The sequence below is a fragment of the Chelonia mydas genome, chromosome 4 (assembly GCF_015237465.2).
Source record: "Chelonia mydas isolate rCheMyd1 chromosome 4, rCheMyd1.pri.v2, whole genome shotgun sequence".
Classification (NCBI taxonomy): Eukaryota; Metazoa; Chordata; order Testudines; family Cheloniidae; genus Chelonia; species Chelonia mydas.
The window spans coordinates 37,081,938-37,154,026 of NC_057852.1; the positions used below are offsets into that span (position 1 = coordinate 37,081,938).

Consider the following 72,089-nt stretch of genomic DNA (forward strand, 5'->3'; position numbering starts at 1 on the left):
ATCCCCAGCAGCGTGGTGCCATCCCAGGCACTTTGGTAGAGCCCACCACCAGCCCAGGGAGGAGTTGGGCCCCTCCCAGCCTTAGGTAGCGACTTCCCATTTGCACAGCCCGACTGTACTGACAGGAAAGAGAAACCAGGGTGATAGCGACCCACATCCAGAAAGGTGTTTGGGCCCCTCACTCCCATAATGGCTAAATACCTTGGAGGATCTGGGCAATATAGCCAAAACATACAACAAAAGCTTCTAGTGTAAATAGACATCCCCTGCTTAGGCATCAGAAAGGGAATTACCTGCTCACTAAAATGTGCTGAGGTGCTATCAATACATCAGTATATTGGATTCTCAAGGTTCTTCTTATTATCCATAGAGGTTTAAATTAATCTTCTAGGCAAAAGACTTACAACCTTGATTTCACTATATGGATATGTTTTATAGTACAGAAAAATAAAGAGCTTGTAATTTTACAATTCTATCTAAAAGAGACCAAGTGTCATAATCCGGTACCTTTAATTTTAAACCATACTAGATTTATATGGAAATTCTGGTTTTATTCCCCCCTGAAGAAACAGAATATATAGGGTTTGTATGATGACAGGTTTCAGAGTAACAGCCGTGTTAGTCTGTATTCGTAAAAAGAAAAGGAGTACTTGTGGCACCTTAGAGACTAACCAGTTTATTTGAGCATGAGCTTTCGTGAGCTACAGCTCACTTCATCGGATGCATCCGATGAAGTGAGCTGTAGCTCACGAAAGCTCATGCTCAAATAAACTGGTTAGTCTCTAAGGTGCCACAAGTACTCCTTTTCTTTTTATAGGGTTTGTATGTGTGTGTGACTCTTTAACGAAAACACAAAATACTATCACAATAATCCCAGCAGATAGCAGGGAATAAATGTTTACAGAGAACGTATGTAGATTTGTTTATGTAAACTTTAGCGCCCTCGAGGCTAAGATTGAGTGTGCTCCACAGGCAGCTCTGGCCAAGAAAAGGTGCATGCAGGCAGGGCCATCCCTAGCCACTTGGGCGGCTGTGTGGGGCCCCAGGTCTCCCCCTACCCCACGGTCTGGGAGGCAACAGCTGTGGGGGGCACTTTCGGGGGCCCCACAGGCCCAGAGTGGCCCGGGTGATTAGCGGGGGGCCGGGAGCAGCCCGCTCTGCTTCCCTCGCCCCAGCCCCAGCCGTGTCGCTCGGGGGAGGGGGCTTGGAGGAAGGGATCCCCCACCCCCTCCCCGCACTCACCGGCAGGAAGTGGAGCAGTCTTGCCCCAGCCAGCTCTACTCCGCCAGTTGTCAGCCGCAGCGCTCTGTTTCCCGCCATCGATGAGAGCAGGGGGCGGTCCTTTCCCCAACCCGAGTGACATGGCTGGGGCCGGGGCAAGGGAAGCAGAGTGGGCTGGGGCCACATCGCTCCGCTTCCCGCCACCAGTGAGTGCAGGGGGCATCCTTTCTCCAACCTCCCCGCACTCACCGGTGGTGGGAAGCGGAGCGACGTGGCTGGGAGCTGGCAGAGTGGAGTGGGCAAGGGCCATGTTTCTCTGCTTTTCGCTGCTGCCGGTGAATATGGGGTCACTGGGGGAAGAGGTGGAATGGAGGTGGGCTGGGGGCGGAGCTGGGTGGAAGGATAAAAGGTGGGGCAGAGGGAGTTGTCCAGTGCCCCCCCAGGGACGGCCCTGCCCAGGGATAGGGCTGGTTGCCGGGGCTGGTGCTGCCACGTATGCAGCACACAGCTGCCTAGGGCACCATGAAATTTGGGGCAATTTGGTGCCCCAAATTTCATGGTGCCCTATGCAGCTGCGTATGCTGCGTATGCCTTGGGATGGCCCTGCATGCAGGAATGCAGCAGGGAAAGATCCTTCTATCCCAGGGGCATCTGTTTCAACCCCTGCTCCCTAGAGCACACAAACACCAGAAGAATAAAGGAAAGGGAAATATTTATTTGCAGAGAGATGAAAGGAGAAAAACAGCAGGGGGAAAGATAGGGGGAGCGGTCAAACAGGCTTCATTCAACACAAGGCCCCACAGGTCCAGGGATACCACATTCTCAAAGGGCTGACACCAAGCAATGCATCTGCACTCAGAGTTCAGGAGTCCTGGCAAAGTTCCAGTCCAGCGCTGTGTCTTGGGCGCTCCTGGTTGTCTTCAGTGCCAGTAAACTTTTCCCAACAAACCCCTTCAGTGGCCTCTTCTGCCGCTCTCTGCAAAGCCACACAGAATGACAACCTCCCTTCTTAACCAGTTACAGCCTCCCCCTTATTCTCAATGCAAAGTCACAAGCCCCAGCACTTATGGCCCCATACAGTTCTGGGCAGCAGTGATACTGGGTTCAGTTCCGCGACATTCTTCCCTGGCACAGTGCTCCTCCGGGCTCCAGTTCTGGCGTGTCCCCAATCAGCGGCTCTGTCCCTCCCAAGCTTGAGGCAGGTTCTTGCCTGCTTCAGTCTGTGAGCCCTTGCTTGCTGTATCCCTTCTCTCTCAAGCTCCCCCCCCCCCAACAGCACTTCCTCTTCCTGGAACAATCAAGACAAAGATTTAAAGGGGCCATACTCTCTAAACCCCATAAGGAGTTACATTTTAAAAAATCATATTCAAGATTGTTTGCAAACTCTGACCTTCCTATTTCAAGTAGTAGTCCAGTCTCAAGTGTAGTGGAAAACAGGGTTAGAAAACAGCAGCTAAATACACAGCCACAGGTGCTGCTTTGAATTCCTTCAATTTATCTCAGAATGCCTTATATTTAGCTCACCTACTCTGCAGTTATATTACCGAGCAGAATTCAGATTGAACTGTAGATAATGGGTTGATAATTAATAATGGATTTATGGAATGATTTATTACGCTAGCCTTCAGTATTAAAATTGCATGGTATTACAAGAACATGATTTCTGTCCAAATGGCAATCCTCTGAATTCTCTTCTGTTCTCTTCTAACCTTATCCAAGGGATCACTTCCACAGCCCTGATTTACTTGTACACTTTTCCTGGGTATGTTGATCAACGTAGCAGCCTGACAAGGAGAAAGAAATAAAGACATTTATCACAGTGCATACTATGTGCACCAACTAAGCCATGGTAAGGCTTCAAGGATGTTTTTGGTCCAAGGTAAATAACAGCCATTTACATTTGTATTGCAACCAGACTCAAATACATTTTGCTTTTCTTCCTTGAATGCTAAAAATCAAAATGACAGGTGACCTTTAGGAAATAAGTTAGACGGTCCTAGTCCAGTTCATCATGGACAGGTGTCCAGATCACAGAAGCCACAATTGAATTTGGCATTAATTAGCATTTTGGTAGTTCTTGAAATATTTTCACCTCTGGGGTGAAACATGGCAACTAATTAAGTTAATATAGAGAACTGGGGGGAGAACGGTAATTCTATTTTGTAGAGGATTTTGCTATTTCAAAATCAGATTTCATTCTGATTTGGAATGATAACCAAAATTTTTGAAATTCTCTGTGAAATGGAATTACTGATCTCCACTGAGCTCTAACGCAGCCTGGTGGGCTGCCTCAGAGCTGGAGAACCTGGGAGCCTTAGAAACCCCAGCTCCATGGAAGTACACCTCGTGGGCTGTCCTGAAGCCATGGATCCAAAGTGCCCTACCTGGCAAGGAGTCACGAGCCTGGCAGCTGGGGCTCCCACAACTTCCCGGCTCCCAGCTTCCCATCAGCCCACCAGGCAGGCAGCTGAGGAGCTGGAAGCTTGGAAGCCTAGGTTCCCCAGATGGTCTATCAAGGAGCCAGGCAGCTGGGCGGTCAGGAATCCAAGCAGATTTCTGATGGAATCCTGCATAGCAGGCAAAGTTCCACTGGAAACATGCTTGGTTTCCGTTGGGATTTTGTCAGAAGTGATACAGTCCTGCAAAATGTTTCAATGTCAACAAAAGAGCAAACTCTGACAATTCTTTTCCTAACAAGCTTTATTAATTAGCAGTGGAGAGCAATACGACACAATAGCTTTAAACAATAAGACCATTATAGACAAATGAAACAGCAGGGAAGATAAAACTTTTAGATAGACAGAATGTATGGTAATTACTCAGTGGAAATGCAACCTGCACCAACAGAGTCTTTGAGATGTTTAGCCAACTTTAAAACAGGTTAATTAACAACAACCTATTCTATTGAATATTCAGTCCTGGCAGATCTTTTGTTTAGCTGTAGAAGCCCTTTCTTTTTCCAGGTACGCATGACGACTCTGGCTGAGGTATTCTAGAATAGTACTTTGCTGAAACAGAGACCTAATCATACCCTCAGGTTTCAGGTCTCTCAAAGTGTGACATTCACCCTTTAAGAAGGAAGAGGCCAGTGCATGTGTGACACATCAGCTGCCTCTGAACTGGGTTTAAGTGAAGGGGGTAAGGGGCGGGTCAGAGTACTTGTAAACAGAGAAAAGACAGTAGAGTAGAAGCAGAAAGTTGCTTGAGGGAAAAGGTTGCAGGAAACCCGAAGAAGGGCAGTAACTGTGAGCTGCTGGTGATGAGTTTGGAGGAAAATTGTTGAAGGACAAGCTAGAGTGGGGAAACCTTGCTAAGCTTGTGCAGTTTTCCCCTCTTCCTAGGGGCCAACCAGTTTGGTCAGTGTAAGCTCATCCTAGAAGCAAGAGACTGACTCTGGAGGAAGGCCCTGAGGAGCAGGGGTAAGGGAAAGGAGGCCTGGGGAGTTTTACAGTCTGTAAGTATTTATATGGGGAACAAATATTTGATAATGAGCTGTTCAGTCTAGCAGAGAAAATTATAACATGATCCAACGGTGGAAACTGAAGCTAGACAAATTCAGACTAGAAATAAGTCATAAGCTTTTAATGGCGAGTAATTAACTATTGGAATAATTTAACAGGCTTGTGGTGGATTCTCCATCACTGATAAACATCCGATCTTGATTTTAAAGATTATTTGTCTAGTCTAACCCCCTGTATAACACAGACCATAGGACTTTCCTGAATTGATTCCCTTTTGAGCAGATCTTTTAGAAGAGCATTCCATCTTACCTGGCAATGATGGAGAATCCACCGCAGCCTTGGTAAATTGCTCCAATGGTTAATTACCCTCACTGTTAAAAATGTCTCTCTTATTTCTAGTCTGAATTCATCTAGCTTCAACTTTAATCCAGCGGACAAAAATCCAAGGGCTGAAAGAGCCCTTTGCAAATCACCTTTACAGGGAGGCTTACAGGGAACAGAAGCTTGACAGACTGTAATCAAGTTACCCCTTCATCATCTCTTTGATAAGTGAAATAGATTGATCTTCTTGAGTCTATCATTATAAAAATCTCCATACCGCATTTGATCTTCTTGGTGCATTTTTTCACATTTGAGTTCTAAGACAGTGCAGATTCCTCCTGCTGGGAGCAATGAAGAAAATTGTCTATTCTCAACAACAGCAAGCCACTCAAATGGGAACTGGCTCCACTACTATAATGTGACAAGAGGCAAGACCTTACTTCTTGCACCATCATCTACTCTTGAGGGTCTTGGGAAAGCTAGATCGCTATGAACTCATTCCTTAGTATTTTCCTGAACTCTGTAGTATACCCCCTGGAATTATTTCCAGTACCCATCAGTCCAAAGTGATTATTTGCCATTGATGGAACAATTGTTGAAATCCCCAGATGAGTTGCTTCCTTTGATGTGAGCTAGATCCAGTAATGCTTGGTAGATGAGCAGGCTTGAGTCGAGAGACTTCCCTGGATTTACTTTCCTTTTCAAATCCTATACCTTTTTCTCTTCTAGCATGGTTGGTCCTTTTTTTCAGTATCTGTGGTACTGCTGGCTGTGAAATGGCTGTCACTTGTATAAAATAATCTGTGGAGGGGCAGGTCTAGTACTTGTAAAGACAGTAGAGATTTCTCTTTCATACCAATGAACCCTACCACAGCTTTATCCAGTCACTCTCAGAACAGTCTAACTCACAATAAGACAGTAGTGAGCTGTTTATGATTTGAATCCGTGTTCCATGAATGCTGTCACCATATTTGTTTAAGAGCTGATTTTAGATGGCATAGAAAAAACATTGTGAATCAGAGCATTAAGAGAAGTGTCCATAACAAGTGATTCTGCTAATGAAATATTGTATACCAGCTTTGTAAAGTCTCTTTTTTCCCCAAGCAGTTTGTGTTTACAGCTCATCTGGGCCATTTTTCTAAGTTTCCTATGGCATTCAGCACTGTAGTACCTTCTGTACATTAATGAATTTTCCGAGATCACATAGGAAATCTGAGGCAGAGCTAGGACACAACCTTAGATCTTCTAAGTCCCAGTCCAGTGCCTTAGCCATAAATCCATCATTTCTTCAAGTTGGTAAAACACCTACAAGCTGATGTGGTTTTTATGGCCAGTACCCATCAGCCTCCTTCATCAGAAACTCCCCTTCTGATGAAGCTACAGTAGCTATTAAGTGTGCATGACGGTAGTGCTCAGAGATCCTAGACTGGACTGGGTCCTCATTGCATTGTATAGCACCAAGCATAAAGTAAAAATGGTTCCTTCCCACAGGGGTTTTAAATCTGCAGTTGCAGCTACCTTAAGTACTGTTGTAAAACTGCTCTCTTTAAGAAACACCCATTCTGCTTTTATAAATTTCTTTGAGTGATGAGGATAGGAACAGACGTCCTACCTTGTTTACTTCTGAGGGGAAGTAGTTCCTGGGCAATTGAATTCCCCCCCACCATCCTTATCTCTATCCTGAGGTTCGGGAACTTTTGTGTTCAGTGAGGTAACTACCCTATATACCATTATAGACAAGAACTGAGCTGAGAATAGCTTCTCTAATGCTTCCGCCTCTTGATCCTCATAGGCTAACTGTACCAGCTCCCTGTCCTCTCAAAATGATATACCAGACCTTTAGAAAATTCCAATTCACATATCCCTAATTTTAAGAATAAGACTTTGCCTTCTGGAGAATCAGAGTTTAGATCTTGACTCTGCTTTGATTTAGAGATAGCCAGGTGCTTCTTTTTCTGAGCGGTTTTTTCCTGTGAAGGAGTTGAAGGGCTTGAAGCATACTCTCTTTAGAATGCATTTTTGTTTTGACTTTAACTCCATGTCTTTTGTATCTAGTTTTCATGGTGTTGTTGCTGCCCCGTGACATCTGAAGATGGGTCCTGGTTGCTCTATACCTAAATTTTAGCAAATACTATGCCATAATATACTGCAAAAAAGAAAAAAGAAAAGTTCATTAAATTGAGCATTATGCCATTGAAAAGTTTTGTGCAAAGTTAAAAATCAACCTTAAAGGAATACTCTTCAGTTTGAGCCAAATCTTGCTATTGTTATCTCATCCATTTCCTTTTAACTGGCTTAAAGTTCCAGGGACCTGAATAGGGCTGTATTGTCACAGGTGAATTTTCAGGCTAAAAGGTAAGGAGATATCCATTACCCTTTCATAAACAATAATGGGAGTTATAAGCTTAGATTCCATTAATGTGGTACTTGCTGAAGATTGACAGTATTTTTTTAATGGGGACTTAGACCCCACAATTCTTACTGGCCCATACCTACCCTCTGAAACCATCTTTCCTTCCTCCATCATCATATTGTCTGTCTGAAACCAGTTTTTTATAGCTATGGCTGTGTTTCTTGACCTTGGCAGTACTAGAGAGAGGAACTACAAACTGATTTCCTGCTTTCTAGGAAATCTCTCTGTTGAGCAATTAGTGTCATAGAAAATAATTTCTCTTTTGAGTTAGTATACCTACTTCCAAGCTGATGGAGTCGAGTGTACATATATGGAGCAAGTAGCTTCTAGGCATTATTATAGATGTTATTGTTTGATTTACTTCTGGCATGTAGGATGAACTGAGCAAAAAATTCTCTGAGAACATACTATAAAGCATGAGAGAACATCTGCTGGTCCTGTGTTCTAATATTGCAATTCTTACAGTTGTAGCACTCAGAGCTTAATTTGCAATGAAAGAGGTGCTGGGGTTCAAGCAATTTTTTTACATTCATAACTGATGCACAAGCCCAGAGGTGCCAGGGCTTTGAACTGCCAAGGCTAGAGGTGCTGGGGCTCAGCCCTGGCAAGCCCTGACACAAATTAAGCACTGGTAGCATTTGACCAAGTGCTTTATTCCCCACATCCCTTCCCTTCTGAATATGATTCTTCCAATGTAAAGAAAGAACTTTTTGTCCAACTGGTGCTAGCTGGCTACAGCATCACAGGTTAGGATTGAGATGGATTAGTAAGGCAAAATTGTTAGGGCTCATGACAGTGTTCTGTGCTCCAAACACGGACATACAGCTCTGAACTGGGAGAAAAAAAATTTCAGAGCAGTTCTTCACTACTGGATTACCTTTGATGATTCATACACAGAAGACATTACAGCTATATGTGTTAGCCATCAGCCAAACATTCCTCAGATAGGGATCTAAGAAAAATAAATCCTTTGGACCTGGAGATGTGTACAGTAAAACATTTTATGGAAAGACAGTTATGAACAGCTATAGTTATGAGCTGAAATGCAAGTCAGATGTGTTAAACAGAGCAATGTGATTTTTCTCAGGTTTTTGTTTTGTTGTGTGTTCAATAGTCAAACTATGAAGAGCAGCAATGCTAAAAATATGGGGATGAGGTTAGTGAAAAGATCACCAGGTTTAATAGACAAAGTGTTCTGGAGTTTCAGGTGATTTCTTTCTTTTTTTATTATATAAATATTGTACCTTATTTCTCTGGTTCTAATCAGGTCATTTCATTCATTTCATTCAATTCAGCTAAGAATTATAGTGACTGCTAGAATGTCATTGGCCGAGCAAAATGCTAGCCAATATATCAAACATTATTTCAGTAAACTGCAATAATTCAAACCCCAACCAATGTGACTATTTTAAACAGTATAGCTATCTATATAGATTTAAACAATGATTCATATTTTTCTCTTAGTAAAAATCTACTTATAAAACCAACAAAAATCATAGTCTCTGGTACACATACATTGTCTAGGTGTAGTAAATATTCAGATGAGAAATAGCAAAGCTAGGAGTTTCTCCTGTGATCGTATTCACAAGTTGCAAGCAATGGTCTGAAGTTGCAGTGAGGGAGGTCTAGGTTGGATATTAGGTAACACTATTTCACTAGGTGGGTGTGAAGCACTGGAATGGTTACCTAGGGAGGTGGTGGAATCTCCATCCTTAGAGGTTTTTAAGGCCTGGTTTGACAAAGCCCTGGCTGGGATGATTTAGTTGGTGTTGGTCCTGCTTTGAGCAGGGGATTGGACTAGATGACCTCCTGAGGTCTCTTCCAACCCTAATATTCTGTGATTCTTATGACTTGTAATTCTCAGTTATTTCATTTGTTTACTTTTGAAAAAAAATATACAACAGAAGGTAACTTCTAAAAAGGCATCATTTACTGAACCATTGTTCACCCTAGTAGCAGTATGATTTATGGATTATGTTACTACAGCAATAAGATTGTCAAAAGCACTCATTATAGGCCTCTCCTCCCATTTAAGCCAGTAAGAGCCATTGCTTTAATTGGGAGCAGATTTAGGCCAACAACGAGCAGCTTTGGAAATCTCACCCATACTAAGTATGTTTATTTCACATTTACATACACTCTAAAATACTGACAGATGGACATTTTAAAAATAAGCTTGAAACTCCTTCTCTGGTCTCACCCGCCAACTTCCCCAAAAAGCTGTACTCTGGATTGAGATGTGGCATGTGACATTTCAGGAGGATTGGTTCTTTTGGGGAAAAGTTGCTGGAGGGGACGAAACTGTACTTACAACCAGAACATAGCTTCAGCCTTATGGAAAACAGACAGCTGCTCCACAGATAATTTCTTTTTTAGCTCTATATTCATATGTAGTCACACAGAGAAAGAAAAAGAACAAATAAAAACAGAAAAGAACGAACAAACAGACAGAACAAAAAAAAAACCACCAAAACCAAAAAAACCCCAAACCATCAACCTTAGACAGAGTGCTTAGGTTTTGATGGAACAAAACAGAAGCAAGAAAATCCACAGTTTGAGGTGGAATGCACTGTAACGCCCCTTCTGATATGTAGAAGCAAAGGGGCACATGAAAGAAAGTGTGGTTAGTTGCCTATGCCTTTGAGAGCATGCATCACACCTATTATTTTTTTCTTCCTTAAAGTAATTTCTTTGCTTTTTAAAATTCACATTCAGCCATAAGTGGCTTTAGTGCTCATTAAAAAGTGCTGGATTGACAGCCGGAGAAAATGAACTTTTCTATTTATCCACAGAACAGATGCAGTTCTGGGAACCATGCGACCAAAAACCTCTCCCGTAACACCATCTCTCCAATTCTGAGCTGGAGAGAACACCTGTAAGATCCTGTCCACAATTGTATTCTGGAACTACTTCATGACATCTGACCTGGTTACAACATGCCCAGCTTAAATTGGATCTACATTACAGCTTATTTGTTTCACTGAACAGTATTTGTATATCCAAACCTTCTCCAGAGCTTAACCATGTGTGTATCAGTACATCTAGAGAAAATGTGGGATGCTATACCATACTGCCTCAGCATGGTACAGTGCATGGATGACATACAAGCTGTTGGAGCTATTCAGCAGTGTTTAAAGCAATGTATTCTTTCTCTTTTTTCCAACAGCAAAGGGAAATAGGAGGGAGGACTGGCCAAACACGTGACACAGGCACAGTTAGGAGTTTCTGTTTATATTGCCAGACCAAAACCACTAAGAGCACGCTGAAATGGTACAAGAAGGACATGTGCCAACAGACATGTCCCTGGCAAGAGGGAAACACTGTTAGGTCCCACAATTACTAATGAGTAATAACTATGTGGTATGTGAGCGTACACCATATTCAAAAGTAATCCACACCAGTAGCTGGGTACAAACTCACTTCGGAGCTGTAGTGTGGACAGGCCCTAAGACCTGATCCTAAGCCCACCTAAATTAATGGGACTTCTTCCATTGAGTTTAGTGGGCTTTGGATCAAACCCTAATGGAGGAGAAGGACTTCAGCCTCTATAACTATTCAGTCCTTTACCTTACACATAGCAGCTAGTAAGACTGTCATGAATATCACTTTTGTGGGCTCTTTTGGGGTGTTGACACCTATTGACTAGGCTCTAGACTGAAATCACCAAGTAATTCCACAAGGGCAATAAAACAGGCATCAGATGTTAATGACTTGCTCACTTTCAAATTGATTCAGACCCAAATCTGAGACCTAGAGGTGAAATCTTCCATATCCTATTACAGAGCCCTTAAACTATCCATTCATCTGAGATTTTTCTGTATATACAATATGGTGTCTTACTTTTGGTCTATACATTTTCAGTTAAACTAAGTATTATTCTTCGTTCAGGCTAACATTTAGATAGGCAATTTGGCAGAGAGTAAAATGTTTCTCAAAATCCAAAACATATTGCAGAAAAAGAATGCGGTTATAGTATAGTATAGAACAGCCAAATGGAATGAAATTTAGCATACCACCTAACATAGTTGTCATGCAGAAGTACAAAATCTGTATGCAACAGATTCTGAAAATCTGATAAAAATTGCTATACAGTAAATAACCTAAAAGGGTGAAATATGGACCTCTTGGATTCTTCCAAGGGCAGTGGAAACTGACTAAATCAGCATTATAAGTACCAGCCACATAAATTAGAGATGTTGGAGGGCTTCTTAAACCTTGCATCAAGTTTTTTAAAGCTTCCGAAATTATTTCAAGATAATACATATACAAGCTTGCTTGGATTAATACATACCTTGTTTTCACTTTCTCCGTTGGGTCTCTTTCCATCCTCATATCCTACCTTGCCAAGATGTGCATTAAATTGCAGTATTGCATAATTGAAATGAGGAAACAGCTTTCTGACATTCTTTATGGTTAAACTACATGAAAATCCAACATGCAAGGATGTAAATGAAGTCAGAACAAAATTGGAGCAAATGTCTGTGTTCTATCACCTGGATATAATCCCCATTAATTGTTCAACCCTGTGAGGAGTTGAGCTCCTCCTGAAAACTTTTGAGTTCCTTCAGTTCCTATTGGACTTCAGTGGAAAAAGCCTATTAAGCTCATGTCGTAGAACCTTGTGTCAGGGAACAATCCTGCAAGGGTTTCTGAGTGCCTCGTCCAGCCATGTGTTTATGAGAAAGGATGGTTTTATCGCTAAATGACATAAACTCTATTAGTATCTCTAATTACTATATTACTCTGTAAGTAACTATGGCAGCTAACAGTGTTTCACCCCTGCTAAAGGCCTCTGTTGGCACATGACCTTCCTGTTACCATTGGACTAGGACTCAGGAGTTCTTGGTTCAGTTCCTGGCTCTGCCACAGATTTTCTGACCTTGGGCAAGTCACCTAATCTATCCATAACCCAGTCTCCCCAGCTATATATTGGGGGTAGTAATACTTCTTTAGTTTGTCTTGTTTCTTTTGATTGTAAACTGTTTTGGGCAGGAACCGTCTTTTAGTATGTGAACATTATTTGTATGGTGCACAGCACAATAGGTCCCAATCTTCGTTGTGGCCTCTAGGCAATATTGTAATATAAATTATTAATAATAAAGTTTTAAATTACTCAAGTAATGTGTTTCCACCATACTTTGGGAAGTCACAGGTGTTCCAAAAGTTAGCAAGTATTAACTCTGTTAAGTAAGAACCCAAACTAACGTGGCAGTAACTTGTGAAGACACCAATTTTCTTTTTTGAATTGAAGATGTAATAAACTGAGAATTTTCTCAATTCTCTTACAGCAGTGCTTTTGTTTGGATATTTTACACATGCTACCAGGTAAATTATGTAACTGTAAGCTTGACATAGTTTCATGTGCACCCATTGAGCCCTGCTGTTTCTCTCTCCTTAGAGTATTTCCCAAAAACACACTCCTGTTAAGTATCACGTCAAACTGTCTTTTCAATTAGACTCAAGGATTCTGAAGCATCTCCACAAGTAATCAAGTACTGCAGGGAAGTGAAGGCTCTGATTCCATTGCAGGAAGGTAATTAACAAAGACTTCCCCTCTTATGAAGGCAAATTTGGGACTTATCAATACTGTTCTGTTATCTTGCACCCTGGCCCCAGCATGGATGACTTCTTATCAATCATTCCTTAAAGCTTTTTCCCCCCAGGTATGCAGCTTTGCATATGACATTTATGTAGCAACCCATTCTTCTGAGAGGAGTTCAGAGAGATGTGATCACACGATAAAATCAAGCTGCTCTCTCAGACGGGTTAGTGTTTCCTCTATTATAGATAGGCAGTAACTGAAATGAAAACCTCATGTGTATCCTTGCTTCCCCATTTGGGATGAATTACCCATGTAGGTTACTTCATTGCCAACTCTGTGCTACTGACAGTGTCATTAAGCTTAGTGCCACCAGGGACAAATCGTTTTACACACTGAACAGTAAAACTTTTATGTTGCTTAATGAGTTTGGTGGTGTTCCTAACATTGCATGTTGTGTGGAATGGTGAACACCTATACTGTGCAGAAAAATTAAATAGGCAGAACATTCAAAGCATTCACTGTTAGAAGCCTTTGTACATAGAGCAAGCCTTTATTTATCTTTTACTGGGGCCCAAAAGCTAGAACAAAGATCTCTCACTTCTTTGCCATTACTTTACTACTAGAGTGAATGCTTGGGCCCTTACCATAAATTAAAGATGAGTTAAATTATTGGGCAAATATCTAAGGGTATGCATGTGTCGGGGTTGTGGCAGCATAGTGTAACATCCAAAATATAATCTCAGGGAACAAATTTGCTTATCAATGAGTGACTGAGTGCGCTGTATTGTACAATGCTTGCTGTTGCTAGAAAAAGGAATGAAAGGGTCAAATAATCAATTAGTTAAGAGCCTGATCCAAAGTACACTGAGATCAGTGAAAAGGCTCCCTCTGATGAGCATTGGATCAGGGGCTAAGAGTCAGATGTCTTGCAAGCCTTTTACAAAGATACCACAATATTCTGCAAAAAGAGTCCAAAAAATTATAGTGACTCTGCAGTTGTTCAAAACCATTTTTATAGAATATTGTGGGTTATATTTACTTTATTTATTTCTTTTTATGAGGGCTGTGAACAGAAGCCTTTGGTAGAACAGAATGCTACTTAATTCACTCTAAACAATTTTTCAGTTCTACTGTTCAGTGACAGGGTAGTTGGATCACTCCCATACATGTTTTATGAAACAAACTATCAACATATGTGTCAGATAAAAAAGAAGAGACACACAAATTTGGTGGCTGTTACTTTCTCTTTTAATCATCAGGGTATAAGTGACTTTGATTGACCATGAACTGTGTAAAAAGTCCAGATTATTTAAACAACAAGCTATAGCATTTTTCTAGGAAGCACTCCACACTACAATATACTCCACACTGTAACTGTTTTATAAAACCTAGCTTCAAAAACTTAAACAATTACTAGCTGTCAGTACATCAACACATTAAAAAAAAAGTTATTTTCATTGATCTGTGATACTTTTATCCCCAAGGGGCCTACCTCACCAGCAATTTAAGGGCAATAACTTATGCAACCTTAAAAATGTAAAATTTCTGAATATATATAGTGGCACGTGTGGTCTATGCTTCCATTCCATGGCCTGCATATATCACAGTTGGCAGATTCTGCCCTGCACTTTGTGAAATGCTACTAAAGTCAATAGGGTTGCATGAAATCTTAGGAATCAAGACAGAATTTGGCCAAGTATTTTTCTGACGTTCAGAAATGAGGATGGTATACATGCATGCATACATAAGGGCATACCCATTTTTTTTTTTTTATTGTTGGAGAGAAGATTTTGGGAACTGTATTAAGCTACCTAGTCTACCTCTCTGCCAATGTAGGATTTCCTTCTAATTTCCCACCCACACTAGAGAGCGGATAACAGTTTAAAAAAACTGAACGTGCACAGTATTGTCAAATTCACATGATCTAAAATCATGAGGCAGGCTTCCCAAATAATGATTTAAAAAAAACAAAACAAAAACAAACAAAAAACCCCATGAATTTTAAACCAACCAACAAATTTTGGGCTGTTTTATTTTCCTTCTGGATTTTGAAGCATCTAGGGTGCATTTGAGTCATTTCCTCAGCAATCACAAGAGCTAGAATCTTACTAATTTTAACATGAAAGCTGAGATCCTCAACTATTCGCTCATCTCCATGAGCTGGGGCTTTAAAAGTAAAACACCAAAGACTTGCGATAAAATTGTGAGAATTGGCCACACTGCATTCAGCTACATTTTCATCTTCTGTTTGCACTTGCAGCATATTCTCACAAGTAAAATTTTGTTCACAGAAATATTCAAAGGCAGCAAAATTCAGCGGTTGTAGCCAATATTAACAACAATGAGAAATTCATTTCAGGTAGAAATAAATTATAAAGTTTAGGTCTTCCAGTAGGGGAATAGAAGCAATACCACATGAGTCAGGTGGCAAATAACTGAGCTCGAAAAACAAATTTCAAATATTGAATAAGTAGATGATTAATTGAATGAATACTTGTTACAAACTTTTCATCAGCAGACTCTATAGATAAGAATGTATTCCCATTAACCATTCATCAAACAGATTTTTAAAAATAGTGATCTGTATGCAGGCAATTCACAAAAACAGAAAAAATAAAAAAGGGCTAAATCTGCCTAATGACTGGATTGCAAGAGTCAGTCAAATTATTTTTGTTCTCTAGTGCTATGTCTAATCTGGTTTTAAATGGTGCTGAGGAAAAAGGTTTAATGATATAGTCCAGTTGGTTTACAGAATGTTTATTGGAAGCTATTGAGTCAACAAATCTCCCCCAAATTATTAAAAATAAAGGTCAAATAATCTGCTTTTACTGTCAGACTGATGGTTTAATAAGCCCACTGAAAAACCAACGACAATAAAGTTTCCTCCTCCTCCCAGGACATCATTGTAGAAATACAGTGGTTTTTTGGGTATTGTGATACGCTTGGCAGACAGGCATAAAATAAACACCACTCTATAAATACTGCCTTACTTATTGACTGGCTTTGTGAAAATATCTGCTATTAACTAATAAGAGGTAAGTGCTGTAGGGACATTGGTCATGTCAGACCTGTCAGTAGGCTAAATCCCACTTAAATGGGAGTTTTGCTTGCCTAAGGGCTCCAGCATTTAACTCTACACTGCATCAGAGAAACCAATGGAAAAAATCCCAGTGATTTCATCATGATGTAGATTGAGCCTAAACTACAGTAGCAAGCAATCTGGTGTCAGTGAAGACATTTCTGTCACTTCTATATGACGTTGGTGGACGTGTGCGTGCATATTGAATGAATGGGATGAGTTTGTCCCAGTGATTTTCAGATTATAGGCTTCAATCTACTTGTTTGTTGTGGATATGGAACCACAGAGTTCCTGTGTATCACACAGAGTAGCTCTGTATCTAAAAATTGCCATGGCTGACAGTACGTATTCACAACCATTTTCAGCAGAAAAATATGGTAATTTCTTCTCTGTTCTTTTCTCCTGCAAGTTTATAACATTTGGATGGATGCTAGTTTTTTTGTGTTGCTGTGTTATTTGAAAGAAAGTAATTAATAAATAGCTTAGTTAAAATGAATGGATGTCAGTAAGTCTTCGTGAAAAAAGTGGCCTTTGAGTCATTTCTGTGTACCCTGGAGAGCAGCTAGACCCCTGCTTGACTCCCCTTTGCCCCCCAGATTTAACTGACATGATTTAAAAGAATGATATAGGAAGCAATGTATTATAGATTTCAGAACATTTAGCAATGGTTTTGAAGAAGGATAAAAATTTGGGCAGCTCTGGAATCTCATTCCATTTTAAGTTTTGTTTCTTGCACACCTTACCTTTCTGATACAGCCAGTCATGCTTTGTGCACACACTGTACATTTCCCCCAAAATCTGGAGACAGGGATGAAGTTACTTACTTTTGGGAAAAAACAAGTTAATGGAGGCTGTGGGATAGTATTACTGATCCCCTAAATTCCTGCAAAAGGTTGTCACCAATGGAATTACACAAAAAATGAATTTACTTCCCTAGTGACTCAAAATACACTCAGCCTCAGAGCTAAACTGCCCTGGTGACCCTTTGAAAAAATTGTTTTGCTCTTTGGAGAGTATGGTGAGGTCATTTCTAAAGAGTCTAGTAAGTAAAACATTGTGCCTTATACGTTCCACCATTCTCCCATATTTTCCTTTAAAAGTGTTTATTAAGCAATAATCTCTTTTGCCTGCTTTTCATCTGCAAGTGGTCTAGAACTATAAAAATCCATTTCAAATTGTAGACCGCTTTCTAATTATACACAATGAGGGGGTAGCGTGAAGGACAGTAGCACTCAATAAAAACAAACAAGTTAAAGTAAATTTGGCAACAATATCTCCTTGACAAATATGGTTAACCTTTTGGGCATTACCTACATGCCACATTTTTTTTTAGTGCGCCAGCAATTCTCTGTTTCTCTAATACTCACTGTTATTGCATTTATCATTATTACTTACTTACAGGTTTCATTTGTTGTAACAATTCCATAGGAACTCAACTGCTATTTAAACATTACTTCATTATAATGTGTTACTGTAACTAGTACCATATATCAAACTAATTTTAGTATTTGTATGAATATCATTGTTTCCATGGTAACTTAACATCAGATTTTGGATAAAAGAGATAAGCACCAAAATAATTTATGATATGCCTCTGGAATCAGTGTGGAATGATTTATTTTCAGATGCTAAGTTTATTGTACATTTTGAATTCACTAAACACTATGAGCACTGTGCATAAGATGTTACAGACTGAATTACACTCTGGAAAACTGTCTATGCCAAAAAGGAAAGAGCAAAAAAAAAAAAACCAACCAAACAAAAAAAACCCCAAGCCCACATTCCTGCTTTTAAGAAGCAATATTCCAGTTTGTAAATGGGGAGAAAAAAATAACAGACATGCAAACAAATAAATAACTGCTGTTTAGAAACAAATATGGAATTTCAAATCAGGCCAGGTCTACAATAGAAACTTTTGCTGGCATAAAAATGTTGCTTAGGAGGTGCAACATTTCTATTCTGGAAAAAGCTCTAGTGTAAATATGATTGTATCAGTATAAAAGTGCTTCAGTCAGTGGAGTTTATTTTGCTCACCAACCTGGTACAAGTTATGCTGGCAAAAGTACTGTTTTGCTGTTATAAGCTGCTTCTGCACTAGGAGGGTTTTGCAAGTATAACTGCACTGCATAGTTTATACTGCACGTTACTGTCACCTGAATAGGAAGAACAAAGTTTGTTGTACTGAAAACAGGTAGGAAAATCATTCAGTCCATATTGGCCTAAATCCTCTGACTCTAGTTTTTGCATTTGTTAAACAGCAAAGTGTTTTATATATTGTTTTATATTTCCACATATTATATGGCTTGGGCCTGCACTACATCTTAGATTCAGTTGTTATCATGACAGGCTCACTATCTGGGGATTATTGCTGTGAGTAATGCAAAAACAATTTAGTCCATTATCTTAGCATGTTTGAACTTCAATTCTGGTACGTACCATATATACTCGTTCATAAGCCGATTTTTTTTGGTAAAAGAGTGAAGCATCAAAGAGCGGGGGTTGGCTTATCAATGCATCTCACCAAAAGTTGATGATTTTAAGTTCTATTGAATTGAATATCTAATACGTTGTCATTGTAGAGCAGGGGTCAGCAAACTTTGGCTCCCAGCCCATCAGGGTAAGCCACTAGCAGGCCAGGATGTTTTGTTTACCTGGAGTGTTCACAGGCATGGAGCCCTGCAGCTTCCACGGGCTACAGTTCGCTGTCCCTCATCCTGCACTGATTCCCGCAGCTCCCATTGGCTAGGAATGGCAAACCGCGGCCACTGGGAGCTGAGGGGCTCCATGTCTACAGATGCTCCAGGTAAACAAAACATCCCAGCCCGCCAGTGGCTTACCCTGACGGGCCGGGAGCCAAAGTTTGCTGACCCCTGCTATATTTTAAAAAGTTGGCATCATAAGAAACACTCAAAAGTTTTGCTAGAATTATTTTAATGTAATCTTACAAAAAACCTATCGTTATAATAATAACTGAACAAATATGTATTCACCTTCAAAATTATAGTCAATGTTTTAAATATCCATTTACTGATTTTAAAGTCTCATATTGTTCTAAGGTACTTATTTAAAAAGTCTTAAAATCCTTCAAAGTCCAAATCAGTCTCCAATTCACCAAACAGTTCATTAAACTCTGCTTCAGTCACAGCTGCACCTGCATTGTCATAGTAGATGTTGGCAATGTCGTCTTCAGACTCAGATTCCTTCTCATCATCAGCCTCTGTTGGGTCATCATCAAATATGGCATTGTCTTTTGATCCATCAAGCACACTTCCGAAATGATTTTTCTATCATTTCTGAGGGAATGGACTCCCACGCATACTTGACCTACTGGGTGACCAGACTGATTCATAAGAATCAGACCACATTTTGTGTAGCCTGTCTTTAAAGGGTTTGTTCAGGCAGACATCAAGTGGTTGTAGAAAAGAAGTTAAGCCTCCAGGTATTACAGCCAAAGTAGTTTTCATGTTTTTGGCCACATTCTTCACCTCAGCCGTCTTGTGTGCCCTGAACATGTCCCAGATGAGCCCAGCAGGTTTCTTGAAAAGTGCTCCTGGTCTCTTATTCCATGCTTTTTCCAGCCATTCAATAGTCCCACTTTCATCCATCTATCCCTTTTCGTGTGCATATACGATGACACCAGCAGGAAATTTCATGTTTTTAGGCAAGGTTTTTCTTTTAAAAACAACAGGAGGGAGCTTTGATCCATTGGCCAAGCAACCGTAAAATGGCTTTTTCCATGGCCAGTGGTTTTAATTAAAACTGTTTTTTTCGCCAACCCCGGTTATTGTTCTGTTGCTTGGGAGATTGAATGTCATCAGTGTTTCGTCCATATTTCCTATTTGTGACAGCTCAAATGCATATTCCTTTCAATGTTTTAAAATAAACCTTTGGAAAGATTCAGTTTTTTCTTCCAGATCTCCCTTTCTTCGCTGACGGTTCATAAAATGAGTACACCAACCCGCTGATGCGACAAACATCGATGGCTTTACTGACTTGTATTTGTTGTCTTTCGACATTTGCAGAGCACGCAGATGAATTCCAGTTCTAGGTGACGATGTACCCATTTTGTCGACATTCAACAATCCAATCATTGAGATCTTTCTCCAGCTCAGGAAATGAAGCGCACCTCATTGGACATTTTTTTTTGCTTCTTGGCATGTTTTTTAGTGTTGTTTTATTTTTTTGCCATTCTCTTACTTGCTTCTCATTGATACAGAATTCATGAGCAGTGGCGCAATTATTGTTTGCTTCTGCATATTCAACAACTTTAAGTTTGAACGCTGCATGATAAGCAGACCATTTTCTTTTGATTTCACCATTATTCATTTTAAATACTAGTATGAAAATCTTAGAAAATAATAATTTAGTTATACATTTTGTAGGACTTTATATAGACTGTCACCTGCTTTATCACTGTCAAAGTATTATTGTTCTTTGTTTATTTCAAAGCAGCCCTGTAGATTGGCATGTCTGTGGCAATAACAGGCTATTTAAATTTTATTACAGATTCCATTGATTCTGCATGTTATATTTTCAGATTGGCTCGAGACTTATAAGGTCCATTGGTAGAAATGCATGAAGAGATTAAATTACACAATAGCGGACTGACACCAGTGCCATAGTACTATCGTTCATTGTATTTTTCTAATTGGCTTGTAAAGTGTAGCATTTTGTGAAATGCCCGGATCAAATGTCATGCAGATCTGAAGCACTGCTCTTTTAGCATTCATTTCAAGCCAATCTAGTCCACTAAGCAAAGCCTTTGTGATTTTAAACTGCTGCAGTATAGACATCAATAAATTATTTTACGATCAATATAAGTATGCGCTATAAAAATAATTATAATATAGTCCTGCAGTTGAACAATACCCAGAAAAGCAAACAGCAAGTACTAGGAAAATTGAACTTTAGGAAAGCACATGTTTTTAAGTGCTTTGTTGACATGGACATGAACTGAGAAAAATTATATAATCGATATCCATATGTTTATTTATATTAATACTTCTTTTATCTCAATTATAACATAACAAATATACAATTTAAGTAAAAATAAAATTTTAGCAAATTTTTAAAGAAACAAATCCAGAATTGATGTTCCACCGGGGTTGGCAAACTTTGGCTCACGGCCCGTCAGGGTAAGCTGCTGGCGGGCCGGGCCGTTTTGTTAGGTAAACATCCCAGTCTGCCAGCAGCTTACCCTGACAGGCCGGGAGCCAAAGTTTTTCAGTCCCTGAAATATAGGGTCAGTTTATGAAAGGGTCATACAGTTTTTGCCATTTTTACTTATCCATCCTGGGGCATCGGCTTATAAACGAACAGGCTAATGAACAAGTATATACAGTATGTTATGGATGTGTCTAATTTGGTTTGTATTTAGTTGAAGAAAAATAATTATGGCAATTGTACTGTATTTACAATTTTGCAAGATATCTTATTAGTAAAGTATAGTCTAACAGCATGTACAAAACATAATGCAAGAGTGCAAACTTTTCCGAGTACCATGTTTATGCTATCTGAGATGGGGAAGCACTCATGGAGAAAACTCTCATGTATACTATTAGAAATGTAGAAGGATAATGAAACTAGGAAAAAATCTGCCAGCACAACAGACTTTCACAGAATTTTATTGTATGGAACTGTCTTCCCCTAGTTCAAGTGGCTTCTAGCTGTGTCTGTGAGTATAATGAAATGCAATGGTATGCATTTGAGTTTTCAATTATGTCCTTTATTAATTCCATTATTTCACTACTTATGCTAGCAAAGTTAAGCATTTGGGTAAGCGTTTGCCGGATTGGAGCCATAATTACTATACTTGTAGTTAGGGTAGTAAAGCTAAGCATGTGTGTGTTTGCAGATCAGCTCCTGTGTCACTGTAATGCTTTAGGATCATCTTCTGCTACTCCCATTGAGTTGTACTTTACTTTACAAGTAGTGCCATTGAGGTCAGTGGCAAGTTGTTTCTCCGTGCACTAATGGCCACAGTGGAGGGGTGAGAGTTGTCTTTGTCAGTTCTATGTTGGGGGAATCCCCAGCTGGGGAGACAGAGATGGCTGTTGGAGCTTCACAAAGGAAAGCTATTTATACACGTGTCTCTATTAGTATGAGCAGTATCAAGGAGGGAACCTCTAGAGGAATACCTGCACTTCTCTAATCATATTTGACTGCATGCTCATACACCCAAAGTGTTTCAATATCCTGATAAAGTTACACACGGTCATTAGTTGTGTACCTTAATTTCTTGTGTGCCATACCAACATGCATGCTCCATGGCAGTCACAACCTGCTAGCTAGCAGTCACCTTTTTGAGTGACTATCTAGCTCTCATGGGTTGCAAGTGGCTTGTTATTTGAATTTTCAACACAGAAAATATTATATAAAATAAGTCAGTCTCATGAAGAAAATAATATTGGCCAAAAATCTCCACACTGAGCAACAAAGACCACTTAAAACATGATTGGGTTGCAGAGGAGAGAAAGAAAGAAAAGATCCAGCCTAAGGAGAAACCAGTACGGCCTAAAAACAAAACAAAAACAAAAAAAAGGGATCAGGCCACATTTTCCCTCCCAGCTACACCAGTGTAATGGTTTCAATGTTGTACAACTGATGGACCAAATTTGCCTATTACTTTTAAGTATTAGGTTCTTGGAGCTGAATCTGCTTACTTCTTTTCTTTCTCTCCTATGTGCTACTACTCAGCTCAACAGGATCTCTTCCTGCTTACCCAACTAAAAGTATGGAAGATGAGAAGAGATCATGTGCTTTGGAAGGCAGAGAGAATGGAATTTAGCTGAAGTACTAAGGGAACAATTTGTTTCAATAAACCAGTTTAAGGGTCTGACTTCTGTCACTTTTCCTTTCTGATGCCTCAGTCCATAATCCTGAAAGGAAGAATAGTCTTGTGATTAAGGCACTAGATTAGGATTCAGAAAACCTGGGTTTGTTTCTCAGCCCTGACACAGACTTCCTGTGTGCCCCCGAGTAAGCCTCTAGGCGCGAATACTATTCAACTAATAATAAACATTGAGTGCAAGTACTGGTGCAAGCTGCACCTCTCTGCTCCACAGACACCAATAATGAAATCCTGTCATAGGAATCTTTGGATATGTTTTCTTTCCTTGAAAATATTGTAAAAATGAAATTCTATTGGAAAGAAAGTACTCGACGCACATTGGAAGGAGTGACAGTGATAACACTGCTACCAGTGCCCAAATATGTAACACTGAGGGAACAACTACTTTGTAGGGAAAAGTTTTATAAAGAAAAGTAATGCAATCCCATATAAGGATTTACATTTATGAAAGAAGAGATTGCACCGAGGTCTCAGTGCATATATTATGGTGAAGCTCTGGCTAATGAGAGGATAAAGCCAATAAAATTGCAGAGATGCTTACAAAATAAATACAGCACAGATAAAAACAGGCTAAATAAGTATTTCCAATTTTGTAAAAGAAAGGACGTTCTTAGTCACATGCTCCTCCCTTAGCTGCCCCCCCCCCATACTGGTAAGATATGGATTTTACTTGCATCATGGTCTAGACCAAAGCCCTGATGTGAGAAACCAAGTCTTTAGTCCCACCTCCAACTGCTTTGTACCACTCCAGCACAACCTGGGAGCTGAAAAGCTGGCATAAGAAATTACCCGGAGGCTCACCAGCATCAGGAAAATCCCTGGAAGGTGTAGAGTTGGCGTAACAGTTCTGTGCCCTGCACCTCACCACAGTCTCTCGTGTGGGGCTGTGTCCAGGGAGCTGGGATATTCCTGGAACATCCCACCACCCTAGCAATCTCTGGGAACTGGAACAGCCTGCAGGGGCTGTGTCATTCAACTACAGCATAGTGTAGCCCTGTGGCCACTCTAAATTAAGGCAGGGTTTGATTGTTTAAATGGTCATAAAGGTGGCTTGGGCCCACCAACTGCACAGGCTGCAGTTCTGATACATTTGTGGATATAGCCCAAAGTTTGTTATCTTCACTTATTGGAACCCAAACTTGGGGATTTTAAGAGTGGTTTTTTTTTTTTTTGATGAATTCAGAGCAAAATTAACTTCTTTACCTTTAAAACAACAACATTTTGTAGTCACTTCAAACACCAACTCTCCCCTTTTTAATGTGGACCAAATATAGAAGCCCAAAGATGTTAGTATAACCCAGTCACTGTCCAACATGGAACAGTGTTAAATAAGGTTTGGGGTTTGGTATTCAGCGACCTCAGCTTGCTTAACACCACAGAAAAAATCTTTTTAACCTTTTATTAAAGATAAAGAAAAGAAGGAAAAAGAATTAAACCATTTGAAATGTAAATTATTTAAATAAAAGATTTAACAACATCTTTGGTTTCCTTTCCTTTTAGCAGGAGAGAGTTTGGTTTTTTTTTTTAAAAGAAATCCCAGTCCAAAAGTCCAATCCTATTTCATCCCAGGTGGTGTCTGGGATTTAGTGAGAGGTGGTAGAGGCATCAGCAGGGTCTTTCTCTCTGGCCTGGTCAGGGCATCTCTCAGGATCATGATGATGCATGCGTGGGATCCCAGGAATTGGTTGGGGGTGGCAGCCATGATCATGAAACTTGCTTCAATAGCCAATTTTTTCTTTAAGGAGTGGTAGTGTGGGGGCTGAATAGCCCATCCCCTCATTATTTTGTGCACAAAATTAGTTGTAGTTTCTAACACACTAATTTTGGATTTCTTATTTTGGTTCCAGACTTTTCTTGTTTACTGAGTATGATCTTAACATGCTCCGAGTTATATCAGTAGGCCTTTTTGTTTGGACTAATTCAGTCTCTCTGTCATGCTTTTCCCTCTGTTAACATTTGTTATTATAGGTTATTCTGTCAACTTTTTATGGTTGAGCTCACAATTAGGGTAACCGTATAGGCTCAATTGTCACACCACCAAAGGGGGCACAGGTGAATGTCAGTGTTAAGAGCAAAATTGGGGAAAGTATTTCTTTACTATTCCAGGCCCTTGCAGATTGTAATATAAAATCTGAGTATGTGTTTTCAGGGTGTGAGCACACAGTAGTATTTTTTTTTTTTTTTAAAAGGATGAGAGTAGCTGAAGTTTTTTGAAAGTACCTGGTGGAAAGACATAAAATGTCAATTGGCTGTGGATCAGGCCCTTAGAGAGTGGAATACCACGTACTGAATCATCAAGAACACTTAAGGCCAGATCCTCAGGAGAGTAACTAAGCATGGCTTCACCGAAATGGCTGCACCTATTTTCTCAAATACCAGCACATCTTAGTTCAGTATTAATGTTTTTTTGGGAGGAGGCTCATCAGGAGCATTTGTTTTAAACAAAGCTCCCCCCCCCATTTTTTATTTTATTTTGGCAATATGGTGAGAAACAGAGAGCAATGTGGACATTTTGGATTGGGGATTAACACTTAATTTACCATTGCTGTTAATCAGTAGCTGCATTTATGGCCACAAGATACTAATGAAAAATATATCATTCACTATAACTGATGTAAAGTGATGTATGTCATATCTAGATTGCACATGTTGAAAGTCACAATGTTATAAAACCTCTATATTCCAGGAAAGTTTGTGTTTTTTTCTGTTTTACTGGCCTATAAAAAGCACAGGTGTATTGATACTTCTCCATCCCCTGCTTTCTGTATCACATTAGACAGTGTGCAATTGGCAGAGGGACAGTAAATTGCTGTTATGATATTATATTTGTCTCTTTTCAGCCTAAGGCTACTGTGTTTTGGATCCCAACAAATGTCTGGAGCAGATTAAAAATTAGCACGAACAAAAGAAGACATAGAAGGAGATTTTCTTGCAGTCACTTTACGCTAAGGTTGAGTCTAAAAAATATTTGCATTTTAAAACCCTTATGAAATTGAATTCAGGCCAGCTGAACATATGGTACTTGGATTTCTTCTAGATGAGGTCATTTTAAATTGAGCTCTCTCAGAGAAGGTTTCTCCCCCACAGACATGTACATGCTGTCCTCAAAATTTGGTCATGACATACTGGATAAAATTATCACTCTCCCAGCCCAAAGCATATTCTCAGTTCTGTTCTCTAAAGTCAGTTATGGGAAGATGTTCATATCATCTCGGAATAGCTAACAGATTTTTACCTGGATTCTGGCCAAAATAATGTTTTGTAACTGCTTTATACAATGTTTTGGATATATTTCACCTCCTGCACTGCTGACATTCTTAGAATATATTTTAAAAGTCCCTTTTACAAGGGAATAAAATTGCTTCTCTAGTACATATAGTTCTGGTTACAACTCAAGCAGTTTTTCTTTTAAAAAAAGGAATGAATGTAGTACTAGAAAAAGATGCTGGATTCACAGTTTAAAGACTGAACTATACTTTCCTTAGACACAGAACAGATACAGCAGGACAGACTTCCTCACCATGTTCCACAGTTTGACTCAATCCTGACCTAGACAAACTATGACCAAAAACAACAACAAGGTAGTTCAGTGTCCATGCCCATTCATTTGTTGAGCTCTTTTGAAACAACCAATGGAAGTGCAATTAAAGTGCAAATTAGTACTAATTGCCTTGGTGTTTTTTCTGTTGTAGAGACAGAATCATGACGAACTGAACTGAGATTACCAATTTATTTTATGTGGCTTTTGAACAGCCGTTAGAAATGGTAGCACCCCTCACTCATTTACCCACTTGGAGCTGAATTAGAAGTCTAGAAATCAAAGGGCTCTCATACCTCCATTACTAATCCCCAGAAACATTCAGTCTTCTTATTGACTTCCATCTATCCCTAATGTTTGCTCTTTTTAAATTTCTGTGTAACTAGAAGTTGTCACACTTCTCTCATGGTTAATTGTCTAAAAGCACCCACAGTGTGATCAGTGCTGTATAAAACACTAGAAACAGTCCCTGCCTCAAGAAGCTTGCAATATAAATTGCTCAGAAAGAACAGGGTAATAGACTAGGATATGGTATTTTAAATTATTTTCTTTTGTGATGATTATGCATTTATTCTATTTTTGAGAGCAATATATAAAACATCACATTTTACAGTGAACTACTTTACTATCCAAATCCCAGGTTGAATACCGAGTAGATAGAAGCTGTCATTTATTTAGCTACTAAAACTGTGTGAATTAATTTCAAACAAAATGATCATAGTCTGTCCGGCAGAATTTGCCATTTTTTAAAAACTGCTATACCAATATCCTGTAGAAGATGTGGGAAAAACATATGTTAGCCATTTTAATAATATGAAAGATCAGCACCCACATGGAACCCATATGTAAACTATTAATAAAATTAGTGGTTTCTGCTCCAGGATACATTATTAAATGCAGAACAATCTGGGAAATTGAAATGGTCAGGTTGATTGTTCATTATCCATTTCTGGTTGCTTCTGTTCCTCCACTTCACCTACCCACTCTGCATAAAAAAAAAATTAATTACATAGCAACAAAAGGAAATTTTAAAAATGGAAAAACAAAGCTTAATCAACATCATCCAAAAGAAAAAAAGAGACACCAAATAAATGAGATATTACTAACGTGCTATTTCTAAGTAGCTTCTTAGGTCACATGTCCCAGAGGGAATCATAATTCATGTGTATTTTCAGTACAAACGTTATGCGCCATGATGAGAGACTATACTTGATTCTGTAATATTTATTAAGAGTCAAGTGTAAAATATTTAACTCTTTGTGTGCGAGAGGCGACAAAAATATTTTCTGCTGTTGTCAGCAAAACTCCTCGGGCTGGCTCTGGCCACCTCTGTGGAGAAGTAGTTGTTGCTGCCTTGTACTGCTGCAACTTATCTCCCAGAGGATTTGCTAGTGGAGGGAGAAGGAAAGAGAAAGGGAAATCTACCCCTAAGGAGGGGCTTTCACACTAAAAAAGCCTTCAAATACATTAGACCTTACCTGCTCAGTGAAGCCAGAGAGACTAGGTGTGTGTGTTTGTATTTTATATATATAGGCACTGAGCTACCACAGTGACGGGAATGGTACAAGACCTTGAATAGATGTCTGATAATGAGTTTCAATGCAACATCAATACAACCTGGCAGTAGAAGGTGGAGTGGAGAACCACCACCCACTTCAGAGTTGTTCTTCCTGTGGTTTCCATGATATGTTGATGCTTAAACAAGGTTTATTAAGATCTCCAAAAGAAAGGGAACCTACCCTCCACTCCCCTGAAAATAAACTTGTGGTTTGTAAAAATGGAGAGTCTGCCAACAAGCTACATTTGTAAAAAAAGATGAGATGGTTTTGATAAAATAATGGGAAAGAGAATAGTAGACCACTCAGTTATTAACATTCCTTTAAATATGTTTTTATCTCACTAACAGAAATATTTTAGTTTCACATTTGTGGGTATTTGTACTGGATATAAATATTGGTTCGTTCAATGGACAGAGACAGGAGATGTGGATTCCATTCCCAGCTCTGCCACAGACTTAGTCTGTAATTTTAGACAAGTCATTCAAGCTCTCTGTGCTCATGTATCCTATAAAACACTTACCTGCCTCACAAAAATGTTGTAAGACTAAATTAATATCTGTAAGTGATTTGAGATCTATTCATGAAAAGTACCATATAAAAGAGCTAGAGAGACAAAGTGGGTGAGGTAATAGCTTTTATTGGACCAACTTCTGTTGGTGAAAGAGAGAAGCTTTTGAGCCACACAGAGCTGGGACCAACACAGTTACAACTACACTCCATGTAAGAGCTAGGTATTATTACTACTGTAGAACCTCAGAGTTATGAACAACAGAGTTACAAACTGACCAGTCAACTATACACCTCATTTTGAATTTGAAGTGTGCAATCAGGCAGCAGCAGAGAGACCAAAACAAACAACCCCCTGCCCCCCGAATCAAACAAATACAGTACAGTACTGTGTTATACGTAAACTACTGAAAAAATAAAGGGAAAAATTAAAAAAAGATTTGACAAAGAAAGGAAATTATCTCTGTGCTTGTTGCATTTAAATTAAGATGGTTAAAAGCAGCATTTCACTTCTGCATAGTAAAGTTTCGAATCTGTATTAAGTCAACGTTCAGCTGTAAACTTTTGAAAGAACAACCATAACATTTTGTTCAGAGTTACAAACATTTCAGAGTTAGGAACAACCTCTGTTCCCAAGGTGTTCATAACTCCAAGGTTCTACTGTGTTATTATTATTATTGAGACTCAGTTGAAAAGCACGATTTAAGTATTATTTCCCTAGTAACATATCAATATATCAAAAATATAATATATGGCTTCACAGCAGGATATAGCGAAAGGATCATAAGGGAGAAAACTGTTTCTTGAGCCAAAGTAGCTGCAAAAGGGCAAAGGACCCACAAAAGCCATGTCTTTTTATATAATCCTGCTTTGCTCTAGGCTTCTACCAATGTGCAAGTCCATCATTCAGTGAATCCAGCATTGTTATGATGGGCTTTCTACAACAAAAGAACAGCAACAACAAAAATATTAAAATATGATAATAAAGTTTGAAACTTCTGTGGAAGATTTCATCAGATGGTTTCAGAGTGTTTGATGAACATTAGTTGAATTAAGCCTCACAGCACTTTGTGAGGAAGATAAATATTTATACTGCATTAAAACATAGATACATTGATTCTCAGAGAGGTTAAGGTTGTTTCAACTGAGATCAATATAAATTCTTCTCCTATAGTTAGTTTCAGGCTAAGATTTTCAGAAATGGGCATCTAACCTTAGGCTCCAAAATACACATTCTGGTTCCTCAATAAACGTGGCCTGATTTTCCAAAGTGCTGAGCATTCACAAGTCCAAATGATTTCAGTGGGGATTGTTAGGTGCTCATTGTGACAGATATGGCAATTTCCTGCATATCCTTGGGAGGCCTAATTGAATTAAGTTTAAGTATCTTTAGGATCTACTGAATTAAATTAAAGTTAATTTATTATGGTGGGCCAGGATTTCACTCTCTCCAAGCAGAGGGTATTATGGGAGTTCAAAGGGTTGTATTGAAAATGTGCCAGACAAGAATGGACTTTTAGGACAAAAAGTGTGAAGTGGATTTCCTGCTTGGAAAAAAAAAAAAAGTAAAATCATATAGTAAAACTAAGTAGAGGAAGACAAGCAGCTATAAAGAGCATCATATACTATGATGCTCATCAGCATGACATGATACACAAAGCAAAGTTTGCTGTTAACTGAGGCACAGTTAACCTCCGCTATATGAGGAAAGCCCAGCCAGAAGCAAGCATGTCTTTAGGAAGAGAACAAATAGGTTATAGCAAAAAAAATGGAAGAAATCCCTTGCACATTTTGATCTACTTTTCAGCAGGATACTGCACTCTTTCATTCTGATAATCCCCAAATACAGTAATTCTGAAAAATGGCCATGACTCATGATTTATTTCAGCAAACCTCCTCAAAATAAGCTCCCTACAAGATAATTGTCTACAAAACAGGAAACACTCAGGGATATTACAGCAGCTGTGTTTCTGCTGCTGGGTGTGAAACTCATATTTCTTTTTGGTTTTCATCTTATATCTTGTGTGCGCATAAGGGTTATTGTATTTTGTGCTTTAAAAAACCAAAACCAAAACCCTATATCTGCTCTGGGAGACTCTATGTAGTCATGTCTGTGCACAGAACTATAGTGAAACCCAGAGGCAACAAGTTCAAACTTGGAGTGCCTAAAATTATTTTATATTCAGGTATCTTATAAAATAGTTGCCTGAATCCCAGAAGCATTGAGCACCTGCAGTTACCTTCTGAAGTCACGTGCACAACTCAATAAACCATTTAGTGCATGTGGTTATTCCTAAATATAAACGTAGGTTCCTGAGTTTAGGCACCCACTTTCAAATTTTGGCCTATGCCAATAGTGTTTTTTCATCTCCAAGCGCTCACCAAAATTAAATTTGTCCAGAGGATAAAATGTTCACTCCATAAATCTACTGCTTGTTTTAGGAAGCTCCTTTAAAAGTGATTACAAACAAGATCAGAGAACCTTTAAAGTTAGTTTCCACCAAAAAAGCTTTTAGAAGGATTATAATTTAGCAACAAATTTTTGTGGTTGACTAAATACTTTGGCTCATAATGTTAAGGTAAATGAAAAAAACCACACCGTTAGTCTTGGTTCAACTGCAGTATATAACTTTGAGCATGAAAGTAGTTCCATTGGGTTTAAAAGTTATGCATATGCTAAATTACCTTCCTGAATCAGGGTCTAGATTTGTATGATTTACCTGTAAACAATCTTAGATGGTAGTAAGCACCAAAAAGTAGGAATATATGCAAAATTGTAGAGAGGGCCAGATTTTTATATATATATATATAATGTTCAGAACCCACAAGAGAAGCTAGGTGCCTACATGGGTGCTGAGCTCTTTGAAATTTAACACAAAAATTAAGCAAGTTAAGTACAAAAATGTCACAGTCTGATTCACCATCATGGTACATCAGCAAATGGAGTTGCACTGGCAGAAATCTTTAGGACACAGTGGTGACTCAGGCTCTGGGAGTATGTATGCAAGAATTACTTGGGTGTTTTTTGCTCTTATAATTAAAAAGTTTGGGATTTAAAACAAATGAAATGAAATTTACCCCAGATTAAATATTTGGATTACTCCTGGCATATTATAAACAGAAACATTTTAAATAGTCATAATATAAAATTTTGCTGAGTAGTTTTTGTTGTATTTTAATACACACCTTACACATCCTATAAGCATGCTGGTTTATTAGTTTAATAGAAGTTTCTAAAAAAAAATATAAAACCTTAAAATGCTGCCGAGACACATTTACTGCACAGACCAGAACTGACGCTTGAGAGGCATTCCAATCTCTTGGGTAAATAGGAGGTGGTTTTAAACTATTAGAACACATATTTACACAACAGCTCCTTTCAATCCATTTTGGTCTTTCTCAGGTAAATACGACACTAAAAAAACCCACCTAAATACACATTTGCCCAAGAGTGAATTAAGTTGTTTAAAAAACAAACCAACCAAAAAAAAATGTGCTAAAGAATTTAAATGTGAAAAACAATATTACCAAAATAAACAGCACCTCCCCCCAAAAATCCCCCCCCCACAAAAAAAATCCCCCAAACAAACCCAAAACCTAAGGAAAGGCCAGAAACTAGGCTCAGGTTACCACTAACACAGGCTCGTGCAAATCATTGTAGCTCTATTGAAGTCAATGGAGCTAAGCTGATTTACACCAGCGGAAGATCTGCCCTCTAGTTGAAACTCTTGCTGGTGGTGCCTCTTTTCCTTCTCTCCCTCCCCATGCTATGAACCTGAGGAGGAGCATTAGCCTGGACTGAATGGTGTTTTGGGGACCTGAACTGGAAAAGGACAGTTTTGCAACTTTCCCCTTTTTTCTCTCATGTCAGGACTAGTACAGGAAGGGCACAATGGGAGCCTTACCCTCATATGCCTCATTCTAATCTAAGTGTGGAGGATGTCAGGGAAAAAGAGGGGATAAGACTGGTGATGTGTGAACACTCCACAGTTAAGAGTTCAGGTATGATCAGGATCAACCATCCCAAATTCTTGTTAAAAATTCCTAAGTATTTCTAATTTGTCACAAAATATGAATTATGGGCAGGTCCCCAAACCCACCAGTGCAGTGTGCTTTCTTTTTGTCAAAGTTTCATTTTTTGGTGATTTTGTCTGACCAGTTGTATTGCTCAGAGCCTTAAAAAGTTAGGTAACTCTAAATATGGATTCATATGCCTAGATTTAAAATGCAAAGTTTGTATAGTTTTGCCCAAGGGCTTTAGGTACACAAGGCCAGAAGAGGTAGGGCTCAGCCAAGAGTGTCTGGGACTTTTTTGTTCCAAACGTGTGTGTGTGGGGTAAATCCCCCCTCCAATTCCCCAAAAGGTGTTGCCAACAAGGGAAAGAGAGTCTGTCTGTCAGTCCCTCTTTAAAAGTGCAGAGTTTGTGCAGCTGTTTTTAAGGGTGGCCATCCCTAGAAACCAAAAAAAAAAAACTCTTTACCACCAGTTCAAGAGTAGGGTTGGTGGAGAATTCTCAGACTCAACTTTTTTTTTTTTTGGAAATGCCAATTCATGGGAAATGAAATTTTGTAGAAGTATATTATTTTTGATGAAACTACTGTCAGGAAGGTTTCTCAGGTTGAGAGTGTCATTTCTGGTCAAAGCCAGAGGGACAAACTTACCCCAGATTAGCCAGTATCCTAGTGGTTAGAACATTGGCCTGGTAGTTGGGAAGTGAAGGTTCAAGTCCCTGGTCTGCTTAATTCAGAGCAAGAACTTGAACATGGCTCTCCTACATTTCAGGTGAATTCTCTAACCACTAGCCTATTGGCTGTCCTGGGGTGAGTCTCTCACCCCCCACCCATAGTTTTTCCAAGACATTTCAAACCCTTTTTGTTTGTTTGTGAAATGGAATTCTTGTATTACAGCCAGCTCCACTCAGGAGGCAAGGTGGCTTCTCAGTTGTCCCTGGGAAGTCATGGAAGAGGTCTTCCATCCAAGAAAATCAGCCACCCAGTAACGTATGGCTACATCAGCTCCATCTTTCTGCCTCCCAGAGAGAGCCCATCTATGAATCTGGTTCTAGGGATGAGTGAATGGTTCAAAGGTGGTTGAGTCTGGATGTTCTTTTTCCTTTCTGAATTTATTCTCCTCATCTCCATTTTAGACCTGCGGATGCCTCTATTTTAGTTGTGACCTAAGTCATTCAGTTGCTGCCATAGCACTGGGACAGACACTTTCGGTGCCCATAGGCTCTCAAAATGAGATCACCACAGTTTGCTCTAGTTAGAACTAGGGATATGCAAAATGGGTCAGATAAAAATGGAGAGCCCTGAAACTTTACACAAAACAAAACCTCTTTCAAGATTCAGAAGTGTTTCCTTAATCTTTTTCCTCCTTCCATTATTTTTTGTTTTTCCGTGACACTGCACTTTAGGATGTTAGTCACATCTGGAAGCATAAATGCTGAATTTTGCCAAAAAATCTGTTTCCACAGGATTTTGGACACACATTGGCAAGGGCAAGAGGTTCAGATTTGTTTGGTACATGTGAACTGAAGTGAAACTCCAAGCCTTTTGAAATCGAGCCCTATGACTAGACAGACTCTGAGCACAGAACAAAATCCCTTACCCTGGCTAAAGGGCTAAGGAGGTCACCTTCAAATTTAGCAGCTTCAAGCCTTTTCAGCACAAACTTATTTAAGATTTTTTTTGCCTTTCTGCCATGTGACAGCCTTGAAAGGATTAATCTCAGTAGTTGCTACTGAATGTCCAGCCATCAAGGTATTCTCAATTATTATGATGGTCTGTTGCTTTTATCTTGCGCTTCACTTGAGGTTCTGTGTCTTCTCTATGAAAATATATTTTGTATCTTCTCTATAAGCACCTCACAAGACTGGGCATTTTGAAGCTCATTAATCACTAGTAAATCTTACTCTCCCAAAGATCACCCATTTTTATTCCCTACTACTTTACAATTTAATGTAGGATTTCCCCTAATTTTAAGAATGGCATACTGGACTCAATTAAAAAAAATCAAATCAAATCAAATCAAAAGCAGAACAGCTGTAGCTTTTTGGGAAAACTACTGATTTAAAAAAAAAAAAAAAAAAAGCTTCCCAAAAGGATTCTCAGGGACATTCTCTGTTCAGGAGTGTTTTCTTTTTAACATTGCGGAACCTCTGGTAACTTTTCCTTATGACTACTGGAGCCAGTTATCCCAGTGAATGCACTGTAGTATCTATATATATATTAAAAATCTGTCTTTTCAATGTTTATTTTTCTTTGTTATTGTGTTTGGCTGTTCTTTTGGACATAAAAAAAGGCAGATAATAAACTCTCCTTGAGGATCTCAGATTGAAACAAATGACTGTGTGTTTTATTATTTTAATGATGGTAGTTATTTGAAATACCTAAGAAGTTGGTCACCATTTCTGCCTTTAGGTTGTTGAATTCTTCACTACCTGCATGAACTTTAAAAAGCATTTAAAATATGATGTTAGGGAATATCTGAAGTGCAAGAGGAATAAATTTAGTCAAGTTTGTTTCCAACTAAGCCCAGTCTTACTGTCCAGATTACTGCTAGTACTTTGGACAAATCTATTATGTGAAATATATCCATTTAAGAAAGATGGGTCCATACAAACCATTATGAGCTATAATAAATATATTGAAATCTTCACACACAACAAATACACCCATATTTAGAAAACAGATAATGCTGTCCAAAATACTAAAGCTAGCTTTCTTTTAAATAGAAACTGATAGAAAAACATAACCAGTAATATTTCTGTTTTTCACATTACCTTCTAATATTAGCCTTTTTTTAATTTGCAGGCTGTGTAGTAAAAAAATTGAGATGAAGTTATTGCTTAAGTATGAAAACACACACTTAGGCTTCATACCAGTACTTAAAAAGATTCTTCTCTGCTTAAGAAATTGCAACGTGTATAGCTAAAAAACTCTGTGCCAGCAATTTTTCAGTATATGCAATAAAATTGAGTAACCTGAACACCGTATATATTTAATATGGCAATTTTAATCTGAAACACTTTGCATTTACAGTAAACTATACTGTACAGAACAAGTCTCTTGATGAAATAGCTTTTGCTAATATGAAAGTAAAACACTAGTCTGAGCACAAACAGTTTTATAGTACTTTTAAAATTAAAAAAAGTATTAACACTATGCCCTTTGATGGTATAACTTTTAGACCAGTTTAAAACATTTTTCAGTGGCCTTTCTTCTCCAGCTTGTTGATTCATATCCGGATCAGGCTGATAGGGCTCAAAATAATTACCATATGATGCCTCTCTGGTTACCTATGTAAAAAGATTCAGTAGTTCCCAATGAAGTTTCTAGATGACACACTACAAATTAGTACCATAAATGTTACTGCTGTTGGCATTCTAAGCAGACAGGACAAGCATGGAATGGGTTTGGAGACTCTTCTACCCTTTCTCCCTAGAAGGGGTCTTTGTAGATCAGGATGAAAGCATGCTGGCAGAAATAGGGAGGATTGTGCTGGCCAATGTCTGGCTGCCCAGATTCTGTCCTATGGATGAAGATAGCTCTCCAGTCTTACTAAATTGCTAAAATGGTCAACGTTGTTTTGGGAAGCTTAAATGGTATCATAGCATGTAGCAGACAAAAATAGTTTCACAACAGCAAGAATCACAATGTGCAAACTCCACAACTTTGAAAACAAAATTAAGAAATGCTATACCACAGGAGCAGACTTCTGTTTTTTACCTGTGGGTACTCCTCTCTACCCGTTTTCCCCCGGACGAGTGGCAGGTGGGACCTTGGGGGAGGAAGGGGGAACATGCTGAGTGGAGGTGGGGCCACAGTTTGTGTGCCGGGGCCCACAAAAGATTAATCTGGCTCTGTGGGTGCTGAACAACCCCTATTTTTTTTTCAGTGGGTGCTTGAGACCCGAGGCCTTGGAATTGACCCACGTACTATTTGTGTTGAAAGCAGTTCTCATGGCCCTAAAGCTCGGAATGATCCTGACTCAAGTGCACCCACTTTTCCCATTGTTAAACTTATTGCAAATGCAAGTTAGATTCAAGTGATTTATACACATTTGCACCAGAACCTAAACTGGGTCTAATGGCCATACTGGAAAAATACTGTTAAGAGCCCTCTGTAAAGAACTACACCAAGAAAGTCATTTGCAGCATGCAACACCACCACATTGTATTGGTCCTACAAAACTCAGGAACTATAATAGATATTCTTGAACCCCTATCTACTGATACATTAGCAATTTACATATGTACAGACATATCACTCTAACAGGCACAGTCTACTCCTCCTCTTAGTGTTTCTCTCTCTGACACTGCATTTTCCTCCATCATGTAGGGTTTCTCTCTCTATTCCATTTGCCTCTTGTTTCTTTACCTGTCTCAGAAACCGTGGGGTTTTCCAAAACTATCCTTTCCTTCATCTAAGCCCTGTCATTTCCTCTCAGGCCTGTTTCCTTTCTAAACATTGTACAGTGCAATTGCTTTTATTTGGTTTTACAGCCTGTCACTCCCAAGTGTGCATCAGTAAAAATAAGACAAAGTTTTGCAAAATAGCTTGAGAAGTTTTTGATTGCTTTGAAAGATTGCTGGAAGCCTCCCAATAGCTCAGGACAGCTGAGCTAATAAGAACAACATGGCATTTAATTCTCTCTTAAGAACAACCAATAGCTCAACTCAGTAAACTGAGCTATAATTATTAGGCTAAAACATGCCTAAAATAGCTGTCAAAATTTACTGACTGTGAGGTAAAGCAGATTGTACATTGACAATTATATTTTTATAATGGAATCAAAAATAAATTCCCACAAACACTTTTCCCCGGTGATGTCAGTTGGGTGATGACTCCTCTGTTTGAATATGAAGGTTGCCATTGTGGTTATATTGGAAACTTAATGAGATTACTGCACCCAACATAGCTGATTAAAAAAGAAATGACTGTAACTCCTCTGGAGTTTGCCACTTGTTTGAGAGCCTGGCTAGTCTATCTTTATAGAGGCGAGATTGGATGGGGCTCATATAAATACAGTCTCCAGAACAAAAGCTGCCTCAAAGCCTTAGAATCGATGCAATGGGTTTGGATTTAATTGCCATAGCAACAAGAGTCCATCTCTTCAGAAAGTCACTAGGAAAGATCACAAGACCTGTTGAATAAATAAAAAGCCTGGGATTTTTCCCCCAAAGGAAGGGGAGTAAATGGTTGAGGGCAAGCATAGGAGAGTCAGACAGGGAGTTCTGTAGGGAATGGAAGGTTCAGCCAGAGCTATCTGTAAGACCCAGTTCCGGCTGCAGACACAGGAGCCTTAAGATCTTCCATATGGCCTGAAAGGCCATCATGGAAAGTGTTAGGTGACAGATGAAGACAGAAGGAATGCCTAATACTGTTCACCTTGGGACCTGCTCTAAAGGACTCTGTTCCAGCAGGACCAAGGGAACCATACGGTTGTAGTTAGTATCCAGTTTAATTAGACTTGGCTCCACTCATAATGGCTGAGCGGTTTATGAAAGATCAATAACTTATCTCGGCTATCTCATCACTAGAGTCCACTCTCTATGGTAGCAGGACTCACTGCATCAATAGCACTGAAAACTTTTTAATTTGGTAACTGGGTATTCAATAGTTCTGGCTATGAGAGGTGTGTCAGGAGTTAACTCTTAACACAGGAGGTGTATATTCAGTGGGAGTATTTGGGAGCAAGGATACATACTAATATGTGGGTTTTATAGCAATAGTTTATTATATTTACATCTCATTGGTTTACCCAGCCTCTTTCTTCAATTCCTTATTTACAGTTTCTTTTCCTTTGTCAACTTCAGAAAGCCATTTTGGACTGATGACACCCTCTTTAAAACAAACAAACAAACAAACCAACAACAACTTTCTACTTGTGTGTACATTTGTAGACACCTTATGTTACAAATAGGTTACTCTGAAGTTTCCTGGGGAAAACTAAAGCCAATGCTTAGAGGGCAGGGTCCTCAGTTGGTGTATATCAGCATAGTTTCACTGATTTCAATGGCTTTATGATAAATTTACACCACCCATAAATCAGAATACAGACTGTTTCCTCAGGGGACATACTGCATACTCTTTTAGCTCATATTGGAACTACCCTTTTGGAATTCCCTTGCCCCTTAAGATTACAAGTGACCAATGTCTCCTGCTTGAAGCCTGCTACCCAGAAGATAGTATCAGCAGCCAAAGGGACATGGCTAGACATCTCCTGAGCCTTGATGTGGGAATGGTGAAAGAGGCAGCCAGCCTTGGAATATTTAACAAACCCAATACAGCCTTGTCATATCCTGCAGAGAAAATTTCATCACAATTTGTACTTCATTTTTTTTAATCCATTAGCTGTTTCAGCAATCATGAGGATCTTTCAGATACAGTGAAAAAAATGAGTTGTTTCCTGGTAGTTAATGAACATTTTTCACTGTATCTGTTGGGACAAATTTTGTCAGGTTTATATGAACATATATGAAGCCAAATCATGGGGAAAACTGCAGTCGGAAATTAGGGTTCGACTAGTACAACTTCTTGCTTCACCATTACAAATGAAAGGCTGTGTTATTTTTAATTTTAGAAAGAGACACTAGTTTATAAATGCAATGTGCTTATGTAGGCACCCCCATAAGTCAGCCTTGTAGTCACTTTGCTTCTTGGACTAGCAAGAAAGAGGTGCATGTTGGGGGACATTCTCACACACAGGGAAAGTGATATAGCCACTGAACAACCAGAACATCTCAGGAGCCAGGCAGACAGTGTGTGTGCAGAAACCAAAACCAAAAACATTTTCATGAGTTACTAAGTCTCCAGCTTTGTCACACCTTGGAGTAGCTGGGGGTAATAATCTCCTCAGCTTGTTCAGCAGAGTAAAGAATCAAGGGGAAGAGTGTAGGCAAGTGGTTCTGGCTCAAGCACCAAGCCCAGGATGTAAAAGTTTCATTACTATAATCTGGCTCTGGCATAATTCATGCCATAAAATATGGACAGCTCTATTTCTGTCCCCCCACCCCCACGAAATAAAGATATGAATAGCAAATAAGTTCAGATATAGCTGTATTTTCCCTAACTGCTGATTCATTTGACGAACATACCCTTTGACTGAAGTTTGTCCAAGGGATAAAAAATTAGTAAGAAAAAGAAACTTCTTAAAACTTTACAGCTGTTTTTTGTCATTTCTCGGTCTCCTTTTTTAAAAGAGACTATTTCACAGTAATGATCCAAGACATTGTAACCAGTACATTGTCAGTTCATTGTACAGTAGTACAATTTAATAAATTTAGTCTGTGTGTCTGCAAGTTTTCCATTCATGGTTTAAGAAAACATGAGCCACACTCCAGTTATTCACTACTCATAATTGGCTGTTCATGTATGATTAGTCATCTAAGTCACATGGTATTGTTTTAATCTCTCAGTTGGGTGACTCCCAAACCTACAAAGAGCTTTCAAGTTGGACAAAAAAAACTTATGGCACAAACAATTGTAAAAATATATATTTTTCCTAAAGCTAGTTGAAACATTTCAAAACTCAAATGTTTTCAATAGTGTGAATTATTGTGCAAAAAATTAGTTATATCCTTTTGTCAAAGAATGTGTCCCTTTTTTCATACCAGCTCTAATACTAACATTTTAAATGAACATTTCCAAGAACAAAAATGAACTGACAGGAATGCTTGTAGAAAGGCAATAACAATAGTCATGAATATTATCAAGGCAAATTCATGTTTTACATTTGAATGAATACTTTACTGTAGTATATAGGTTTTTAAACAGATGATGGTTAGGCAGGGATATTTTTATCCTTCATATAATTGGGCTTTGAATGCTGATAAGACTTCATATACCCCAGTCATTTTCAGGTTGAAGAACTAAACACCTGGACATATACATTAATATATATTATACACCCCCCCCACCAATATATAATGCCCAGGTGTTTATTTCTCCAACCTGAAAATTACTGAAATCCAGTGAAATAATACTTCACTCAACCCCAAAGCCCCATTATATGAATGACAAAAAGTCCACACAGTGGCATCAAGTTCCCCTCTATTACGAGATCAGTACAACACAAGAAGTGGGCAGTGCTGACCGGGGAATGAGGTGTAGCAGAGGATGATCTGATTCAGTGGATCTCCATGACAACCTTGCTGGCAGGAGAAATTAAGTGGGCCCTAGTAGAGCCAGTTGGAACATTTTTAATTAAATGTTTTTTCACTGAAATAGGCCGTCTTGAAGCAAAAATGTTTCAGACATGTGTTGGTTTCAACAAAATTTTAGTTGGGAAGGTTTCTGAGCTCCAGATGGATTCTTCAATAGCAGAGAGAGAGAGAGAGAGAGAGAGAGAGAGGGTATGCCAAACTGAAACCCTAATCATTTTGATCCAAAGACAGATGTCACACAATTCCATTTTGAAAAAAAACCTTTTGCATTTCAATGCCTAACAACAACAACTTTAGAACCCTTGAAAGGTGTCAAGGGTCAGAATTGCCACTCTCTGGCCAACTCTACTCCCTACCATGGGAGGAGCCTCAAGAGAGGGTAGATGTCATTACTAACATCAGTCTCTGTGAACCACAATGAGTGAGAGAGGAAATCCCTTGTCTCGGGTTTAATTTATAATTCATCCATACTTGCTTGTTTGAATCTTGTGTTACCTTATTCTGAAATTGCATCTTTTGACTCAATTAGGCAGAGTTCAAAGAAATCACTCTACAGCTCATAGGGAGGTAATCCCACTGTCCTTATGTTGGATAACAGAGCTGGCACTGGGGGAGGAAGGGGAAATTAAGATGTATACTTGCAGTGGGCCAAAACCAGAGGGAAACAGTGAATCACTGGAAGCTTCTATATCACAATTGTAAAAGAAAGAAAAAAAAATCTAAGACCAAGCCTGCAAGTACAACCTGTAATGGACAACAGTTCACATCCCAGAAACAATCTATGCAGTTTGACACATACACACAAACACACCCACCCACCCCACCCAACCCTCTCTCCTTTGAAGATTTGGTACATTTACATGCCTAGTTCTTCTGTATTGTTAGATGGGAATAGACCCCACAGAGTTGCTGGAGTCTGTTCAGGGGACAATTGGCAAAGAGAGAGAATGAATTGCCTCTTTTGCTAAGGAAGTTGATCTCCCCACATTAGATTTAAAGAAATTAGCAACCCCCTGGCAGGAAGTTAATCACTGTGGTTGCCCACATTTGGTCTAAATGCTGTGGAGTATCTTGGTTCATTTTCCAAGTCTCTTTATGTCTTTGCTTAGTTCTGCTAGGCATGTAACCTCAGAGGCAGAAGAGAGATGATACACTGCTATATTTCTCCCTTTAGAGTTAGAGAAAGAAAGTAGATTTTAAAGTGTATTTAGCTGTCAGCGGATGTCCCAGATCATCTGCCTAGAAATCCTCTATACAGCCATGATTATACAGCAGCAACACAAGCTTCGCCCATATTGCCCCATCAGTGTGCTAGAAAGACTACCTGCAGGGACAAGAAGGAAACTAAGTCTCAACACCCATCAGGTAATAAATGATTCTTATACACACACACGCACACACACACCCCTACCTTTCATCAGAAGATCTTAAAATAGTTACACAAATGAATAGGCAGTTTGTCATCTGATTTTACAGATTAGGGAAACTGAGCCCCAGAAGGCGCAGGTCACATGACAAACATGTAGAATAGAACCCAGATCTCCTGACTCCCCCTCTTTTGATTTCACAACAAAGAACATGCTAACTCTAAAACCATGCTCTTATACTTGGCCTCTCTGCTAACATGAATTCCAGTTAGTGCTAGTGATTTTAGAACATGGACACTTCGCTTGTTTCATGAAGGCAAATTAACACATTTTCAGTCATTACTGATCTCAGCTACATTCATATTGGCAATTTTCAGGAGACAGGCCTCAGATCTCATTACTAATCAACCCTGAGTCACCAAGATTATTTTTTTTTTTTGACTGGTTAATTCTAAGTGTAATCCCTACTCTTTCCAATTTGCTTGTTAGTTAGCATCAGGTCACATACTGGGCTACTGTTTCATGTGATGTCAAACCTAATTAGAGAGCTTTAACTGAACTAATAGAAAGGATGCAGCTTTAGGTCTTAATCAATTTGCTGCTCTTACAACCATGTGCTTATTTGCCCCATTGTTGTCTTCACTATAAGATGATAAATGAGGGGCTGACAAAGGAATTAGTTTTTAATTAGGCCCTGTCCACCTTGGATCACCGAAACTATGCTAGTTACATTCCTGGCTCCGCCATTTCAAATTGAACTTTTCAAAACAAAAACAAATCTTCTTGTTCAGACTGTGCCCACCATGGTTTTCACCATTTTCCAAAACAAAGAGGAAAAAAAAGTCCCTGATTAAAGAGTGTATTATCAATCAAATCAAGCCATGGTTGTAACTATCATGTTTTGGTACTCCAGTGGAAAAGTGCTTTTGTAACAAAACAAAATAGAGTAGATTAAAATGATACTAAATGCTATCCCACCACAGAGCTCTAATACATTAGAACATGGGCCAAAATGCTACAAAGAAATCACATGGATGGATTTCCGTGCCTGGGTTGAGGTCCGCATGGATCTCATAAGACCAGGGCCAGGGTCTGTAACTGTGTGAAGTGTGGGTGCATATTGTACTTCAATTGTGGGTGTAATTGTGTTCATAAGTATTTGTGTACACAAATCTACACAAAAACAAAATCTGAGCATGAAATGCTGGCCCACTGAAGTCAGTGGGAGTTTTACTATTGACTTCAACAGGGCCAAAATGTCACCTTTAAACTCCAGCTTTTCAAATTGACACTCAGTGATGTACTGAAACCTTGGGGCTAAATTCTGCTCTTAGATTGCCAGTCTGAATCCCTGTACTATGCCTCCACTGCAGTGTAAATCTGGAGCAACTCCACTGACTTGAGATGGGAAAAATTTTGGCCCTCTACACTGAGGTGACTCAAAATGTCCGTTGTGCAATAGGTGGTCATTGTATGGATATATGATTTCACTACTGGTGCCCTTAAGATTTCCGTTTGAGTGACAACAGATCAAAAATTCCTAAAGATTGTCATAAGATATTTAATGGTGTTTGTTAGAGAAGATGCTGTTGGTATTTTTCATAGATTCAAAGAGTTTAAGGCCACTACAGACCATTAGGTCATCTGTCTGACTTCCTATATGTCACAGCCATTTCACCTACTTACTCTTGTAACAAGACGAATAACTTGTGCTTGTCTAAAGCATAATTTTCAGGAAGGCATCCAATCTTGATCTGTATTGTATAGTTCTCTGAAAACATCCACTCAATGTGCAGCAGCAGTCAAAAACAGCAAACAGAATGTTGGGAATTATTAAGAAAGGGATAGATAATAGGACAGAAAATATCATGTTGCCTCTATATAAATTCATGGTATGCCCACATCTTCAATACTGCGTGCAGATGTGGTTGCCCCATCTCAAAAAAGATATATTGGAATTGGAAAAGGTACAGAGAAGGGCAACAAAAATGATTAGGGGTATGGAACAGCTGCCATATGAGGAGAGATTAATAAGGCTGGGACTTTTCAGCTTGGAAAAAGAGATGACTAAGGGGGGGATACGATAGAGATCTATAAAATCATGACTGGTGTGGAGAAAGTAAACAAGGAAGTGTTATTTACTCCTTCTCATAACACAAGAACTAGAGGTCACCAAATGAAATTAATAGGCAGCAGATTTAAAAAAAAAACAAAAGGAAGTACTTTTTCCACACAATGCTCAGTCAACCTGTGGAACTACTTGCCAGAGGATGTTGTGAAGGCCAAGACTATAATAGGGTTCAAAAAAGAACTAGATAAGTTCATGAAGGATTGGTCCATCAATGGCTATTAACCAGGATGGTCAGGGATAGTGTCCCTAGCCTCTGTTTGCCAGAAGCTGGGAATGGGCGACAAGGGACAGATCACTTGATGATTACCTATTCTGTTCATTCCCTCTGGGGCACCTGGCATTGGCCACTGTCAGAAGACAGGATACTGGGTTAGATGGAACTTTGGTCTGACTCAGTATGGCAGTTCTTATGAAGATATTTTCTACTCATGAAAATATTTACACAGTAAAAAAAGAAAAGGAGTACTTGTGGCACCTTAGAGACTAACAAATTTATTTAGTTTATTTATTTAGTGAGCTACAGCTCACTTCATCGCTTGAATAAAGGCTGGGAGTGGATGTGTCATTACACAAAGTAAAACTAATTTCCCCATGTTTATTCCCCCCTCCCTCCCCCACACACACTGTTCCTCACACGTTCTTGTCAACTGCTGGAAATGGCCCACCTTGATTATCATTACAAAAGATTTTTTTTTCTCTCCTGCTGGTAATAGTTTACCTTACCTGATCACTCTCGTTACAGTGTGTATGGTAACACTCATTGTCTCATGTTCTCTGTGTATATAAAATCTCCCCACTGTATTTTCCACTGCATGCATCCGATGAAGTGAGCTGTAGCTCACGAAAGCTTATGCTCAAATAAATTGGTTAGTCTCTAAGGTGCCACAAGTACTCCTTTTCTTTTTGCAGATACAGACTAACACGGCTGCTACTCTGAAACCTATTTCTACAGTGCAATTCAGTCACCTAAATCTTTTATTCTTGATAAAACAAGCAGTCTGAGCTCTTTACATCTCTCACTGGAAGACACTATTCCAGCTCTCAAGTATTGTTTGTGGCTCTTGTCTCTTCCCTCTCTTCTTCAGTTTTCCCAATATCCTCTTTAAGCTGTTGATATCGGAACTGGATGCAGTATTCCAGTACAACATTCCAAGCCTGAGGTTAAGTCAGCATTGGTCTCACTAATGTCATATACAGAGGTTTAAAAACAAAAAAAACAAAAAAAGCACTTCCTCCTTCTATTCATTACTCCCTGTTTATACATCCTAGGATTGCATTAGCCCTTTTTGCCATAGCATCAGACTGGGAGCACATGTTGAGTTGCTTTTCCACTATGACTCCTAATTCCTTTCCAGGATATAGTCTCTTATTCTATAGATATGGCCTTTATTACAGGTTCCTAGATGTGTAACTTCATATTTGGCTATATTAAAATATATTTTAGTTGAACAGGCCCAGTTTACCATGCAATCCAAATTGTTCTTTTTGAATGCTCTGTTTTCATCATTATTTACCATTCTACCAATCTTTGTGTCATTTATACATTTTTTCAGCAGTGATTTTTTAAACTTACTTCCAGATCACTGATGAAAAAGTTGCTTTGCCTGGCGCCTAATCTTCACTGTGGGCAGACCACACATTATTTCTCAAATTTAAGTAGACAACTGCAATTGTTCGAGAAGTTGTGCTTAAATCTTGCTTGTGGTTGTACTTGGTTGTTGGAACCAGTTTTCATAATCATTTCCATAGCACACTGCACTAGCAGATTTGAAGCCTATCAGAACCAAATAACCCCCTCCCCCCCAAAAAAGTGGGGGGGGAATGCACCAGCAGCCTGCAGCGGAACCCAGTTTGTGTTTCGATTCTTTATAGATTCTTCCTCTATAAAGTCAATTAGGGTGTCTACACTGCAATAAAACACTCATGGCTGTCCCATGTCAGTTGACCCAGGCTGACTGGGCTATAAAATTGTAGTGTAGGCGTTTGGGCTCAGACTGGAGCCTGTTCTATGGGAGCCCGGGGGGTGGGGAGGGGATGTCCCAGAGCCCATGCCCGAACTTCTATACTGCAGTTTTACTGTCCTGCAGCCGGAGCCCCATGAGCCTGAGTCAACTGACCCAGGCTAGCCATGGTGTTTTACTGCAGCATAGACATGCCCTTAAAGACTAACATTGGCCCCAGCATGTGAGACTTCATTAGTAAGGAGATGAGCAGAATTGCTTTCTCAAGGGGAGGGAAAGCTCAAGGCCCGTGTCAGTTAGAAAAGTATTTCATTTTGAAACTGTTATGGCCAATTGCTTCCAGATGTAATGTTAGCCAATTGCAGCACACATTAATATGGGCTGGAGAAAGAAAGACTGATGGTAAATCAAAATACTGTTCTCTCAAACAAGTTCAGGGATTTTATCCAGTGTTTATGTTCATTAGTTATAACAGACAAGTGGCCTACTAGGAAACTCTCAAAAAGAGCACACCACTTACAGCAAAAGTTGAATGCACTGAGTAACCATTGTGTGAGACAGTTGCCAACCACCCTCTCTAAATCTGCATGTTTGGAGGGATGAGGGGTGAGGGGGGGGAAGTATTCTGATAGTGCCTGGCATATTTATGTTGTATTGAAGCGTCCCAAACGTCAAGTCACTGATTCATAAAAATTAGGGATGGAAAAGACCTGTCTCCTGCCAATTCAGTATTGGCAGAACATTCCTGAGTTACTTACTAGCGTTGACCAGACGACAAGTCCCGTTCACAGCAGCTTTCTAGTTTTCAGTATTTGATTTTGTTCTGTATTAGAGTGAAAACAAAACCTTTAGAAAGGTTGTGTGAAAATGGTGTATACCTGTCACACGATGGCCAGGTGGCTAGGGCACTGGCCCGGGGGTTGGGAGACAAAGGTTAAAGTCCCTGCTCTGCCTAATTCAGAGCAGAGTTTAAGCATTCCCTATCACTCCAAATTAGACAGAGCCAAGATTTGAACCTGCATCTCCCACATCCCAGGCCGGTGCCCATATCACCTAGTTATAAAGTCAGAATGTCTATCTCTCTCAACTCAAAAACCTTCCTGAGAGTTCTGTGTTTCAAAGTTCCAAAGTGTTTCAGCTTCTTTTAGACAGCCTATTTTGGTAATAACATTCCAGTTGGCTCTATAATTTACAGAATATGTTGAGAGGTTAGTTCACCCACCACTGAAGTGCAACAGTCTCTGAACTGAAGGGCAGCAGATTTTTGCATTAGTACTTCTACAGAGTTTCTTAGGAAGGGGAAGGAAGATATACCGCGGGCTTGTCTACAAGAGAACTTAACTGGCATCACTAAAGTGAAATAAGCCATTCCTGTAAAACTCCCCTGTGTGGACACTATTCTGGAATAAGAGAGTGATTTTATTCTAAATGAAATCACTTTTATTCCAGAATAGAGCGTCCACACAAGTCAGTTATACCAGAATAGCTATAGTGGAATAGCTTATTCCACAATAGCTATGCCAGTCAATTTCCCCATGCAGACAAGACCTAAATATCTTATTTTATAGTCTCACTTCAACTCTCCATCATCATTTCATGAGATTGCTTAATGAAGTAGAGAATCTAATCTAGAGAAAAGTATATATATGTGAATACACTGCCAAATAGCAGCGTCTATCATCTGTATTTTAAAATAAGCGTAGTATCTAAAAATATCAAAGCATAGCTCAGATGTACAGTATGAACCCAACAGATAAACAGGCTCATTACAGAGCTATCTCTGCCTCCCCCTCCCCTCAAATTTAAGAGATATCATGGTTGCTTGGTTAAACACAAAAAACTTAAATTGGTGGGAATTTTGCATCAATTAATATGAAAAACTTTTACGTTATTGCTGCGTACGTATATTTTTTTCACAAGAGCCGGTAAAAGTCCTGAAGTGCTGAAATTCAGGCATTGGGCAGGTAATGTTTTCCATGCAAACCAGTTCTCAGTTTCAGAAACTTTCATTGCTCCAGGACCATAAAAATCTCACTCTTCCTAGCCATCTTTAGCTCCCAAACTTCATTGGCCATTCTCCTCTACCTCCTGCAGACATCAGACAATCATAATAATAATATCACTAAGCTCTTGTATAGTGCTTTTCACCAGTATCTCAATATGCTGTTAGGAAGGAGGTCAGTATCATTGCCCTCATTTCACATATGAGGAAACTGTGGAATAAAGAAAGCGACTTGCCCAAAGTAGGGCTGCCAATTTTGGTTGGAGGTATTCCTGGAGGTTTCATCACATGACACAATCTTTAATTAAATATTAATCTTTAATTCCTGGAGACTGCAGGACAATCCTGGAGGGTTGTAACACTTGGGCTAGGGTTACCAGTAGGCCAGAGGCAGAGCCACAAGGTATTCTGAGTCCCAGTAGAGTATCCTATCCACTAGGCAGTACTGAAGAAGAGCAACTCTGCTTCTGTGTGTGGTAGCTGAACTCTCTTCTTGCAGACCCCTCCTAAAGTCTGCAAGACCTTATCTTAGAAAGTGTGATGCGTAGCCCATGGCCACCTTCAGTTCATTTCTCAGGACACAGCTAAAGTAGCAAGTACACATATACAGTACAGCCTTCCTTAGCCTCACATTCAGCAAGTCAGTTTAATATGTTCTGGACACATTCAGAAGTAAGTTTTCAGAGATTCATAACTTGGTCACATCCAAAGCAATTTTTACAAGGCCACTCAAAGGCAATTCTCCTCAGTGAGGGCTATTTCTCGTCTACATTTTTTACTTTTTGCCTCTGCCCATTTTTGCTAAAAATATGTTCAACAACAGTTGTAAGAATTTTATTTTTAAATAATGGAAGTTGTATCCTCCCCACCCCCCCATGGTCAATTTGCTTTTCAGTTCAACTTTTAAAATAAAATTTCACTCAGGCACAAACTCATCTTGGAAAATCTTCCCAACCTAGAAAACTTTTCTAAACGCATAGGCAACTGAAAACAGGAGGTTGGAATGGAAACAGTTTTAGCTATGGCCGTTGCTACCACCATGAGTACAATGCAGCTTCATCAAGATGCATGAAGAAACATGCACTTGACTCCAATGGCACGTTCTGCAGTCACCTAGTGGGTTAACAATAACTGCTTACAAAAAAGACTTGAGTAATTGGGCTCCAGGGCTACATCAGGCCTTGGGACATAAATCAAGAGGCAGGCAAAATGGATGATTTCAGAAGACTATGACATTGCAAACAAAGCTTCCAGAGGCTGTTTGTGAAATATAGGTTTTGCTTCTGTATCATCTCTCCCTGACCCCACAAAATTGATTTTAAATGAAACAAGAGAGTACATAGCACAGAGTCACCAGGGAATTCACTTAGGCAGGTTTATATTTTTCCACATCTCGCACACCTGGTTATTTGGGAGCATGCAAATGGTTTCAAACTTCTTTCTTTGATTTCCAACTCCTAACTTCCTTTGGTACAATTATTAGGAGGTTGCTAAAAGGATGAATTTTGACAGTCTCAGCTGTTTGTCTTTATATTAAAAGAATACTGTTTGCAACAAAACAGAAACCTTCCTTGTTTTGTAAGTTATGAATGCAAAATGAGGATGTGGGTGCTGTGCCATTGGAATAGAAAGAACAAGATGTTCTTTCATTTCAAAACCCAGAAGAAAGTTTCCATTGTAGATTAGGCAGTAGGTCCATGTGCAAACAAGTAACATTTTCTATGCAATTACAGAACCCACATCACTCAGACAAGCAATAAAACAATATTTGACTGAAATTCCATTTGACTGTCCTGTAAATGTACTGTATATCCTTCCCAGACATTGCAGAACATGAAGAACTGTATGCCCATGGGAAGCTGTTCCTCTCATAAGCCAGCTTTCTGTGCCTGTGCACTTCAGTCATATAGTCCATATACCTTTGTGTGAACAAACACACTAAGATATAAGTCATCATAGAGATCTGAGGCCACAAATTTCATTGCATCATCATGAAGAGCGAGAAATACACTGTTTGTCATGCCTCAGGAGGATTCAGGTGACAGTAACATTTACACAAGAGCAAAGAATGCTTCAAGAGATTCATAGCACAGCTGGGATTCTGCCAGGTGCAAGGAAACAAAAGGCAACAACAGAAGAACCAATAACTTAAGATAAACTAATACAAAGCAAGGAGAAAGAAAGATTGGCCAGTAGGTTCCACAAAGAGACTGGAACAATCTAGATTGTAAAGGGCTGTTAGGTCCCCACTGATCATACTCTTTGTATGTGTAGTGGTGATAACATTATAAAGGGTCAGGATATAGCACAGAGCCAAAGAAAATTCTTCTATCCAGAACTGGGCTGGGGTAAAAATGGCAGGGCTGATGAAGCCTTAACCCAGGGCTCCAGCCTTCTCCAATATTTAACAATATATTATTTCACTCAGCAAGAGCATCTTATATTTTCTCATTTAGCAGGTCTTAAAGTCGGTCATCTCACACCCAGTTGTTACTTAAATCCAGTTCAGTTCTCTTACTTGGTTTTGGTTGTCTTGGCCTGTAGAAAAACAAACCCCAAATTCTCTTTCTGTCTGGAAGTCTCCCCACCATTTGAGAGATGACATATATAGGGCCCAATTCTCCTCTCACCACCAATGGAGTAACTCAATTGAAAATAGATATAATTAAGAGGAGAATCAGACCCACAGCACTCAAGTAAAAACAAATGGATTATTTTATTAGCAAAAAGGAGGCTACAAATTCTTGCAGAGCAAAGACCTACAGGTTTAACTAGTCAGAGATTCGTATCAGTTCTCTCAGGAGTTATACCTTTTACTTTTATTACATTCCACAAACCACTCGCTTCATACTTAATGTAATTACAATACTGTATTGCCCTTTTTATGTTTTTTTATATTTTTAAACTTTTCCCAATGTAAAAATACCTTTTAAAATAAAGCATAGCAGTAATAATAAATGACCTAAAGGTAGAAGAGAGCTAGAATGGGAATCATGTAACAAGGGAAACTCTCCTGTTTAATATACATTAATTTATTTTCAACAGAATTGCATTTCACCACCACCACCTCTGCAAATCCTGAGATTTCCCTTACATTACACCTGCAGATGTAGTTTCAGGAAACAGTCTTAATATAGATTCAGAATCAATACTTCACACTTTCCTACCAACATTTCCTCTATACTTAGGGTGGTCCCTTTGCCAAATGAATAAAATCACAGAGTTCAGATTAAATTTCACTATATCCAATCAGCACTAACCAAAGTGGATTCTCAATATAGTGTGTTTATGTAGAAACTGAGAAACCTTGGCATCTCACTGAAACAGAGTGGCATGACACATGACACCTCATGCTCAAGTCTAAGGCACCACTATTGCTGATTCACATGTATCACAGTTCATCTTTCCTCACCCAGTGCACAGTTGCTACTGTCACCTCCAGCTCTTGCTAAACAAACATGCTGGCATTTGCTTCTGCTTCTTGTCACTGGAGTCAGTCATGCCATCATAGCCATCTTTGCTACCCCTTACTTTTCCCCCCCAGCATCTGAACCCCAGGCCCAAATTCAGTAGTCAGCCAGGGGTGTCCCTAGTAAACTAGATCACTGTAGAACCTTTGCAGACAAAACAGTCCATGCCTCACTACTGCTCTACCTGATCTCCAGCTTAACTATGATGAGTCTCTGTTCCTGGCTTGACCCTGAATTGTGTGGAAGAGAGTCCCTTAATAATACTTTAAAATCTTCCATTCAAGAACTGGAAAGCATATCACCAGCATTTCTGAATAAAGACTCACAACATTCCTTGGAAGTAGGTCTGTATTAATATAATTTACAACTCAGGGGAAAACAGACACAGAGCTGCTAAATGCTTTCCCGGGGCACACCGCAGCATTTAGCTATAACCACACCCCTTCCAAGCACTGCTCAATCATGGCTTTAGATTTTCCACTTCTTATGTAGGAATCATCCCCTTTCACTGGTACCTGAAACTTTGAGATAGAGTATGTCCCATCTGGTGAGCATCTCTAGGTCACTTTCCCTCTGAGTATTGCTCCTTTATTTAAGAATGCTTTCTGGGGTAAACTCTCATGCAAACCATCTCTTGAGTCCTCAGAGATACTCGCCTTGGGCTACTATCTGAGTAATCCCCTCCTTTCCAAATTCAGCCTGACTTCTTCTGTCTTTCTTAAAAGGGCCCACACCGAAAGCAGCACCTGCTCTATGAACATAGGCCACTATTTTCAAAAGTCACTACTGGTTTGGGGTACCACTCTTAGAGAGGGAAAGAAAGAGCATTTGGTGTTTTCTGAAAATCAATGCCAGTCAAGGCATCCCAAGTAGGCCACCACAATCACTAGACTGGTTGCTTTTGGAAACCTTGGCAGCAGCACTTTCAGGACACTGGGATCCCTCTCATTTCAGAAATGGTGCAATTGCAAAGACAGCTGAAATCAATGTACCAGAATGAGAAATGAGTGACTGGTTTTGGGGAAGAAAATAAACCCCAGAGGAACAATTAGCTGGTTTTCGTCCTCCCTACCCCCAATGAACAGTTCTATGAATGGTAATTGTGCCTTAGGTAAGGGCACAAGAACCAAGAACTCTTATACAAGCTCAGAACTTATGATCATTCATCAGTTTAACCTTCAGTGTCTTAGTGATGCAATTAGAACTAGGCTTTGGCATTCTTAAAAAAAAAATCCAAAGAAACTTCTGATCATGCTGAGCTTTAGAACTTTTAAGAGAATCCAATAGCTCATTATCCCACTATTCATAACACTGCAAATAATGACATCCTGAGGGACTAGAGATGACAGAGTCTTATACTATCATCTAACCAGCACACCTTCAGCAGGTCAAGATGCTGTTAAACTCATCATCTTGATTGCATTTAAGAAAGTACAGAAAATTGCAGTGCATGTTACACACTTCACTTAGCTTTTAGAAAACTACTGATAAATTCCACATGATTAGCTATTGGTGAACTGTGAGCAAAAGTATCCTCAATAAGACAAAGCATTTAAAACAAAACTCTGATAACACAGAAACATGTAGAAGGAAATGTAGTTCTAGTTAACTCTAAGATGACAAAATTAGCAGACTTACCAAGAACTATCCAAAAAAGCTTTTAAAGTTCCAGGATTTGAAACTCCTGCCCACATTTATTGGGCTAAGGAGTGGTGACAGAATTCCCAGGAGGTGTGTGTCAAACCACAGAAGATCATATCCTTGTAAGAGATTATATCAAACAAACTGTAGAAGTGTGTTACTATTTCCATTTGCTAAGCTCAGTCCTTTCAACTGTTCTGGGATCAACAAGAGCCTCACAAACATCTTGTGTGCTTCCATTCAGGCACATCTAGTTACCTAGTTAGTATTTCATTATCCACACACCTGCACTGCAATTCAGCTTTCAACCAGCCGCTTTACAATGAGTGTCATGAAAATGGCTTGAAAATATTAGAGCACTGCCATTGCTATTTACTAGGACAGAATTTGCTGCAGGAATCTAAGATTCATCCTTGATAATTCCATCTACTTCTGCTTTATTATTTTTGTGTTTCTGTGCAGATCTACTCACACTAGTATTATATGCAAACACTCATAATAAGTGCCTTAATTTTCAAAGGGATTACAGCCAAAATGCTTGGAAATTTTATAGTAGAGGTAATTTTCCCTATATCCCACTTCCCAAATGGGAAAAGGCACACCATCAGTATCCACGTGCAACAGCATTACTCAAAAGAAGCAGCAGAACCACTTTTAATCCTTGTAGTTGAAGGAGGAAACATCCAGGGCAAAACCCTGTTTGTGTGGCTAAGAGGATGTGCAAGCCCCAGGGATTTACATAAACAGGCTCTGCAGGAGGCTGACTGATCCCAAGGACAATGTGAAAAGGGAAATGTTGGTGACCCGACTTGCTCAGTGAAGGTAAGTTGTGGAGCTAGTTTGGGCAGAAAGACTTTTTGCTCCTTGCCTCACTCCCCCTAAATCAGCCATCTGTGGACTCCCACTCTACTCTCTTTCCTTTTGGGCCACAGAACTTCAGTAACTCACATGGAGTTACCACTACAGGTGGGTGAATGTTTTTAAATGGTGAAGAACTATGAATTGCTACTGTGAATGACCACGGATAGTCATTGGGCCACAGCCATTCAGGGAGAATGACTATAGCCTGGTGGTTAGGCCATTCACCTAGGCTGTAGGAAATGCAAATTCACATCTCTGCTCCAGTGACTATTTGTAAAGTGAAACAGCTTCAATATAACAGATTAAGGAAGTTCCATAGCAGAATATCCCATAGTGCACTATAGGAGACCCACATTCAAATCCCTACTCCACATTCAGCAGAGAGGGGAACTGAACTTGGGTCTCCCACATCCTTGGTTACTACCTTAACCACTGGGCTAAAATTATAATGAGGGCATAATGCTCTCCTCCCTGGTCATTTTGTGAATCCAGCCTTCATTTGCACATTTCATTTATTGCAACTTTTTCATTTGCCAAAAATTGGGCGTCAGGTCAACCCATACTGAAATTTTTGTTTGGAGTTTTAGGAATTGCCAGCAAACTGAAAAAATCCATGATTCATGCAGCTCTAGTTACCACAAGTATGGCAGGAGAGGGAAGAGAGGAACTGGATTCCTTTTCTTTTTTTAAAAAAGGTTTTTGTTGGCTGGTAGAGGAGATGTTGGGGGTTTGGCATCAACAGAAGTAATCTAGGCTTCAGAGTAGCAGCCGTGTTAGTCTGTATCCACAAAAAGAAAAGGAGTACTTGTGGCACCTTAGAGACTAACCAATTTATTTGAGCATAAGCTTTTGTGAGCTACAGCTCACTTCATTGGATGCACAAGAGGGGGCTATTTCACTCCAGTGGATGCTTGCCTACACCCTTGCTGACAGCTGTGTTTCAAAGACAGCTTTAATCCAAAGACCCTGTTTTGGGCAGTATGTCCTGTTCAGTCTCCCTGACTGACTGAGAACTGGGCAGGGTAGACAAACTGCTTATCTCCACTGCTATCCTCCAGCATCCAGCTGAGGCAAAGTTTGTGACTGTTCGGGGGCAAAGCTTGGGGCTGGATAACTCAGTAGATGCTGTCCCAAGATTTGTAAGAGTTCCCTCACTATTTTGTCTGCCTGGGCTACATAATTCTCACTGTCTCCACAGGCACAACCTACAAAGGTCCAGGATTTGACCCACAGTCAAGTCAGTCTGATGCTCATTACAATTTACACACACAAAGACCTGGGTATGAATTAGGGAATACATTTTCTTACAAAATGTATTACAAATTTTAGCCCTTATTTTCAATTATTTCACTAATATTTTTCTTTTTCCCTGCGTGATATTACTGCTCTTATGGAAAACATGAGAGCCAGCCCATGGTTTCTCTAGGTTTTCATAAATGGTAACCAAAGATTGAGCAAATAAATGTAATTACAGGTTAATTTCATACCATTTTTCTAAAGTAACTTTTCAGCTGTATACATGTGATATATATATACTATATACAAGCCAGGTTATGAAAGGGTTGTCCATTGACACAATCAATTATAGTTCACTTGGTGCATCTCCTGTTTTAGAGCACTCATAGGCAGGTACAGAGTATCAGAGAATCCATCATAGTTACTCCCTTATTAGACCTATCAGCTACCTTTGACATGATGGACGTCTGCAGTCTCTGGCATGTGGAAAGGAAAGTCCTGTAGGGTATTTCTACTCTGCAGCTGGGATGTGTGATTCCCAGCGTGGTAGATAAACTCACACTAGCTCAGCTCAAGCTAGCTAACCTAAAAATAGCAGTGTGGCTGTTGTGGCACCGGTGTGGCTCAGACTAACCACCCAGGTTCAGGCCCATGGGGTCAGTATGGGCTTGACAGGGGTGGCTAGCATGATGGGGCCACAACATCCACTCATTTTTAGGGTGCTTAGCTTGAGCTTAGCTAGCATGAGTCTGTCTATCCACATTGGGAATCACACATCCCAACTGCAATGTCCCCATCAGTGGCTTAAGCTTAGAGCCACAAAGGGACTTAGGTTTTGCAATGCTCAGCATCACTGCACCTAACTTTTATATACCTCAAGAAACATTTGAGCAACACTGAGATCCACAAAGCCTTAGTTAGGCACCTAGGCTCCCAATACAATAAATGAGAAGATATGGGCACCTTAGAATGGGATCCATAAAAAGTAGCAAGCTAGGTGGAAAGCTACCTAAGCTAGCCACTGGGAAATGCCAATGAGAGGAGTGTGTTTTAAACCCGGCCCCTTTATGGATTGAAGCATTTAAATCCAGGCTGCAGGAAGGCAGACAACTTAGGTACCTAAATAATTTCTTATGAGAATGAGTTGAGTACCTGCTTCACTCCGCATAAAATGACTGGAAAAGGATGAGGTGGCAGCATTCGCTTTATAACTTTTAGCCCACTGGTTACAGTATTCATCCGGATTCAATTTTTCCCTATACCTGAGGGGGAAAAATAATTTGAACATAGGTTTCCCACACCTCTCAAGAGGGCTATCTAAAATGGGTCTTCCTCAATCTCTCCTGTTGAAGATGTTCCAAATTTGGAAAAATAATTAAAGTCATTGGAGATGGGGGATCCTGGTCTCCCACTCCCAAGGCAGGTCCCTAACCACCAGGCTATAAAAATCGTTCTCATTCTTGCTGTAGCTCAGTGACTAGTTAAGTATTTATACACACTTTAACAGTATCAACAGGAGAGCCTGAGGGAGACCTGCTCCAGATTATCCCATATCTTAGTAGTTAGCGCATGCACCTGTGATGTGTGGGAGACCTCTGTTCAAATCCTTTCTCCCCCCACCTCACATAGAGGGGGGAATTGAACCCATGTCTCCCACAGCCAGCTGAGTGCTCTAACAATTGGGCTAAAATTTATAAGGTCGGTGGCAGCACCACCACCACATTTGGAATGGCCCCAATCTGGTCTCATGCTTACTAGATCAGGCCCCAAAGGTGAGTTAGGTGGAGTCATGGATCACCCTGGGAAATAGGTGTCCCGATGACTACCATGAGGCAGCAGTGCTTATGCCCTGAGACAGAAACTTAGGTTCCTAGGGAACTTACTCTGAAAATGTAGACACCAAGTTTAGGCACCTACAGGTTTAGGTAGCAGCTGAGCAGGGTTTCTGTGACTTGCCATGGCATCTAAACCTGGTGTTTAGGTGCCTAAGTACTTTTATGAATCCGAGCCCTCATCCCTTTCTTTGTGAAGGTTCCTTGAATTAGAAATTCACTTGCCTTAGTTTGAAACAGCTCAAGTTGATTGACATTCTGAGTATGCCACAAAGCCCATTTTTTTGAATTTGTATTTGGAGAGGGATGAAATGGCCAGTTTCTACTTATTGGTAAAGGTGAATTATTTTCTTGTTTGTTTAAACCAAAATAAGTAAATAACTATGGCTGAAAGTCTGGTTCAGTTAATAACACTGAGTTTTCTAATCCAGTACTACAATTGACTAACACGTTTCCTCCAACTTTCCATATCAGCTTTGGTGACTACACTCTCTTTTTCATGAGGTAATTTGACTTCTGCTTCCATTGAATTACATTACAAATGCTTCATATATAAAAAGCAGGTTCCCAAGGACAGCCTTCTAGAGAAGGATCATCACTTTGTAGTATGCAGAAAGACTGATGTAAGTATCAACTATGGGTGAATACTGAGTGGTACTTTGACCCTTAATGACATTGGCCTATTTCCCTCAGGAAGATTAATGGCCTGATTCTGCCACTGTTATGTTGAGTAGTGCTTTGTTCTGTGAGTAGTTTCATTTATTTCAGTCGGACTACTCATGGAGTAAGGTGCTACTTAGTGTGAGTAAGGGTGGCAGAATGTAGCTTTAAATTATGAAAATAGGCCTACAGAATGGCATGAAGAAAATCAAGTTTGCTCATCAAACAATATGAGCAAGGGGCCTAATCTTCATCCCTCTGAAATCAATAGAAGCTGTGTCATTGACTTCAAGGGGGAAAAATAGCTGGAGTGAGAGAAAATAAATCTTGTCCCTGTCAACCAGTTTCTTGTTTACTGTCACTCTTGGCAATTGTACATGTAATAAGGAGGGACCCACTACTGCCAGGAATTCTGTAACCTACATGACGGCTGAACTTTTAAATTCCTGCACTTCATTTATGAGATATCTGCCAGGAGAGGTGTCAAGTTTCAGAAATCCTCCAGCAGTCAATGACTCCCTCAGATGAATTCTTGTACAACATATTGGAAGCAGTGGGTGTTGAACCACTGAAACAGAATTTCACTGTTGTATCTCTATTTTAAAAAAAAATTAAGTATTGTTCATATAAGTAACATTGACACTACCACAGCAGAATAAGTTCTAGCTTTTGGATTTTTTTCATCTCCTTTCTGAAGAATCTTCCAAAATGATCGAATGAAATAGGGATCCACATACATGCATACACTCTCTCTCCCTAAAATAAAAGGGTGCAAGCCCATATTGTTACTGCTATAAAACCATTAAACCATCATTGTCTACTCTGATCCCAGGTAGTAACTCTCCAGCAGTTCCCAGGCCAGATTCTCAAGTGGTATAAGATTCTCAACATAGCTCCATCAATTTCAATGGACTTAAATGGACCCGACCCTTTAGTCTGACAGAAGCAGAAAGATAATGTACTGCTTCTCCGATTAATCATCACATTGGATCAGTTTCCTCTCTTACTTACACTACTATAACTCTAGTGAGCTCTTTGTGGTTTCACGAACTCTCCATATACATTCAGAATTAAATTCTACCCTCAGTTAAGTGCACACAAGTCAATGGGAATTGCACAATGGGGACTACAATTCTCTTTCTTATTTAATAATCTGTGTTTAAATTATATACATCTGATAAACCTCTGACTGGAAAAAGGAGGGTCTTGAGGTTCAAATGCAGGACTGAGAGTAAGGCCATCTGGGTTCTAAGTGCAGCTCTACCACAGATTTCCTGGGTGACTTCAGGCAAATCACTTAATTTCTCCCTACCTTAGTTTCCCCGTCTGTTAAATTGGATTAAAAAAAATTTCCACCTCCCAGTAATGTTGTCAGGTTTAATAAATTAATACTGGTTCAGCACTTTGAGATTCTTACATGGAAGACACAATATAAAATTCAAATACCGCAAAGTAGCACAATCTGTGCATTTGAAATGTGTAATATTTGCATGAACATGTAGTTCAAGTCATATTGTGATCGTGTGTTTTGTGTTACCCTGAAGCTATCGGGCCCCTTAATTTCCTGAGAGCATCAAGGTTAATGATTAACATGAATTTCTCCCCATCTGTTAACCAAACTGGACAGGGGAAACAAACAAGCCAGCACACAAAAACACAATCCAAGCTTTTCGTGAGAGTAGTTTCAGTCAGCATTAAGCCAGAAAATTTATGTGACTATATAGTCTACATACAACAAAAATAGAGAATATTCACATACAAGGACATGCATATGCTTCACGCGTGTGCACACACATACCATTTATCAATTTCCACTAGCAAAGAAGAGACTATGATGATTTAGACAGTGGCCCATCTTCTACTTCTCAGGCACTGGATCCTAAGCCAAATTCAGCCTTGATGCAATTCCACTATGTCACTGAAGATACACCAAGGCTGAATTTGTCCTCTTAAATTTTGAGACTGCAGAGGCAGGGTGTGCAGAGAAGCACAATATACATTTATGTATTTTCACAGTGAACAGCATTTTCCATTCACATTTCTTGTGGCTTAGTATTAGAGGAGATATTCACTTACAGTTTATGGGCCAAATAAAGCTGTAGTATATTTTTAGTGACTTCAGTGGAGTTGTGCCTGATTATAACAGGGCTGTATTTGACTCTCTCTAAAAGGAATTCTAAGCTCTTACTTCTCAACACTCTAAGGAAACATTATTTATGTTTCAGTATACACGTAACCTTTGTCGCTCAGCACAGTGATATCACACTATAAATCAGATATATTTCCTTACTACAGTACGGCATGTAGAAATTAATATTGGAAGCGATCTCTTAAATACAGACAGTCTGCATTGGTGACAAGTCGATTCATTTTTTTATACTAGCCATATAAATGAATGCCCATTTCAAGGTCTCAGAGGCTTTGACAAACTCTTAAAATTACAATTAAGACAAACTCTGGCAATCAACTAATAGCACTACCCCAGCAACAACACAAATGTAACAACATTTAATAAACCCCATCACCACGGCCACCTCCACAGTCCCCGATTTCACCCTTCTTCCAACTCTCTATCAACCAGGGAGAAAAGATCTGCATTTCCGTGTGCCCTGAAGGTTAACAGACTTGGACTGTTCTGTACCAAGGGGGAGAAGAGAGTTTCAAAGGTGCAGGGCCCTAATGGAGAACTGCTTGCCAGCAGCTCGTTCTCTTTTAAAACCAATGGAACTCAGCTCAGTCATCTCCCTTGACTATGACCATGGCAGTTGCTCATATTATGCATCACTAGTCATTAAGATGATGCTTGGCAATTCCCAATTGTCTGGACTACAGCATGAGGAAATAGCACAAGGAACCCCATTCCTTCACCATAGGTGCAGCCATGCAGGAGGCAGTCATAGTTTGGTTGGCTGTGCTCAGAAGTCCACAAGAAGAGAAGACAGCTAGTACTGCTGGCAGAATTTAGCATCAGGTCTTACTAGCCCAAAAGTGGCATATCTGGCTAGTGCAGGAGTATGTCCCTGGTGGTTGCCCCCAACCCTTATGCGTAGAAAGCACCAGCAATGGTGTGCTGTGGAAAGTATAGGCTACAGCTTTTTAAACATGTAGCAAGACCTAATCCTCATCTAATTTCATACAATGTCCCAGAAGCATTACACCTACTTCTTCTTTGGCTGAAGTGCTACACATACCCACCCTCTTAAGCCAGAGCTCTAGAAGTTTTTAGGGCTATAGTTTTGCCCTTAACGTTATTTGAGGTTGCTCATCAGCATATCCATCATCATGAATTCCTGAATTTATGTCATGAGGATGCTATATGGAGTGCTGAGAGTGGGCTTCCAGATGCTCAGATTAAGAATTTCCATACACAGTAAAGCCACTTAGCATTTCTTTGGCATTCTTGGAGGGTCAGTCTTTTTTCATGAATGTATGTACTTGGGAACAATTTTAACTGGAATTCATCCAGTAATGCAGAGTTCTGCGGTATGAATACGAGCAGCAGCAGCTCACAGCCTTTGACAATGGCATAGCACAAACATAAAGATAAGGCGGCTGACCTCCTTTCACCTTAATGCACTTGTGTTGTACTGTAAGGGAATTATCCAGAGTCATCTCTGCCATACATTCTCTCAAGGCAGCAAGAAGAAAAGGAGGACTTGTGGCACCTTAGAGACTAACCAATTTATTTGAGCATGAGCTTTCGTGAGCTACAGCTCACTTCATCGGATGCATACTGTGGAAATCTCAGAAGACATTATATACACAGACACCATGAAACAATACCTCCTCCCACCCCACTCTCCTGCTGGTAATAGCTTATCTAAAGTGATCATCAAGTTGGGCCATTTCCAGCACAAATCCAGGTTTTCTCACCCTCCGCCCTCCCACAAACAAACTTGCTCTCTTGCTGGTAATAGCCCATTCAAAGTGACCACTGTCTTCACAATGCGTATGATAATCAAGGTGGGCCATTTCCTGCAGAAATCCAGGTTCTCTCACCCCCTCACTCCCCTCCAAAAACCACACACACAAACTCACTCTCCTGCTGGTAATAGCCTATCCAAAGTGACCACTCTCCTTACAACCTGCATGAAAATCAAAGTGGGCCATTTCCAGCACAAATCCAGGTTTTCTCACTCCCCCACCCCCATACTCACACAAACTCACTCTCCTGCTGGTAATAGCTCATCCGAAGTGACCACTCCCCCTACAATGTGCATGATAATCAAGGTGGGCCATTTCCAGCACAAATCCAGGTTTTCTCACCCCCCCCCCCCACACACACAAACTCACTCTCCTGCTGGCAATAGCTCATCCAAACTGACCACTCTCCCCACACTGTGCATGACAATCAAGGTGGGCCACTTCCAGCATAAATCCAAGTTTAACCAGAACGTCTGAGGGGGGGGAAGGAAAAAACAAGGGGAAATAGGCTACCTTGCATAATGACTTAGCCACTCCCAGTCTCTATTTAAGCCTAAATTAATAGTATCCAATTTGCAAATGAATTCCAATTCAGCAGTTTCTCGCTGGACTCTGGATTTGAAGTTTTTTTGTTGTAAGATAGCGACCTTCATGTCTCTGATTGCATGACCAGAGAGATTGAAGTGTTCTCCGACTGGTTTATGAATGTTATAATTCTTGACATCTGATTTGTGTCCATTTATTCTTTTACGTAGAGACTGTCCAGTTTGACCAATGTACATGGCAGAGGGGCATTGCTGGCACATGATGGCATATATCACATTGGTGGATGTGCAGGTGAATGAGCCTCTGATAGTGTGGCTGATGTTATTAGGCCCTGTGATGGTGTCCCCTGAATAGATATGTGGGCACAGTTGGCAACGGGCTTTGTTGCAAGGATAGGTTCCTGGGTTAGTGGTTCTGTTGTGTGCTATGTGGTTGTTGGTGAGTATTCGCTTCAGGTTGGGGGGTTGTCTGTAGGCAAGGACTGGCCTGTCTCCCAAGATTTGTGAGAGTGTTGGGTCATCCTTCAGGATAGGTTGTAGATCCTTAATAATGCGTTGGAGGGGTTTTAGTTGGGGGCTGAAGGTGACAGCTAGTGGCTTTCTGTTATTTTCTTTGTTAGGCCTGTCCTGTAGTAGGTGACTTCTGGGAACTCTTCTGGCTCTATCAATCTGTTTCTTCACTTCCGCAGGTGGGTATTGTAGTTGTAAGAATGCTTGATAGAGATCTTGTAGGTGTTTGTCTCTGTCTGAGGGATTGGAGCAAATGCGGTTGTATCGCAGAGCTTGGCTGTAGACGATGGATCGTGTGGTGTGGTCAGGGTGAAAGCTGGAGGCATGTAGGTAGGAATAGCGGTCAGTAGGTTTCCGGTATAGGGTGGTGTTTATGTGACCATTGTTTATTAGCACTGTAGTGTCCAGGAAGTGGATCTCTTGTGTGGACTGGACCAGGCTGAGGTTGATGGTGGGATGGAAATTGTTGAAATCCAGCAGGAGAGTGAGTTTGTGTGTGGGGGGGGGGGTGAGAAAACCTGGATTTGTGCTGGAAATGGCCCACCTTGATTATCATGCACATTGTAGGGGGAGCGGTCACTTCGGATGAGCTATTACCAGCAGGAGAGTGAGTTTGTGTGAGTATGGGGGTGGGGGAGTGAGAAAACCTGGATTTGTGCTGGAAATGGCCCACCTTGATTATCATGCACATTGTAGGGGGAGCGGTCACTTCGGATGAGCTATTACCAGCAGGAGAGTGAGTTTGTGTGAGTATGGGGGTGGGGGAGTGAGAAAACCTGGATTTGTGCTGGAAATGGCCCACTTTGATTTTCATGCAGGTTGTAAGGAGAGTGGTCACTTTGGATAGGCTATTACCAGCAGGAGAGTGAGTTTGTGTGTGTGGTTTTTGGAGGGGAGTGAGGGGGTGAGAGAACCTGGATTTCTGCAGGAAATGGCCCACCTTGATTATCATACGCATTGTGAAGACAGTGGTCACTTTGAATGGGCTATTACCAGCAAGAGAGTGAGTTTGTTTGTGGGAGGGCGGAGGGTGAGAAAACCTGGATTTGTGCTGGAAATGGCCCAACTTGATGATCACTTTAGATAAGCTATTACCAGCAGGAGAGTGGGGTGGGAGGAGGTATTGTTTCATGGTGTCTGTGTATATAATGTCTTCTGAGATTTCCACAGTATGCATCCGATGAAGTGAGCTGTAGCTCACGAAAGCTCATGCTCAAATAAATTGGTTAGTCTCTAAGGTGCCACAAGTCCTCCTTTTCTTTTTGCGAATACAGACTAACACGGCTGTTACTCTGAATCAAGGCAGCAAGTGTTTGATGTGAAAGTGCTCATGGGCTGCATACATTACATTTAGTAATATTTTTCTTCTTTTGGTACCATGACTAGGAAGAGCATCACACACAAAGCAATATCCTCCTTTCATCCTCCCATGAGCTGCTATTGGCTATACTGCTAGATTCAAGAGATAAAATACTCTCTTTCTTCAGTATGTTTGGGGGAGGATGGGAGATGGAGCAGTTTAATGTAAACTTTGCAAAAAGAACAGCCTTGTGGGAATAGCATACTAACATGCTTAGCTGAACTGAGTGAGTACCCTCAAACAGGAGAATCTTTGTGAATGCCCCATTTTTTTCCTTGTCCTTAGATATTTAGCAAAGCTCCCTTCATTCCTATTGGTAGAACTGGAGCTGTTCATCAAAGGAGAGGGAAAGGAAGATTCTTTATTTTAAACGTGGCTAAAACGCAGAACACGGGGTTGGGACTGTGAAGCTGGAAAGGGGATTGCAAAAGGAAGATGCTGTTTTAAAAATCCCCACACAATTAAATCTGAGCTCAAAAAAGGGGAGGGGTAGGAAGCAGGGATGGGAATTTTTGCAGCTGGAGTGGTCAGGCACACAAAGCAGATTTTCACATCCAATTTATTTTTTATTCCAAAACAAGGCTCAGGGGGTGAGAATCTGCAGCTGAGAAAGGGAAGGGTGGGCAAAGGCTTAACCAGACATTTTTGAAAGATTAGTCACTTTAATATATTATCTTTAAAAAAAAAAAAAGCCAGATCCTCAGTTGGTGTAAATGGGAACAGCTAATTTAGTCAAATGGAGTCACACCATTTATACTACCTGAAGATCTGGCTAACACACCTACTGCTGGCTGGACGTCAAAGAAGAAAACACACACTGCATGAAAGCAGGGCAGGGCAGATCTTACAGAAACCTGCCTTTCCTAAGGCTAGGGTGGATAGGAAATATTTTTTCTTTTGTTTTTCCTTTTTATGAGAGAGAGTTTGTTCTTCAGGTGCATTTTCCCCAAGCTCTGACAGCTCCACTAATATCCGTGGCTTCTTGGTTCAGCAGTGCTAAAAGTCGTGTCAGCATTTCCATTCTTTTTTTTTTTTTCTTGGCTTTGGTTTCAAAAATACAGTTGTTAACATTTCTACTAAGGTGAAGATTATCATGCTATATGCAGTGTAATTGAAAGAGAGTTGACGCTGAGGTTAAAGCTGACATGCCATCCTCAGTGTATGCAAGTTGTGCCCAAATACTTCAAAAGGGTTAACATTTTATTTTAAAAAAAGATCCTAAATCTTCCAAATGCCTTATAATACCAAAACGTCTTCAGACATTTTACAAAAGAGGTGCAGTAGTTTTATGAAAGTTGTCTGTGCTATGCCAACAACAGAAAGGAAAGCAAAGGAGGCTATAGTTTTGATACAAAGAAGAAAGGGTAGCAGTTTCCTTGACATTACAGGACAAGGCGATCCAGAGAGAAAGGATGAAATATCTGAAGCAACAGCTGCCATCCCAGTGTGATACAGACTGGGTGAGCAGAATGAACTCAGTGGATGCTGAGGTTGTCAGAAGTTACCATGAATTTAGCTCAGGATTCTGAAAGGCTTTAATGGCAATTTAAAGACAAGGTAAAGACACTGTGGCCTGTAAAGAGCAATGGAGCTGTTAGTATCTGTTAGTAAATATTAACCCTTTTAGTCCTTTCCTTTAAGTATATTTGATTTATATATTAACTATTCTTTAGAATTTTTAGGATATTAACAAAGAGGGGTATGTTGAATTCTAAGGCCCAGAACACTGGTCCTTGGCCAATAAGTAACCCTATTTAGAAATTCTATGTATTAGATTGTTAAATACAATCTTGGGTGCCTCTATGTCCACAGAACCCCAGATAGTCTGGGAAACCATTCTCTTAATACATTTATGCCTACATAAGCATATATAAACCTGGGAAACTGTTAAGGGATAATTTTCTAGAGCAGATAGGAAAGAATAATTATGGAGGAAGAAAGCCTCACTGAAATATATTATGTTATCAGTCTTCTCAGTGAAAAATAATCATGACTTCACACATAAATCAGGTACACTGAGAATGTATAGAAATGACATCAAAACATGTTTCTTTTGGCAAAAGAGGTTTTCTTTGTTTGAAATCCCTATGTAATGACTAGGGCCCTACCAAATTCACAGCCATGAATAAAGCGTCATGGACCTTGAAATCTGTTCGCCTCCCATGAAATCTGGTCTTTTGAGTGCTTTGACCCTATACCATACAGATTTCATGGGGGAGACCAGCATTTTTCAAATTGGGGGTTCTGACCCAAAAGGGAGTTGCAGGGGGTCACAAGGTTATTTTAGGGAGGTCGCGATATTGTCACCCTTACTTCTGCGCTGCCTTCAGACCTGGGTGGCCGGAGAGCAGCAGCTGTTGGCCGGGCGCCCAGCTGTGAAGTCAGCGCCCCGCCAGCAGCAGCTCAGAAGTAAGTGTGGCAATACCATACCATGTCACCCTTACTTCTGCGCTGCTGCCTTCAGAGCTGGGGGACCAGAGCGTGGTGGCTGCTGATTGAGGGCTCAGCTCTGCAGGGAGCAGCGCAGAAGTAAGGGTGACATGGCATGATACCATACCATGCCAGCCTTACTTCTGCGCTGCTGCTGGCGGCTGCCTTCAGAGCTGGGCTCACAGCCAGCAGCCAACCCTCTCCAGTTGTCCTGCTCTGAAGGCAGCGCTGCCACCTGCAGCAGTGCAGAAGTAAGGGTAGCAGTACTGCAACCCCCATCTCCACAATAACCTTGTGACCCTCTCCTCCCACAACTCCTTTTTGGGTTAGGACCCCTACAATTACAACACTTTGAAATTTCAGATTTAAATAGCTGAAATCGTGAAATTTACAATTTAAAAAATCCTATGGCCATGAAATTGACCAAAATGGACCATGAATTTGGTAGGGCCCTAGTAATATCACTGGTACTGGAACTTAGTTGGGGAATGCATCTGCCACGTCCCTCCAGATACAGTGAAGGAAAACACATAGCCAGCTCTTTATCATCATCATCACATCAAAGGATGTTAATGTATCTATTCTTTCTGTATTCTGTATAATGCTGTACTAATCTCTGATTGATAATCTTTGATTAAATAATTCCAATCGAGCCTGTTATGTGGCAATCTTGAGTCATAATTAACTCAGACATGCAACAGGTCTAACCTATCACATGCCTGCTTAAGGGGTTGAGTGTAAAAGAAGGAGAAGCCAAGTCACAGGGGGACAGGTGTGTCCTCTGCCTGCCTGCTAAACGAGAGAAAGCCTTTGGGAATTACTGTTCTGTGTTTTTCAGTTGATATATGATCATTATGTGGACAATGAAACAAACTCTGAGGAAAAGGCCTTAAAAGCATTAATGGTTGCAACTTTATGTCCCTTTCTAGGCTGGTGAAATTGCCCACCAGCTTTCAGAATTACATGGTTGTGGAATGATATCTAGACATAATTGAATGTGTAAGTTTGGGCAGCAGAGTTGGGCCTCAAGTAGCTGCCCCTTTAATAGACAGCGGCTGAAAATACGAGCAGTCCAACTTGAAGCACTCAGGTTTAAAGGTGTTTCCCTGCCTTCAGTGGACCATTAATGAAGTGTAACAGAACAAAAGAAATACAAAGCTGAGGACCAGAAACGAAGGAATTAAGTTGATTAAGCCCCTGTTAGTCTCATCTTTCCTACAGGTGTGTTGTTCAGATATTTTCTAACCCATCCCACTGCTAGTAATTTTAATTTTTTTAATTTTAGTAATTACCAGCAGGAGAGTGGGGGGAGGAATCTTTTGCAGTGATAATCAAGGTGGGCCATTTCCAGCAGTTGACAAGAACGTCTGAGGAACAGCGGTGGGGGAGGGGGAAGGTTTTTCCCCCTAGCTCTCCTGCTGGTAATAGCTCACCTTACCTGATCACTCTCCTTACAGTGTGTATGGTAACGCCCATTGTTTCATGTTCTCTGTGTATATAAATCTCCCCACTGTATTTTCCACTGAATGCATCCAGTGAAGTGAGCTGTAGCTCACGAAAGCTTATGCTCAAATAAATTGGTTAGTCTCTAAGGTGCCACAAGTCCTCCTTTTCTTATTACAGGTTCAATATATCTGGCATTTATACCAGACAACTTCAATTAGAATATAGAGCCGGTTTCATATTTTTGTTAAAAGTGGCAGGCTTCGCTTTGAATATTTTCCAGTGACCACATTTTTTTTCTTTTTCTGTGAAAAAGAATACTGAGAGGCATGACTGGTATATAAAGCATTAGCATATTCTGAGCCTTTTGAAAATGTACATCCCTGAATTTTCCCTACTTAATCCTCTGCTTCCCCCCGCTCCTCTGCAAAACCCCAACCTGACCAACCAAAAACATTGAAGCATCACATATAGTTTGTATCTGTCTAGTATTTAGTCTCCAGTAGTGGCCTGGGTCAGACACTTTAGACCTTTCTCTAATGTATCTGACACTGGGCACTGCTGACGATAGGACACTAGGTAGATACTGGGTCTCTTCCAGTAAGCGTGTGTGTTCTTAACTTTGCTTCTAGGACAACATCACAGTTGTCATAATGCTTCAACATAGTTCTCAGAGAAAGGCACAACTTGTAGATGTGAATGATGGTATGCCAGCCTTAACTTTTAAACTTAAGAGCCCAGGCTCTTGTCCTTTTGTAGTGGATTCCATTTGCCCTCCACTCTTCCTTTCAGAACCCTGGAGAATACATAAAATAGCCAATACTTTATGATGCAGGGACAGAAAACAGACCAGTACAATTTGTTCCTGTTTCTCAGGGTATACATATATTTAATTTGTGGTATTAAATATCTGATACATTTGCTGTAATAGCACTTTTTCTAAACAAAAAGGCGATATTTTAGATACATACAAAGCAAAACCTTTTGACAATACATCATAGCACAATATGGACAACTCAAGAATTGACTCTGAAAACTGTCCTGTGATGTTTTTGCACCTCACACTAGTGAACTTGGAAGCTAACGAGCCTGATCTTAGTTAGTGGCAACTTTCAGATTTGAACTCAATTGATTAAATGAAGATTTTACATGCTCTGTGTCACATGATTTTAATCATTCTCTTCCTTTAAGTAATGTGATAAACTGCAGCACAGTCTAATGCAATACATCATTACTGTGAATCACAGTGGGGCAGAGGCACATTTAACAATCTTTTTGGGGTTCATGAAGCAAGCATTACTTGAGAAAAATATTCCACTGGTACATGTTCATGGCATGGTAAAGGTGTCCATTTGAATGATATACACTCCATAATGGAATGCTTTTGCTATGTTTGGGAAATGACCTCACCAGTATTTGGTGACCTTCATTAAATTATTTCTACATCTATTAATTATTCTTGTTATAATTAGATGCCCAAAGGTGTGCTAAGCACCTCACAAAACTAGTGAAGACACAGACCAAAATTTTCACATCTGGGAGCTAGATCCTTGGCTGGTGTAAGTTGTCATAGCCTCATGTGTCTTTGGCTACTAAATTGAGGCTCCTAAATTCAAAATTTGGCACCTTAATTTAAGTGGTCTGATTTTCTGAAGTTCTGAGCACCTGCAAATACCATTGAAATCAATGCAGATTTGTAGCCCCTTTGTACATCAGATCACCTAGATCAAACTACTTAATTATAGATTTATGAGTTTAATTTTGAGAACACAGGCTTGGAAATTTTGTTTGCAGTTCCTTCCCTGAAGAGCATATAATCTAAAACCAAGATGCTAAAAAAAGGTAGGGTCGTAAAGTGGAAAATAGAGAAGAGCAGCACAAAGACATGAGTAATAATCCTAAAATCACCAGTTGCCCAGTAAGGCATTTCACACTTAACTTTTTTTCTCATGTTCTCTTTCCTTCTTCACACTTCTTGTTTAGACCGGGTCATGATAACTCAGCTAGGAATAACAAGATGAAATTAAGAAAATGAAAATGTAGGCACTGAATCACAGGAAAAGAAAGAGTAATCCGCCCATTCCTTTAGCTAGGTAGCTCCCTTAGTACAGAAATAGCTGCTGCCTCATTTTATGGGAGGGATAAATATGTATGGTGCTATCCAGTTCTCTTTTCACAGCACTCCTGATGCTTGTGCCGATACCCACATAAGTCAAATAACACAGTCTACACAATGGGCCAAACTGTTCTCATTTACACCCACAGACAAAATCAGTGGGTTTGCATGAGCAAAATGGAGCAGCGTTTGGCCAAATGCCTTTTCAAGAAATGCAGAAATTTAATGTGTTGCTGTTTTAAAAGAAATGTAATTTTACAAACAAAATAAGACATTATAAACCTACTTGGAACTTTGAACTATAACCCGAAAAAACAACCCTTCTAAAGCAACCTTAAGAGAAACATCTACATGGTATTTAGACAGCTGTTTAATAACATAAAAAGCCTGCTAGTTGAGTTACATTATAGTTTCTACATGAGCTTCCAGCTGGCTGGGGCCTTGTCTGAGGGGAATGGAGACATGAGCCAAAGACACACACACTGCTTTATGTGAGGATCAGAAAAAATAAAGGCTGAGGGCCAAATCATTCCCTCTGCATAGGGGATGGAAAGCATTCTAAAGCTCACAAAAACTGGCCAGTATGCATAAAAGGGTGGGGAGAGGAGCTCACATGGCATTAGCACTCACCCCATCCTGGAATATGCAGAAACCACCAGAGGCCATTTTGGGATCTGCATGCTTTGATGGGCATAGCCAGGCGGATGGAGTGGTGGAACTAGGGGATACTCACTCGGTGTGGCAGCTAAAGTACAAAAATACTGATCCTATTCAAATTAATGAATGAGAAAATGGGCTCTGTACCTTCCTTCTCTTCCTCTGAGGGAGAGTATGTCCCAGGGCCCAGTGTGAACATGGGACACAGGAGAGCTGGGAGATAATATGCAGGTGGAGTCCCTCCATGTGTGTGGTCCAAGTTCATTGGAATGTCCCTATGGATCTTAAGTCACATACAAGGATGGAGAGTCACACTTTTTATCCCCTCTGTAAAAACCTTGCCACTCAACAGGCTCATCTGTCAAAACTCCATAAATTAAAACACAATTTTCAGCTTAGCTTTGGCCTTCCTGTGGGTTTCCAAATGACAGGGCACACCTTAACTCTGAGAGCAGACAGGAAAATATTGTACACATAAATGTATTTACATTACATACACATTGAGGATATGCATAAGGTCAAAGATTTGAACTAACCCAGCAAAGCAAGGAAACTTGGAATTCAGGTGCCACTCCCTTAACTTGTTCTGATGTGCCCATGCACTGCAGTCATAATAGAAAAATGATACACTGTAATAAACGCCTCACACAGAGATGAAGAAATGGAAGCTAGCAAGAAAGAAACAGAAGCCTTATAGCCCAATCCCAGTCACATGACCTGTGCCAGAGTCCTAACATTAACTATATGACACTATTAGTATCCACTCACACCTGTACGTACTGTTACAAGTTTTATATATACAGCAGCACTGTTCTGGAACCCTTACAATTCTTAGTATACCTGGCCACAAGAGGAAAAAAGAACCGAAGGGCAGCCTTAATTTGGTTCAACTGCTGTAGTTGAAAGGAAGGTGTTATTACTTAATATTATTAGCAGCAGCAAGATCTCAGAATTTTAGAACCTCATGAATGTTTGGTTCTAATAATGAACAAAGGTTCAGATCAGGGATCAGGGGTGCTTATTTAACACAAATCTGTTCTGTAGCTCGGATCTGAGATTCAAGTGCAGAAGATGTGAACACAGAAAGTCTCCTTCCCTTTTATTTATTGTTCTGTATGTTGTTTAAAAGTTATAGTTATTTATAATTTAGTTGACTGAAGTCAAGTCCTCATTAATATCCTTCCTCCTTGAGCCAGGGACTGTGCATGATCCACCCATCCATGTTTTCCCTGGAGTGAGATCTGGTATAATGTGAATTCATCCAAAAATATATCTTCAGTGC

The 72,089-nt window shown here is 40.0% G+C and overlaps 1 long non-coding RNA gene across 1 annotated transcript; it reads right to left on the minus strand.

Moving 5' to 3' along the window:
• Nucleotides 1–1,916: 1,916 nt before the first annotated feature.
• LOC122465552 lies at nt 1,917–53,448 on the minus strand. The gene is made up of 2 exons (XR_006290480.1): nt 53,231–53,448; nt 1,917–3,005 (listed from the first exon to the last, which is right to left on the minus strand). It is a non-coding gene; the product is annotated as an uncharacterized LOC122465552 (long non-coding RNA).
• Between the last annotated feature and the right edge of the window lie 18,641 nt (nt 53,449–72,089).